A 62750-nucleotide genomic window follows, 5' to 3' on the forward strand; every position below is an offset into this window, starting at 1 on the left:
TATACTCCCCATCAAGTTGTCTGCGCTGATGAGTCCCTGATTAATTTTTATGGCCGCTTGTCATTCAAACAGTACCTTCCCAGCAAGCGTGCCAGATATGGGGTTCAAAATGTATAAGCTCTGTGACAGGACCACAGGCTATACATATAGTTTTATGGTTTACGAGGGAAGAGATAGTTACATAGAGTTGAAAAACTGCCCTGACTACATAGGGAGCGCTGGCAAGATTGTGTGGGACTTGGTGTCACCCTTATTCGGAAGGGGGTACCACTTGTACGTGGATAATTATTACACGAGCGTGCCACTGTTTAGTCACTTGTTTGATCAGCAGATTGGAGCATGTAGCACCGTGCGACCTAATCGCCGGGGCTTTCCCCAGCAGCTTGTAGTTTCCCATCTTAGGCTGGGGAGAGAGCCTGCTTCAAGTGTAATAATTTGCTCGCTGTGAAGTGGCGGGATGATAAGAATGTTTTAGTTCTTACCTCCCTTCATGCAGACACGATGGTCCAAATTCCTACGGCGACTGGTGTTGTGGAGAAACTCCACTGTGTCCACGAATATAACCTTAATATGGGAGGGGTGGACCTCAACGACCAGTTGTTGGCGCCGTACCTAGTTGCCCATAAGGCCAGAGGCTGGTACAAAAAAGTGTCTGTTTATTTATTTCAATTGCCTCTGCTGAACGCTTATGTGCTACACAGAGCTTCAGGATGAACTGGATCCTTCCTTAAATTCCAGGAAGAGATCATCAGAGCCCTTCTGTTTCCAGACGGTGCTGTGGCCCAACTTCCCAATCCAAATGCAGTAAGCCGGCTGCATGGGAGGCATTTTCTGTATGTCCTCCCTGGTACCCTTACTTAACGAGCCCCCCAAAGAAGATGCCGTGTCTATAGAAAGCGTGGATATAAGTATGACCCGCTATTACTGTCCCTCCTGTCCTGACAATCCTGGACTTTGCATTGGTGAATGTTTTGAACACTACTATACACTAATTGAGTTTTAGCGTAGGGTGCAGCACTGCACAGACTAGGCACACTTTCACAGGGTCTCCCAAGATGCCATCGCATTTTGAGAGACCCGAACCTGGAATTGAACCATTACAGTTACAGTTACAAATAAAAGTGTGAAAAAAAAAAGGAAAACAAAAAAAAAATAGTTTATTGTTCTCTATCTCTCTATTCTCTCTCTATTGTTCTGCTCTTTTTTACTGTATTCTATTCTGCAGTGTTTTATCGTGTTTAATTGTTAACCATTTTTTTGTCCGTCGGACAATCCGATCGTGTGTGGGCTATAAAAAAAAAAAATCTGACGGACCTAGAAATAGAAAATGTTTTAAATCTATCTGACGGACTCAAGTCCGATGGACTAAAAATCAGGAAAGCCGTTTGTCTGTGTGCTGGTCCGACGGACCAAATACAACACAAGGGCAGCTATTGTAGTAAGAAGAGCCGACAACGCTGTAATTCTTGAAGTGTCGTTTTATGGTACATCAGAGTGACAGTAAAACAATAAACCTGACGCGTTTCGGCAATAGCCTTAGCCTTACTGTCACTCTGATGTACCAATAAACGACACTTCAAGGATTACAGCATTGCCGGCTCTTCTAACTACCATTGCATTGGAGTGTGTTGGGACACATTGAGCCTTGGCACCTGTGAGCGGACCTGGTGTATGGATTGAGTTGTCCCTGCAGCGAGCGCTGTTACTTTTCTTCTTTTCCATACCAGGGCAGCTATTGGCTACTGGCTATTGAACTTCCTTATTTAGTCCCGCTTACGCCATCACGTTGAAGAGGAACGGACTTTTTAAACGGACTTAGTCTGGTCTTGTGTGGCTTGTTCAGAAAGTCAGTCGGACCTCCGCCGAAAGTCCGCCGGGAAGACCGTCGAACCTAGTCCAACAAAAAGTCCGGTCGTGTGTACGCGGCATTAGTCTACTCTAATCAGCCCTTATTAACTCCTTATTCTCTTTCTCTATTCAATTATAATTTTCCTGGTCATTTTAGATACGTATACTTTTTATGAGCAGTAACACTATTTATTTGATATATTTTCATAAATTCACTTTAAGGCTGTTTTATTCGGCATGTACCGAGCGTTTTTTTTATGCAGTAAATACCACATAAAGCAATAGTGAATAGACATTTTCAGGATCGCAATCCGGTATTTGGAAAACCCCTAATTATCGCATGCAATCTGCTTTTGTGACTGGAGCCCAGAGTATCTAATGAGGGATTACAAGGAAGATCATCCGTTCTAGAGGGTTTATAGTCTCTTATATTCAAGGATGAATGTTTCATACAATACATTGTCACTGGAACTTTGGTATTGCTGCAAGGCATTGTTCCCAGATATTAGTTAGCTGTCAGAAACCATGAATCAGACTGAGATAGAAAATGCAGTAAAAATCACACCTTTTAATGTAATGGTAAAAATCTTACAGATCAGCAAACGTAGTTAAAACAGACAGGGATCAGTAAGCAAAGTGGGTAGTCAGACAAGCCAGTAATCAGGAAACCAGAGATCAGTGTGGTCAGAGGTAGAAGAACAGGATCAGGAACCAGAAGGGACGTCAGCCGGGCTAAGTCCTTCACAGGAACACAGCAGAGAAACTCCAATTATGTTGACCAAGGCGAAGGCAGGAAAGGAATGAACAAGGCAGTTCAAATAGTCAGAAGGGGCTGACTGCAGACAGAACTGATGAGCAGACAATGATGACCAGGTGAGCTACTAAGGAATCAATGAGTGCTGACAATTATCCGACAGCTGAGCAGCCTGAGCACAGAGAAGAGAGCTGCTTAGAGCCCAGCCCTGACATTAGCAGATCCTCCTTGAGCTGGAGAACAAAAGACCATTCTTGAAGAGCTGATATACACCACCGCTCAAAGGCAGGTCCTGGAAACTCAGAGATAATTTCTCCAGGTGAAGGGATCCGGGCAGGGCTGGACTGGGACAGAAATTTGGCCCTGGACTTCATCCAGACCGGGCCCACTTACATTTTGAGCATCCCATCAGCACCCCCTTACATCAGAGTGTCCCATCACCAGCCCCCTTACATCAGAGTGTCCCATCAGCACCCCTTACATCAGAGTGTCCCATTACCAGCCCCTTTAAATCAGAGTGTCCCATCAGCACCCCCTTACATCAGAGTGTCCCATCAGCAGCCTCCTTACATCAGAGTGTCCCATCAGCACCCCCTTACATCAGAGTGTCCCATCAGCACCCCCTTACATCAGAGTGTCCCATCAGCACCCCCTTACATCAGAGTGTCCCATCAGCACCCCCTTACATCAGAGTGTCCCATCAGCACCCCCTTACATCAGAGTGTCCAATCAGCACCCCTTACATCAGAGTGTCCCATCAGAACCTGCCCACACACGACCGGACTTTTGCGGCGGACAAACCGCCGGACTATGGCGGGAGTCCGCTGGACTTTTGAAATGAACGGGCTTGCCCACACACATGGAGAAAAGTCTGTTAATTTTGAACGCGGCTCCAGGTAGACGGGACTAGCAAAGGAGGTCAATGTCGCGATTGACACCTCGCTGGCCCCGTCACCTGGTATGGACTTAAAGGGGAAGCCCTACGCCGAAAAGACGGCGCGGGGGTCCCCCTCAAAGTCCACATCAGACCCTTATCTGAGCACGCAGCCTGGCTGGTCAGGAAAGGGGGGGATGAGCGAGTGCCCCCTCCTGAGCTGTACCAGGCTGCGTGCCCTCAACGTGGGGGGCCTCTTCTCAACAACCCTGTCGGGGTCTGCGGGTGGGGGGCTTGTCAGAATCCGGGGGTCTTCTTCTGACTTTGGGGGTCTTGTCCCTCTCTTCGGGGGTCTTGTCCCCCTCTTCGGTTCTTCTTGCCGGGCCTCCGCTATCTTCATATAGCTCTTTTACTAACGGTGGCCTGGTCTTCTGTTGCCGCCGCCGCCTCTTCTTCCGACTTCGGGGGTCTTGCCCAGAGTGTCCCATCAGCGCCGCTTACATCAGAGTGTCCCATCAGCACCCCCTTACATCAGAGTGTCCCATCAGCACCCCTTACATCAGAGTGTCCCATCAGCACCCCCTTACATCAGAGTGTCCCATCAGCACCCCATTACATCAGAGTGTCCCATCTGCAGCCCCTTACATCAGAGTGTCCCATCAGCACCCCCTTACATCATAGTGTCCCATTACCAGCCCCCTTACATCAGAGTGTCCCATCAGCAGCCCCTTACATCAGAGTGTCCCATCTGCAGCCCCTTACATCAGAGTGTCCCATCAGCACCCCATTACATCAGAGTGTCCCAGGCCATCACCACCGGGTGCTCCTCCTCACCCTCCGGGCACAGATGGACCGCTTTGTGGAAAAAAAGGTGCCCGTTCATACGCGGCCGCAGTAGCTCCGTCGGACAGGCCGCAAATTGAGCCCCCGGCTTCGGCCTATACGCACGCTGCAACGAACGCACAGATGTCAGACATGGAGGTTAGTGGCTGTGCTGCCCGGCTCTCCCCTCCTCGCACACCGCTCCACCCCAGGGACCAGCTCCTTCACTATCCCAGCAGCAGACCCCGCCAGCGGTCAGTCTCTCCCACAGCCCCTCTGGGGATGATGGACACACGTACCGCATTGCACAGGCAGTGGCGGCTCTCCTTACCCCCATGATAGCAGCCTCTGTGGAGAAGGCGGTTAATGCTGGCATGCAGAAGCTAAAAGCACAACTTACTGAACACACCACCAGACTAAACGAACTGGAACACCGTGTATCAGAGGTAGAAGATGAACTCTACCAAGCCCAAGCCGCGGAACAATCCCATGATAAAACTAACCAATACATCCTCCAAAAATTGGAAGACCTGGAAAATAGGTCCAGACGGAGCAACCTGCATTTTGTAGGCATCCCTGAGTCGCTCCCTGCAGCTGCCTTAACAGAATTTTGCTCAAAACGCATTCCAGAAGCCATGGGCCTGGTAGGCCCTTTTATGGTAGAACGTGCTCACCGTATGGGATCCTTCAATGCTGAACGTAAATCCCCGCGACCCATCATTGCCAAATATCTCAACTATGCCGACAAGTCAATCCTCCTCCAGAAATTTCGTCAGTCCCCTGACCTTTACATTGATTGGGTAAAAATCCTTCTTTTTGCCGATTATTCTATTGATGTCTCCAAGAAGAGGAAAGCCTTCCAACCGATTTGCTCCGAACTGTTCAAGCTGCAAATTAAGTTTACTCTGGCCTTCCCGGCAACCTTACGGATAAAGTCGCCTAAAGGAGACCAGCTTTCTTTCCAAGACCCATCGGAAGCAGAATCCTATCTTCACTCGCTTAGGCCGGACTTGCACCCCCACACGCCTTCGAAATCTGCAACCAGCCTCCGCTCTCTGGAACAGCGTAGCCCACGCAAGGACTCTCCCAAACGTTTCAGGCCTTCTGCTCCTGACCATCGTAATCGCAACACCCTGCGCTGAAATCTTCCAGTTCACCCATGGACTTCCACTTCTCTACCTCAGGTCGTATGACTTGGTCTTTTCTTGTGTTTTCTTTTTTTTTTTTTTTTATATATATTTTTATTGAATAAAGAATAGAACATAACAAGACATTACATATACCATGGAATAAGTTGTATATGGTACACATGACTGGTTATAATAGCAATTACAACATTTTGAACAACCTTGGGAGGAGTAACAATCAAACCCTTGTTACTAATCATCCTGTTGGCTACTATAAAGCTAGTGGGGGATAAGTGGGTTTTGTTGTGTAGTGACTGAATACCTGATAGAGCAGCGGGTCAGTTGGACAACCCAAGAGTAACTGATGAAAAACTATGAGTTGTTACCGTTGTTGAAGCAGTTACCTAAGGAAACTGGTATAGTATAGTAATTTGTCCGTCTAAGCTTAGGAAACCGTAATTAATATGTTTTACATAGGTTGTTATCCGAGGCTATAACTGGTGCGTGTGTCCAGCACACCACCAACATTTTTAAAGAGGGGGGGGGGGAGAGGTGAGGGGTATAAAGAAAGGGGAAAAATTAGAGTGGGGATGGGTAAATGCCAGGTTCCATAGTAGGTGTATATTATAAAAAGAGTGAAAGGAATAGCCCAACTGAGGATATGTCTCAACATCGTAACCTATAGAAGGTATAGAGGTCAAAGGGATTATGCCGATCGGTCATTCATCTGAGTCGGGCAGGTGGCCGCATTACAAATACTGGATTGTATCTTGGGGGGGTCTAGTAAATGGCCGATATTAATCTCAAGTGTGAAATCTTCGTTTGTATTCTTCAGTTAATTTAAAGTGTATCCAGCAAGCCCATAGTGTAGTGAATTTTTGAGGTGAGTTGTGTGAGAGTGCTATGAGTTCTTCCATTTCTGCAATCTTGTTAACTCTCATAAACCAATCCCTTATGGAAGGAACTCTTGGGGAACCCCAGAGAGGGGGTATACACAATTTTGCAGCATTAACAAGCATCATGGCCAATGATTTAAAGTAGGGTATGTTACTGGAGGTATGGAGATGGAGTAGGAATTGGGCAGGAGAGAATTCGAGTTCATATGTGGTAATTTTTGAAATCAGTTTGTGGACTTGTGGAATCCAGAATGATTGTATGTATGGGCATGACCACCAGATATGGAGGAGTGTCCCCCGTTCCCCTTGGCATCTCCAACATTTGTCTGACTGGGATGTGTTGAATCTGCTTAAAAGTTAAGGGGTGCGGTACCATCGTGAAATTATTTTAAAGTTTGTCTCTTGAGTGGAGACGTTTATAGATCCTCTATGAGTGTTTCGGTATATTATGTCCCATGAGTCTTTTGTTAACTCCAAATTCAGATCTCTTGCCCAGTTTTCATAGGCCCTGCCTTCGTCGGAGTGGACGTTCCACCAGAACATATTCTGTATTTTGGATATAATATGACGTTGTGATTCACTACTTAGACACATATTTTCGAACTCAGTCAACTCGTCAGAGAGATCAGATTCAGTGTTGACACTATCAGTAAAGTGTTTGAGTTGCCAATAGGATAGAGGATTAAGTTTGTGTGCTTGCCACGTCTCAACTAGCTGTTCCCGGGGTAGTAGCTGACCTCTCCTAACTATGTGATGCAATCTTAGACCTATAGTTGGTTGAGAATGTGTAAACGGGTGGCGATCCATTCCAGGTGGGAAGTGTGGATTAGAGAGGACTGGCGAGAGGGGGCCTGGGTTTTTTGAGAGATGAAATAAACGATTGGTTTGTTTAAAGCATTTCAGTGTGGCGCTTATTGTTGGGTGATTCTTAATGTTTTCTGGTAGAAGTTCGTACTTGGTCCAGGGAACCCGGCTATGGGGTGGTCGGAGAATGCATTTTCTAAAGCTATCCAGTCCTTTGATTTTTGATTCGTGTGCCAGTCTATAACACGTTGTAACTGACAAGCCCAGTAGTAGTGTTGTATGTCTGGTAATCCAATTCCTCCTTTGGTTTTTGGTTTAATCAGCTGTGTATATCTGATTCTGGGCCGTTTGAGATTCCAAATGAATTCTCTACATATTTTGGAGATGTTATTTAGAAAGGGCTTAGGGAGTTGGATGGGGATTGTTTGTAAGAGGTAAAGGATGCGCGGTAGGATGTTCATTTTTACTATTGCCGTTCTTCCGAACCATGAGAAGTGGGCCTTGTTCCATTTTGTAAGATCTTCTTTGAAGGTTTTTAGTAATGGGAGATAATTTTTTTGGAAGATATCAGATAAATTAGCGGGTAATTGGATCCCCAGGTAAGTCAGAGCGTCTGATTTCCAGATGAATGGGAAGTTTTGCTTACTGAGGGTTACTTGTGGGTCTGGTAGTGAAATATTAAGGGCATGCGATTTAGCGAAGTTAATTTTAAGGTGGGCTATGTATTGGAATATAGCAAAGTCTTTTAAGAGGTTGGGGATCATTATCAGTGGGTTGGACAAAAAAAGGAGGATATCGTCCGCAAAAGCAGCCACTTTGTAACTTTTCTGTGCTATGGATATTCCGTGTATATCGGGATTGTCTCTCAGTCTACGTAAGAGGGGTTCAAGTGTAAGAATAAATAGGATGGGGGATAGGGGACAGCCTTGACGCGTACCGTGGTTAATGTTGAAGGCCTCTGACAGGGTGCCATTTACTCGGACTCTTGCCTTGGGGTTTATGTATAGGGATAAAATAAGGCTTATAATGCGCTCCCCAAAGCCAAAAGTTCTTAAAACCGCTTCAAGATAGTCCCAGGCTAGCCTGTCAAAGGCCTTCTCCGCGTCCAAAGATAGTAAGAATCCCGGGGTTTTAGTGGAAGAGAGCCAGTGATGGATATTGATAGCCTTAAGGGTGTTATCTCTGGCTTCTCTTCCAGGGATAAATCCCACCTGGTCTGTTGATATGAGCATAGGGATTAAGGGGAGTATCCTATTGGCAATAATTTTTGCGAAAAGTTTCAAATCGGTATTTAGTAGGGAAATTGGGCGATAGCTAGAGGCCAATTCTTTGTCTTTACCCGGCTTTGGGACAACACAAATGTGTGCGTCTAATAGGGAGTTAGAGATTGTGTTTTGCTAGTAGGTTAAAAGCTTTCAGGAATGGCGATGTTAGAAGGTTTGAGAAGGATTTGTAATATGTCAGACAGAATCCGTCTGGGCCGGGGCTTTTGCCTGTTTTCATATTTTTAAGGGCCATGAGATATTCACTTTCTGTTATTGGGCCGTCTATTAATTTAGCTTGCTCAGGGGAAATAGGAGTAGGGCAATTGTGTTGGAGGAAATCAGTAATTATATCTCCACGGTTTCTGCTGTCTTTGTGTGGTTTGAGTTGAGGGGGGAGGTTATAAAGGTCCTCGTAATATCGAGCAAAGTGGCTTGCTATTTCCTCACTACTAGTAATAGATGTTGTCGCAGACGATCTGAGTTAATGGACTGTGTTGTTTGCTTTTTTTGTTTGTATAGCTTTAGCCAGTAGTTTGCCACTTTTATTGCTGTGCTCATAAAATAATTTTTGGGAAAGGATAACATTTTTCCTGGTTTTTCTCCCTAATTCTTCTTTGAGAAGATTTCGGGCTTGTTCCAGTTCTTGTAGGGAATCTTGGGCTAAGGTGAGTTTGTGTATGCGTTCTAATTTGCGAATGCGGTCTAGCAATGCATTCGTGATATCCTGTTGTACACGTTTGCGATGAGATGCAAGTTTTATTAGCTCTCCCCTGACCACACATTTGTGGGCCTCCCACTGCATCAGATGTGACGTATCCGGAGTATCGTTTGTTACAAAGAAATCCTGTATGGTCTTCATGACCGTGTTCAGGTATAGCTTGTTTGTTAAGAGAGATGCGTCTAGTCTCCAGAGTAACGGTGATTGGATTGTGATCAGATAGGAAAGCCGGTTCAATTGTAGCATCTGATAGCAGTGGCAGGTCCCTTTGTGTTAAAAAGAGATAATCAATTCTGGAATGACGGTTGTGGGGTATAGAATAGAAGGTGAAATCTCTGTCTCTGGGGTGAAGTGTACGCCAGGAATCATGGAGGAGGAGATCCTGAAGTTGGGTTTTAATTTGTTTAAGGGCTCTGAACGGGATTGAGGACGATCCAGATGAGGCATCCTCCAGCGGGTTTAGAGCTACGTTAAAGTCGCCGCCAAGCAGGAGGATGCCTGACTTGAAAGAAGCTAGGGACATAGCAATCTCGCGAAAAAAGCTAACCTGCTTTGAATTCGGACTATATATATTAGCTATCGTAATAGGATTATTCCAAATGGTACCTTTGATAAAGGCGTAGCGGCCATTTTCGTCAATTAGTGAATCAGTGATGTCTAAGGGTATGCGTTCTGAAATTAGAATAGAGACCCCTTTGGTTTTCGCGACTGGATTTGTTGCATAGTAGGATGTCCGGAACGCTTTATTTGAAAATTTGGGTACTTGTTCAGATTTGAAATGTGTCTCCTGGAGAAGGATGACATCAGCTTTAAGTTTTTTCATATATGTCAGGAGTTGTGTTCTTTTTTCTGGGATGTTTAACCCTTTTGCATTAAGAGATATTATTTTCAGCTTGTTCTTTATGGAGGTTGTTTTTGTCATAGGCATTCTGTCGCGTGTTACAAAATGCTTATAGTGTGGCAAGTAATCTATGAGTGTTTCGTCTGGCTGGTTTAAAGAGAGAAAAACGAGAGGGGATGGGGGAGGGCGGGTGTGGGTAGGTATAAAAAGGGCTAGTAATTTGCGGTATAGATATTAAAGAGGGATTCCGCCCAAAATTTTTTTATTAAAGGCCAGCAGCTATAAATACTACAGCTGCTGACTTTTAATAAATGGACACTCACCTGTCCCGGGTTCCAGCGACTCGCGCATGCGCAGTAGGGAACCGGGAAGTGAAGCCGATTCGCTTTACTTCCTGATTCCCTCACCTCGAATGGCGGCGGCAGCAGCCGAGGCCCGAGCGGTCGATCGGCCTTGGCTGCTGCCGCTGCCATTCAAGGTGAGGGAATCAGGAAGTAAAGCGAATCGGCTTCACTTCCCAGTTCCCTACTGCGCATGCGCGAGCCGCGCCGCGCAATGGGGATGGTCCGCGCTGTCACTGGGACCCGTGTGTGTCCCAGCAGACAGCGCGGCAGGGCAGGAAATGGCGTAGACTCCCGTGGGAGTCTATGCCCGGAAGTGGGTGAAAATACCTGTCTTTGACAGGTATCTCCACCCCCCTCCCCCCTGAAAGGTGTCAATTGTGACACCGGAGGGGGGGGGGTTCCGATCAGCGGAGGTTCCACTTTAGGGTGGAATCCCGCTTTAAGGGGGAATGTGGATAAGTCCGACTGCAAGGATAGTCCCGCTATCCAGCCTTGAAGGAGTTTTCTTCTGTCGGGGGGAGTCAGTACAGCTTTGAGGACTGTACTGTTGTTGGGAGCGGTAGGACTAGTGAAGATGGGTTTAGGATATATGTGTTAGATGTAGAATTAGCAATCCGTAGCTACTCAGAGGGTCATTACATGCAGTAAAAAATTTGGGAGGACTAACATAATCATTAAAGGGGGATACATACATGGGGGATATTAAGGCACTTTATAGGTCGTAGGTTTTCAATATGTCTAAATTGCGCTTGATTTAGTATATGGTGTAAGGCTAGCATTCAGGAAAGAAAATAGCGCCTAGGTCCAAATTTTTATGGACTCTAAAAGGATACCCCTATACCGATGCAAGATTAAGATCAGGAACAAAGAGATATTATCAACTGAATGGAACTATATGAAATACAGTATCGTCTTGAAAAAGAGGAGTATACGTATAACTTTTATAATGAACAATCACTACTTATTAAGGAGAAGGAACACAACCAGAAAAACCAAGAAATTCAAAGAAATTCAAAGTCCACATTCAGAAGTATTAAACAGAATAGTAAAACATCTTGAATGGTAGACCCTGTCACCCCATCCTCCAACAACGTGTAGTGACTACTCAAACGGGAGGACAACTGAAAATATTACCGCCTCGTGAACGGGAAATGGATAGGTATAGATTTTGTCCTACTAGGTGTCTGGGTGACAGGACATACCTCTAGAGACATATGTTCTTTAGGAAGCCTCAGAAATGGAACATGTAATTGGTAGAGGTAACCGGCTGACTAAATTTGAAGGCCATACTCGGTGTTCCGGAACTCTTTTGTACCGCTACGAAGGGATGCGTTATTTCCCTGTGTGTGTAGGGTGCGAAAAAAAAAAAGGGGGGGTTCAGCAGTTTGTCTTTGTACTCCAACTAAATAGTCTTTACCCCCTTTCAATAGGCTGCACCTTCTTGACCTGTAGTAACGAGTGTAAGAGTTCCATTTCTGCGGGGAAAGCCGTTTCAATCTGGTCCAAGTCTCATTATTAGGGTACTCTAATGAAGTAGACAAGACAAGGAGAGATTTGGCACTCCCCTGGCCTGTTTAGTGGTAGAGGCTTTGGAAGAAGTGTATTTCGTGTCCAACAATAAAGAAGCCATCTCTGAATGTGTAGACGTAGAGAGTGTAGGATTTCTCCAGTTTAAGGGGATACTGTTATAGCACGTGTGTCAAAATAGAGCTTGACATACCTTAAGTTTGGGGTAAACTCAGCTGAATGCAAGAGGTAACGAGTTTCAGTCTTTCCTAGCCTTTCTGTGTACCGGGGAGGCCGGGACACTACCTTCTCTCGGAGAGCGTCGGTTCGCTGGTGCAGGCGATGCGCGATTGGAGAGTATTCGACGTCTGGACGCTGAAGGGTTGTCACGGTGTTGTATCTCCATTATTTCTTCATGTTGCGGAGCATCAGAGCGTGTTTCGTAGTGCCAATCTGGGATGACGATTGGCGGAATACCCAGACTTTCGCAGAATGTGGTAGCGTCTCCGGGGTGTCTTATGGACGCAAATCGTCCTCCAGAACCCGCCTGTATGCAAAAGGGGAACTTCCACCTATAGGGGACATTTCTCTCCCTCAGGGCGTCTAAGATCGGGCGTAAGGCTCTTCTCTTCTGCAAGGTAATTTGAGATAGGTCTTGATATAAGTTGATTTCTGCCCCTTGAAACAGAATATGTCTTCTGAGCCTAGCTTGTCGCATGATGTCTTCCTTCAATCTGAAGTTAGTGAGACAGCCGATGACATCTCTTGGAGGGTCCGTGTCCCTGCCTCTGGGACGCAGAGCCCTATGAAGCCGTTCCATATCTATAGGAAAATCAAGGGGGCGACCCAGGAGGTCATTGAAAATGCTTAAAACGGCTTGGGGCAGGTGTTCAGAATCGATCGCTTCAGGAAGACCTCTGATTCTGATGTTGTGTCGACGGCCCCTGTTGTCCAAATCTTCGATGTGCCTTTGCATATTTTGCATTTGGACATATTGTGTGTTCAGAGAGCTCTGTGCAGCAGTAATGGCCGCTTCATGACGGTCAGTAATATCCTCTACTTCCTCAAGGCGACCAGCCACAGCATGCAAGTCCAATCTAAGCTCAGAGATTGCTGCAGACAAGGTGTTTTTAATATCAGCAGCCACTGCTCTGAGATCTTCTAAGCTCAGGCTGCTTCTAGGTGAGGGCGGTGTTTCACTTGTTTGAGCACCTGTGTGCCTCGTGGGGCTGCAGCTTACCTCTCTGGAGGCCTGAGATGTCGGAGCGGGCTCTCGCGATCGGGACCTAAAAATCTCCGGAATGCTGCCGGTCAGCTGTGCTTCGTGACGCCGCGGAGAGCGCGAACGAGTGGCGGAGTGATCCTTATCTGTTTTCCCCATGATGGGTGAGTGTGTGTCCCGCTAATGAAGTGTATAGACCTCGGAGTAGCAGAGGAGAGAGTTCAAGCAGCCATCTTCCTCCGGGTCCAGACCACGCCCCCCTTTTTTTTTTCTTTTTTTTTCTTTTTTTTTCAGAGCAGCTGTAATGCCCTACTCTGAAACAGGGGCCCTCCTGCTGCAGCCCAGAGCCAACATTTGGTCTCTGCTCCCTGCTTGGACTAATGGGGCCTGAGCTACCCTTGTCTGGGCCTCCCCGGGTATGGACACTAACCTCACACGGTCTCCAACTCAGTTAGTATTTCTAGACGCAACCAAAAGGCCTTTTGGCCACTGCCTCTACCATGTTGTAATGCCGCGTACACACGAGCGGACTTTTCAACATCCAAAGTCCGAAGGACTGAGTCCGTCAGACTATCCGATCGTGTGTGGGCTGCAACGGACTTTTGACTCGCCAAAGTCCGAAGGACTTTAGAATATGGAACATGCTTCAAATTTTTCCGAAGGAACTCCGCCGGACCCGGTCCCCTTCGAAAAATCCGCTCGTGTGTATGCTACTCCGACGGACTAAAACCGACGCTAGGGCAGCTATTGGCTACTGGCTATGAACTTCCTTATTCGAGCCGAGTCGTACGTCATCACGTTCGAATCCGTCGGAGTTTAGTGTGATCGTGTGTGGCCAAGTCCGCTCAGCCGAAAAGTCTGTCAGAACTCCGTCGGAATTCCAGCAGAACTCCGACGGAACTCCTTCGGAAGTCTGTCGGACATAAGTCCTCTCGTGTGTACGGGGCTTTAGAGTTTCTTATCTCAAGGTTCTCTCTATTTATGTTATGTCTTACAGTTTTTGTCTATTTTTGTACTTTAGACTTGTGCCTTGTTTTCTTCAGGAGTCCACTGTGCACCGCTTCTGGCTATATCCTCCTTTAGAAGACCCGCCCCGGTCTGCCCTTATGTCCTCCCAGTGGCTCTCGGACACTCCGGCACCGTAGCTATCCCTTTCCATACAGGGTCCTGTGTGGAGAGCCGCTATGCACAGTGTTCTTATGCGGAAAAAAGTGAAGCTTGCACTAATCGTTGATGTAGTTGTTTTAGTGCTCCTTCCTGCCCTGACCTCTCCGCTCTTCCTCCCCCTATCCCCTCCCCCCCACCCCTTCCCTTGTGTCCTCCACCGGTGGGCTAGACGCCTCTATTTTACTTTAGTCCCGATCCTAAGTCTACTCTACACTATCCCATTGATGGAATACTGTACCCATGGCCTTCCTGCTTATTCCCTCCATCTCTTAGGGTAGTTTCATGGAATGTGAAGGGTCTCCGTTCTCCTCATAAGAGAATGAAGATCCTTCGCCACCTTAAACGGTTAAAGACTGACATAGCCTTATTGCAAGAAACCCACCTCCCAGCTTCTGATTTCCATCGTATGCAGAAACTGTGGGTGGGCTCGGTTTTGGGCTCAGAATCGGTTGGGGCGCAAAGCTGGTGTTCTCCTCCTGATTCATAGGAACCTCCCTTGCTCCGTTATCTCCACTCACACAGACGACCAGGGGCGGTTTATATCGACACGAGTAAAAGTAGGGTCTAAAGAATTTATGATCTCCAATATCTATGCCCCCAACAGTCCCTCCAAATCCTTTTACTGTCAGTTATCCACTTGGCTCCTCAACACCTCACATATTCCTCATCTAATCGGAGGAGATTTTAACAATATTCTGGACCCAGCGGTCGATAGATCCTCCCCGAAAACCCTTTCGATTAATCCCTTTCCAAGCCGCCCCTTCCCTTTTTGCCTCCACTATGGAATCCCTTCGCCTTACAGACATTTGGCGGTTATCCCATCCGATAGATAGGGAATTAACTTTTTACTCTAACCCCCACAAGGTCCTGACCAGGATAGATTACTTTTTTGGATCCGAAAATCTTCTCCCCCTGATCTCTGAATCTGGGATGGGGGACATAGCTATATCTGATCACGCTCCCATAACTCTCACGTTGGATCGTTTAGATCTCCCGCCTCACCCTAACATTTGGCGCTTCCCCTCTTTCCTCCACGACAATACTGACTTCAGGGTATATATGGAGCGCTCCTGGGAGGAGTTCTCCTCGGCCAACTCCCCCCATCTAAGTGACCCGAACCTCCTTTGGGATGCTGGCAAAGCGTTCCTGAGGGGTCGGATCATATCCTATGCCTCTACTTTCAAAAGAAATGCCATGGTCAAGTTAAAATTAGCTAGTACCCGACTGCACAGAGCTCAAATCTCTATTGCCACCTCCACCTCCTCGGCGGATAGGGATGAATGGTCTGCCGCTAAATCCTCCTTTGACTCCTGGGCCTCTACTCTTGAACGCACTAAAAAAGCACACTTTGACACCACCCTACATAAGTTTGGTAACAAGTCTGGCAAGCTTCTTTCCAGGCTTTGTAAAGGCCCCTCCCAGCCAACTCACATCACCTCCCTGACAGGGACCATTCACTCCACCCCCCTGACATAAATAAGACTATGCTGGATTTTTTTTCTCAGCCCTTTATGGCCCAGACTCGATTGATGAAACTGCTGCCCGCTCTTTCCTAGACAAAGTGCTTATACCTCGCATTTCTCCCACCCAGCTGGATTCCCTGAACTCTCCTATCATAGTCGACGAAATAGAATGCACCATTAGAAGCCTTCACCCTTCCAAAGCTCCTGGCCCTGATGGGTTAATGGCGAGTTCTATAAAACTCTCCTTAATATCACGGTATCCATACTGCATTCAGTTTTCTCTGGCATCTGGGCAGGTGGCCCATATCTGCCCATGGGTAACCAAGCTATCATAAAGCTCCTCGCCAAGAAGGGAAAAGACCCCCTGGAACCAGGTTCCTACAGGCCTATTTCTTTGCTTAACCTGAATGTTAAAATCCTATCAAAAATCGCAGCCTCCAGGCTTGCGGACATCCTCCCTGATCTCATACACCCTGCCCAATCCGGCTTTGTAAAAGGACGCACACCCACCTTGAACATACGTAAGGTGCTCTTAGCCCTCGAACAAGCTAAACGGGACCCTAAGGGAGATTATGCCATCATTACCCTAGATGCAGAGAAAGTTTTCGATAATGTCAGCTTCGACTGGCTCTCATTGTCACTCGCCAAAATGGGTTTTTCGGGCCCTTTCTGTCATCTCATCAATTACATGTACACGGCCCCCTCAGCTAGGGTGGTGGCAACGGGTCTCCTCTCTGAGGAATTCCGCCTCCACAAGGGTACCAGACAAGGTGGCCCCCTGTCCCCCTTACTATTTAATATTGCCCTGGAACCTCTCTCTAGATATCTTTCCCAGACCGCTCCCTTACGAGGCATCACTATAGGATCTTTGGAACTTCGTACGTGCCTCTTCGCAGACGACGTCCTCATTTTCACATAAAGTCCCGCTACTGACATTTTACACATAAAAAATATATTTGATGACTTCAGGGTATGTTCGGGACTCTGCATCAATTATTCTAAAAGCAAAATCCTCCCTATTGGCACCCTCTCCTCACCCCCTTGGTCGCATCACTCTCTCTTCCAGGTGGCTCCGGCACACATCACCTACCTAGGTATAAAGATAGGGAAACTGCCCTCCTCACTTTACCACCTTAACTTCCCCCCTCTTTTCATTAAACTTAATCAGGAGTTGTCAAACTGGATGGATCTGTCACTCATGGGAAGGTGTCACCTTGTTAAAATGATTAGCTTTGCCAGACTGCTGTATCCTCTGCAAACTATTCCTTTGTTGCTAAAACATAAAGATGTCTCGGCCCTTAACTCGCAAATCTCCAAATTCCTCTGGCAAGGCAAAAAGGCCCGCATAGCATTCAAGAAACTGCACCTTCCCAGGAGTGAAGGGGGTATTAGTTTACCTCATATTAGAATGTATAACCTTGCTTGTCTGCTACGCACCAGTCTAGATTGGATAACTCAACAATCACGTCATTCGAACTTTGCTATAGAATCTGCCATGGCCCACCCTTTTTCCTTAGTAGCCCTCCTCCACTGCAAATGGAAAGCTGTCCCTCCCCCGCATCAACACAATCTTCTGCTGCAGGACACGGCATTGGCCTGGAGAGAGGTCAGAAAAATCCTCAAGCTCCCGCCTTTCATCTCGTCTCACCTGCCCATCCAAGGAAACCCTGCATTCCTTCCTGGTCTTCACTACAAATCCTATGAAATATGGGAGCAACGTGGCCGCTCAAAATTTTCCACACTATGTAATTCCTCATCTGGGAAACCGCTACCCTTCTCGACCGTATCATCCTTGTTCTCCCTACCTACCTCTCACGCTTCCTACTATAAACAATGCATCAGCTTTCTCTCCAGCACATGTAAAGCGGAATCTCTGAGATTCAAACCAAGCTTCCTGGACTGCCTGCTCCACATGGGCCAATACTCAATATCGGATATATACAAACCTCTCCTAAGGGACTTCTCTTCACCGCTCTTGTTATCGTCTGTGGCCAACTGGCATAAAGATTTCCCAGACTCCGACCTAGTCGAAAAACTCCTCCATGGCCTCCGGGAGGTTCTCCGCCTAACCCCAAATGAAACCTGGAGAGAAACTCAGCAAAAAATAGCTCATCGGGCATATATCCCTTTCCTCTCCCCCAAGTCCAACAAAGATGGAGCCCTCTGCCCTCTATACTCGGCCCCAGACCCTCTTTATCACACCGTTTTTGGGTATGCTCCTTCATCTCCTCATTCTGGGACCAGGTTATATCCTTCATTTTGGAGATCACCTTACTGAAATTGCCCAAGGACCCCCTCCTTCTGCTTTTTGGCTATTGGGACCCCATACTGTTACCCTGGTCTCTATCTTCCAAGGCCTCTACCCCTACAAGACCGGCCTTCCATCCTCCCTCCAGAGACTGGATCTTTATTTGCCTACTCATCGCTAGACGCCTTATCCTCAGGAACTGGATTTCTCCTCAATGCCCATCCATCTCCCACCTCAAGCAAGAAAATCTTACCCTCCTTTTCAGAGAACGTCTCCTCACGGACTTCAAGGTTCCCAAATCTAGATCTCGCTTTTTTCCCAGATGGCAAGCTTTCATTTCCTCAGCCCTCTCTTCGGATGACCAACGGGCTATACATACTCTCTCCTTCTCCTTTGATGAGCCGATCCCTGAGGAATAGCAACCCTACATCTCACCCTCTACCCATCATCATCTCTGGTTGTTTCACTACCCATTACACATCCTCGGGACTACCTCATCAGGTTTCATTCACCTGGCAGCCCGCAACCCCCCCCTTCCTTCCCTGTCTCCCCAGTTATAACCTCTTCCATCATATCAACCATTTCCCTCTTTTCAGTGGTTAGTACGCAGTTCCATCCAGTTTCCTTGTCTAATTAATTTGTCTAGCTACTGTACTCTAGTATCTGGTTTTTCACAAGAAAACTACCATAGTCTCACTAAATGAGACTTCTTGTGCTACACAGGCTGTTAATTTTCCCACAATGTCAGTTGTTTTGGCTTATATACAGGGGCGGACTGACCATTGGGGCACTCGGGCACTGCCCGAGGGCCCCATGCCACTAGGGGGCCCCATCAGGGTTGCCAGCCTCAATAAAACCAGGGACGGTATGTAAAAATCTGTGTTTTTTTTTAAATCCCAAGATTATGGTTGCCCCGCCTCTCCATTACCTTTTCAGTGTGTGTATGTGTATTCTGTGTGTCTGTGTGTGTATACTGTATGTGTGTGTGTATACTGTGTGGCCCCATAATCTCCTATTGCCCGGGGTCCCCATAATCTTCTATTGCCCGGAGGCCCCATAATCTCCTATTGCCCGGGGGCCCCATGAGTTGTAAGTCCGCCCCCTGCTTGTATACTTGTCATGCTAGTTGTTATCATGTGCTTTGTTTAGATGATATCTGTTATTCCTTCCTATGTCTCATTTATTCCAATGCAGTACTGCCTGGAAAATGACTGATGATAACCTGTTCAAATGTCTTTTGGTTATTCTTCAATAAAAACATTTTGAAAAAAATAAATAAAAATAAAATAAAATAAAAAAAGTTCATGTGTGTGTAAAGGTAGGCGTCCCCATACTTTTGACAATATAGTGTAAATCTGAGTTTAATCCATGTCCAGGCGGAAAGCTTCGCCTTATTTAATAACATTTCCGAAGTGAACAGTCCTGTTTTAGTGAATTGTAACCGTACGTGTTGGTGCGTGTTGGGCATGTTATAAAGCCAGCGTGCCAAGTCTGAGCTTGGTACACAATAAAGAAAACAGGAGGAGGAGGGGAGGGATCAGGTGGCAGAGCTGGAAAAAGAAACGAAACAATAAAGACACATTATAACCGACATTTATACAGCGGGACGTCACCGAGCACAGAGGACGCGGCATCAGGTATGAAGGATGATAATGTATTGTGTACTTACTTTTTCCATGTTCTCACCTAAAAAAAAAAATAATAATAATCCTCCAATCACATCACATTAATCACTTCTGTACCGGCCCGTATACACCCCTTTATTACTAGGCCTTTTCACCATTTTCAGAGCTGTGATTTTACTGACAATTGACATCCCCACATCAATGCAGCCTCACAAATGCCATCAATGCAGCAGCCTCACCATTGCCATCAATGCAGCAGCCTCAATATTGCCATCATTGCAGCAGCCTCACCATTGCCATCATTGCAGTAGCCTCACCATTGCCATCATTGCAGCAGCCTCACCATTGCCTTCAATGCAGCAGCCTCACCATTGCCTTCAACGCAGCAGCCTCACCATTGCCTTCAATGCAGCAGCCTCACCATTGCCTTCATTGCAGCAGCCTCACCATTGCCTTCACTGCAGCAGCCTCACCATTGCCTTCATTGCAGAAGCCTCACCATTGCCAGCATTGCAGTAGCCTCACCATTGCCATCATTGCCGCAGCCTCACCATTGCCTTCAATGCAGCAGCCTCATCATTGCCTTCAATGCAGCAGCCTCCCCATTGCCTTCAATGCAGCAACCTCATCATTGCCTTCAATGCAGCAGCCTCACCATTGCCTTCAATGCAGCAGCCTCACCATTAACTTCAATGCATCAGCCTCACCATTGCCATCATTGCAGCAGCCTCACCATTGCCTTCAATGCAGCAGCCTCACCATTGCCTTCAATGCAGCAGCCTCACCATTGCCTTCAATGCAGCAGCCTAACCATTGTCATCAGTGCAGCAGCCTCACCATTGCCATCAGTGCAGCAGCCTCACCATTGCCTTCAGTGCAGCCTGATCGATACTCATCTGCAGCCTAGAGGGGACAGGGATGGGGGCGGGACGAGCAGCGACAGATTACATACAGTGAGAATCTCTTATGCTAGACAGAACAGTGGTCCAATGGCAGCCCAGGAGACGTGACTTCCTATTACAGAGGCCCCCAAGTATACAGGAGATTATAACTGTATGTAATATGATGGCGCTCGCCCCGCCCCCCCCTCCCTGTCCCCTCCGAGGCAGATAAAATTGAAGTATTGGCGTATAATACGCACACGCTATTTGCACCCGATTTTCATGGTGAAAAAGTGAGTGTTATACACCAATAAATACAGTATGTACCTGTACGTTGGCGGGGGGGACTTTGGGGTTTGCTTGGTTGGACACAGAACAATTTTGTCAGCAGGTCCAACGGGCCAATGATTAATGGCTGTGACCTGCTGATTGGCTGCGTCCAATCACAGCACAGAGCCCTGTGTTTATAGAGCCCTGTCGTTTTTCACAAAGCCCTGTTTTTGTTCATCCGTTTAGTTGTGTCTGACTCTTCGTGACCTCATGGACCATACCACGCCAGGCTTTTCTGTCCTCCACTGCCTCCTGGAGCTTGCTTACCTTCATGTTCATTGTCGCGATGACGGTATCCATCCATCTTGTTTTCTGTCGTCCTCTTCCCAGTATTGGGGTCTTTTCCAATGAGTCCTCTCTTCACATTAGGTGGCCAAAGTATTCGTGTTTCAGCTTCAGGATCTGTCCTTCCATTGAATATTCAGGGTTCATTTCCTTCACAACTGACTGGTTTGATCTTCTTGTCGTCCAAGGGACTTTCAATATAATGTCTATAGCTGAGTAAATTCCAGTATGTATACCATAGTTTATAGGAGCTTTCACTTTCACATAAACCAATTAATATACACTTATTGGGATTTATTTATTTATTTTTTTTTATTTTTTTTACCAAAGACAAAGAAATACATTTTGGCCTAAATTTATGAAGAATTTTTTTTTTATTATTTTTTTTTTATAGTCCAATAGTTTCGGCGTCGATAGAAATGAATACCATTGGGGGTTTATTTTCCCTATCTTTACCTATAAGAAGCAGAGTCCTCAGACTGTTGTCTCGTCCCTCCCTGCCCGGGATGAATCCTACCTGGTCCCTGTCGATTAATTCCGGCATCAGATTTTTTATTCTTGTTGCTAATACCTTCACATATAGCTTTGTGTCGGTATTCAACAAAGCTATAGGCCGGTAATTGGAGCAGATGGATTTATCCTTACCTGGTTTTGGTATTAGTGTTATATTTGCCAATAGAGACTCTTTCCTCATGATCTCGTCTTCACCCAGACTGTTCCAATATTTACATAGTTCAGGGACCAATTGGTGTTTAAATTTCTTATAGTACCTAATTGTAAAGCCATCCGGGCCTGGACTTTTTCCATTTGGTGTTTCATTTATTGCTTTATATATTTCTTCTACCATAATTGGTTCCTGTAAACTTTTAGCCATTTCTTCTGTTATTTTAGGTAAATCTGTTTCCCTTAGGTATTCCTGAATTTTAGTTTTCCTAATCTCCTTTTGTGCCCCTGTCTCAGTGCTTCTTATTGAGTATAAAGCTTTATAGTATGTTTTAAAGGCCTTTGCTATCTCCGATGTTCTGAATTTCAATTCCCCATACTCGTCTTTGATATTTTCGATATAATTTAAAGCTTTTTTTTTCCCGTGCTATTCTTGCCAGATGTTTCCCCGTCTTATTCGCCCACAGATATCTTTCTTTAGCTACGTTTTTATACACATTTCTTTGATTTTGTTCTGTCAAGTCATTTAATTGTGTACGTATTTGAATGATCTCCTTATATATAATTTTATCTAAATGTCTCTTATGCTTTTGTTCTAACTCGTAAAGTGCTTTTTTTAAGTTATCATATCTTACTTCGCTTTCTTTTTTTTTGCCAGAGCCTATACCAATAAATTTCCCTCGAATTAGGGCTTTATGCGCCTCCTATATAGTAGCTTTAGAGACTTCTGTGGTGTCATTTATTTTAAAATATTGCTCTATCTCTATTTGTATATTACTCTCAACTTCCTCATCCTCAATCAGCGCCTCATTGAGTCTCCAGGTCCCCTTTCTAGGCTCTTTTCACACTGCCTGATTTTAGCTATCACCGGGGCATGGTCCGATACAGTTATGTTACCTATCTGAACTTTTACTAGATTTTCCAGTGTTTCGTGATCTAAAATGATGTAGTCCAGTCTTGCATATGTATCGTGTACCAAAGAGTAATATGTATAGTCCTTTTCTCCCGGGTTACCTGCTCTCCATGCATCCACAAGCTGTTGTGTATGCAGTTTTCTTTTTAATATTCTGTGTTGTTTGATTTCTTGAGGGGGAACCACTGACGTACTATCCATTTCGGGGTTCATAGTAACATTCAAATCCCCTGCTACAATCACATGGCCTTGTTTATGTTTCTCTATAGTGTTCAATATCCCATTTAGGTATTTTTTGGGCCCTTATTGGGGCAGTAGATGTTTACTGTATTTTTGCCTTAATATGTTACCATTTAAGAGTAAGAACCTCCCCTCCGGGTCCACCTTCATCTCTTCTAGATTCCACCCAACATCATTTGCAATCCCAATGGCTACCCCCCTAGATCCCTTAATTGGGGAATCGGCATAATACCAGGTTGGATATTTTCCTGTATCTATCCGGATATTGGTGTCCAGGGCTAGGTGAGTCTCCTGTAAAAAAACAATATCCGCAAAATAGCCCTCCAGCTCTTTGAAAATATTAAACCTTTTGCTTGGAGAATTCATTCCTCTCACATTATATGTTACTATCTTAAGCTCTGCCATCCGACACATCTATATTCTTTCCTATTTCCCTTACTGGATTCAGGCCAACACAATTTCCCTCCCTCCCTACTTTCTCTCCCCCCTCCCTGCCCCATCATTTGATGTAATTTTGACCCCTTCCAGAACCTCCTTGTTCCTTCTGTCCCTATATCCTAGGGTAGAGTTCTGTTCGGCCGTGTCACCATCCATCTCGCCTATTACTTGCGAGACAATTACCCGACATGCCCGGGGGATCTCGACACCCCCCCCCCACTACCCCCCCCTCCCCGCCCCCCCCCCCCTTTACGGGGAGGAGGGAGAGAGAGAGGGAGGATGAGAGGGGAGAGAACCCAGGGGGATTTAAAAAAAAAGAAGAAAAATACACAATCTAGCCTACCAGCCGCTATCGCTTATCCCCCTCCCCCTCCCATGACAGGAGAGGGGGGGCACCCCCACCCCTCTCTCATTGCAGGAGAGAGGGGGCACCTCTTCCCCCGGCTGTCTCCCCCCCTCCCGCCCCCACCCTACACCCAAACCCTTGGGACTGGAATATCAAGTTTTTTACAAAATTCTGTTATATCTTCAATATATCTCAGTCTCCCAATCCATCCGTTCTTTCTGCCTAAAAGGCAAGCAGGGAACCCCCAGTTATATTGTGCCCCGTTCTCAGTCAAAGCTGCTAGTAGCGGTTTTAATACTCTTCTTCTCCTCAAGGTATCTGGGGATAGGTCCTGAAATATCTGTATATCTTTTCCTTCGTATACGATTGGTGCTTTTACTCTTATATTTCTCCAAACTTGATATTTGTCTTCTACGTGTTGGAAACGCACTATTATATCCCGTGGGATGTCCCGCGGCAATTCCTTGGGTTTCCTTAAACGATGAACCCTTTCGATATTTATTGGATTTGTTATGTCTTCGTTCATCAGTGGGTTACATATCTTTTTTATTATTTCTATTAAATCTTCTTGCTGCGAAGTTTCCATGACACCTCGTAGTCTTAAATTTTTTCTTCTATCCCTATTTTCTTGGTCCTCTATTTTATGTGCTTGCTCTTGTTGGACTTTTTTTAGGGAGACTACTTCAGCTTCTAGTTTCTTTATTGTGTTTGCCTCTTTTTCCACTTTTTTTTTCCATTTCTTCAACCCGTTCCAGTATATGGGCAAGATTCTTGTGTACTCTATCCATTTCCTTTTTCATAGAGTTTTCCAAAGCTGCAAACATAGAGGTTATTTCTTTTTTTGTAGGCAAAGATAAGGGGTTTTCAAGCTGAGTCAAGTGAGTCTGTGTAGCTTCTATTTCATAGTCTGGTTCTACTGATTGGTCTGTCTCACCCTCCGGCGTGGGCTCTTGATTCTGTAAAGAATTATTTTGGACTTGTTGCCTTCTTTTTTCTTTATCCTTCTTTTCCTTTTCCTTTTTGTCTTTGTTTTCTGCTTGGGAACTTATTGTTTGCAGTTGCCTCTCTAATTGTTGTTTCTCTGTTCCCCCGTTTGGGTAACAAATTTATTCATAGAGCCGGGACTAGCGACCAGGCTCCGCCGGGGTGATTTAGGGATTGCTCCTGTCTTAGATGTCTTTCCCTTCATTGTCCAAGTGTCTTTACTCAGTCCAAGAAATAAAATGTCACTATTATATCACTGTAAAATCTCTATTATTTTTATTTTCCTTTTCTATTATAGGTTCTGTTTATGTTTTTTGCATCTAATTTCAGCCCCAAACTCTTTTCCCGTTTGTCAGGGGACACTTTTACGCAACAATAGAAAAAGGCGTGTACCAACTTCTTGTTGATTGACTCTACTGTGGCTTGTTTGTGTATATTTCTATACTTCACTTTATTCTAAAAGTCAATACACAGGGTCCTTCTAGAAAGACTAGGCAAACAAGTACCAGACCTTGAATAGCGGTATTCGTTAGACTTTTCCAACCTTACAAGCCATCTTATTCTTTACGTTAGTCTCATTTGCAAGCGTTCCCGTATTTAACGCATTGTTACAGGTACAAGCAGAGAAAGTCCAGTGAGAACAGAGGAAGAGAAAAAAAAAAAATGTCTATTGGGTAACACCAATTTAAAGTCACTTTAAATGCTCAGAGTCTCTCTTATTTCTTATATTGGTATAGAACAAATGGCGTTTTTATTATTTTCCGTTCGGTCGCTGCGAGATATTAACAGTAGATTATCAGCAGCTTTAGCCTCTGCATTTTTTTTCTCCTTACAAAAACTTAGAAGGACTTCTAGCGACCGTTTATCAATATATCAATAGGATATTCCAGCATTTTCCATAACTTATAATATGGTCAACATACCGTTTCTTCGCGCTCTCTCTCTCTCTCTCTGGAGTATCCCTCTCTGGAGGTCTTCCTCTATTTTCTGTTACAGCTTAATACCTCCTCATGAGGCTTTCACATCTCTGTCTGAGCGCTCTGTGTCTCCTGGGCTAAAGTCCGGATTATGCAGTTCCCGTCTTTCACCACCGGAGGGCGCCTGGAGCCACTATTCTTCTCCTGGGATCCGAGGAACGGCGAACTCACTCAGGATATTACTCGAGCCGCCGACCCCCCTCGTCGCGACCGCACACAGAACACAGGGCTCGGCTCCACTCGTCCCCGTTCCGTTAGGTTGTTTCCCCGGCAGCACGGAGCCCCCACGTGACATCCAGGAGGCAACGGCAGCGGAGGTGAGGAGCTCTGTGAGAGGGCTCTGCGGGGATGGACAGCGTAGGGATGGACAGCATAGGAAGAGTGAGGGGAGGCTGCAGCGAGGACGCTGCAGCCACTATCAGGCCAGGCGTTGCGGCTGCATCACAGCCAGACGGGGGAGCCGATCCACACCGTGCGTCTAGGTGTGGACACGCTCCCGATCGAGTCTCCTCCCCCTCATCAGGTCTCAGCTCTACTGCTGAGAAAGGCCTGGATTATTTCCTAAGTGTACATAATATAACTGGGTACTGACATTTATAGGTAAAGTTGATCCGGGGAAAATCCGATTGCCTCTTGGGGCATCAGGAAGGATTTTTTTTCCCCTGATTTAGCAAATTGGATCATACTCTGCTGGGGTTTTTGCCTTCCTCTGGATCAACTGTGGGTAAAGAATTGGGTATATGGGATTGTATGATATTATTATTATTATTATTATTTTTTTTTTTTTTGTGGTTGAACTGGATGGACTTGTGTCTTTTTTCAACCTGACTAACTATGTAACACACATACACAATCTTGTCAATATATATATATATATATTTATATGCACTCTGCATCCAGTGTAGCCTATATCTACAGTGCATTCTGTAGTGTACTGTTTCTACTACACTTCTGGTGGTGTACACAGTATCTAATACAGTGTAGAGTGGTGTTTCAAAACAAAATATACATCAGGCCAACAAGGAGAGGCAGATGCTCACAGGCCACTAAAAGAGGGAAAGCAGCCTCTGTGTCTACAGTCAATAGTGGTGGTTGTGGATATGGTGCATCCTCTGCAGGTGGCCGTGGAGCACGCTTGCCCTTTTTTCCTGCTGCTGGCCGTGTTATTGAGCCAGAACATGCGGAAAAGTTGGTGGAAGAAAGCCGTCCTCATGCTCTATCACCCAGGCTCAGAGTAGTTTGCCTTCCAACGCATTTGCCTATTCCACAAGCTCCTTGTCCACAGTCACTCCTTCTGTAACCCCACCATCATGCACGGAGGAGTCCCCAGAATTATTCGACCCCAGATTTGAAGGCTCCAATGTTGGTTCCCAGGTTGAGGAAGGGAGTAACGTGAGCCTAGAGAGAGGGAGGACCAAGAAGGACAAGAAACTGGCAGTCGTGTCCCCTCAGCTGCAGCATACTACCAAGTTTGCTCCAGTGATGAGGGGATGATGAGGTCACTGACTCTACTTGGGTGCCTGAGAGGAGAGAGGAAGAGGAGGCAAAATTTCAACAAAGCATAATGTCTTCTAGGGGGCAGCTTAAGGGCAGCTACCCTATTGCCTCACACAGCAGAGCTCTGCAGGTGCATGGTGCTGCTTACTCCCTGCTGATTTTGAAAAGTTCCTTGGTTTGGGCCTTTTTTTGACATGTGTGCAGTAGATCGCACCATTGCCATTTGCAAACTGTCTAAAACGGATCAAGCGTGGCCAGAACAGCTTAGGCACCACATGCTTGACCAGACATATGACAACCTGCCATGCAGTCCATTGGCAACAGCACTTGAAAGACCCACATCAGAGAAAAAGGTGGACTTCTCCATCCTTCTCTTCTGGGATCTCCAACCCTACTATACCTCCATTCCTCTCAAAAACCTGCACTGAAAGGAATGAAGGTATAGCAATAGGTGTTACAAGTACTTGCAGCCAATCTGCTAGCAGTACATCACCATCTGATTTTAGCAAGCAAATTTCCCCACTCCAGCTGCTGAACCATAAAAAGAAATTCGGTCCCAGCCATCCACATGCTTAGGGTCTAAATGCTAGCTTGACCAAATTGCTAGCACTGCAACTGCTGCCTTTTCAGCTGGTAGATTCTGCCCCCTTTCGTGAATTTGTGGAGTGTTCTGTACCTCAGTGACAGGTTCCAAAATGCCATTTCTTTTCACGGAAGGCCATTCCGGCTCTCTACTGGCATATGGAAGGCAATGCTCTGGCTTTGTTGGACAGGGAAGTCAGCAGTAAGGTGCATATTATCACTGACTCACGGTCCAGCAGGCATGGGCAAGGACGTTACCTTTCCTTCATGGCTTACTGGGTAACTCTGCTGGCAGCTGGGAAGGATGCGGACAGGGGGTCAGTATTGTTGGAGCTTGTTCCGCCACCATGCCTCCAAAATGCTAGTGGTGATTCTGCCACACCTCTCTCCTTCACCCCATCCTCTTCTTTTTGCTCTATGGTCTCTTCTGCAGATTTGTCCTCTGAACCAATGGTGCTCCATAGGTGTTCAAGGGGCTATGCAAATACCCAGGCAAAAAGATGCCAATGCGGTGCTTGAGTTGGTCTGCTTAGGGGACAGGAGCCACACTGGGGCAGAGATTATGTCAGCTCTGCAGGGGCAGGATCAGAAGTGGCTGATGCCACGCCAGCTTCAGCCAGGAATGGTTGTATGTGACAATGGCACCAACCTTCTCTCTGCCCTCCGGCAGGGACACTTGACCTATGTTCCATGTTTGGCACACGTCCTGATTTTGGTGGTGTAGCGGTTCTTGAGCGGGTACCCAGGCTTACAGGATCTCCTGAGGCAGGCCACAAAACTCTGTGGTCATTCCGCCGGTCATACAATGCCAGTGCTTGGCTGGCTGACATTCAAAGGGAATGTAACCTGCCCACCAACCCCCTCATTTGTGACATGCCCACCAGGTGGAACTCAACATTGGCAATGGCGTAGTGGCTGCACACCCAGCAGAGGGCCATCAATGAATACCTGTGTGAGTATGGCACCAGGACAGGGTCAGGGGAGCTTGGCTTCTTTCATGCCAGTGCCTACTGATCAAGGATGCATGCATTATCCTGGCACCATTTGAGGAGGTCACAAGGATGGTGAGCAGCGACAATACATGTATCAGTGACACTGTACCTCTAGTCTTCCTGTTGGAGTATATGCTTCATGGAATAATGGACAGGGCACTTGAAGCAGAACAGTGGGAGGAAGAGGAGGACTTCCTTACCGCTCAAGGCCCCTTTTATCCAGATAGCATTCCTGTGGGCCTGCCAAACACACAGGAAGAAGAGGAGGAGGATTGTGTCAGCATGGATGTAGAGGATAACACTCAGCAGCAGTCTTCAAGGGATGGTTTTCAGTCCCCAGAAACCCAAGGAGTTGTACGTGGCTGGGAGGAGGTAGTTATGGATCATGTGATCCTTAGTGACCTAGAGGACTCAGAATCGAATGCCTCTTATGCTGCATGGCCTCCTTTATTCTGCAAAGCCTGTGAAAAGACCCTAGGATTTTTGGTATCAAGGAGAGGGATCATTACTGGCTGGCAACCCTTCTTGATCCATGTCACAAGGGTAAGGTTGCAGAACACATCCTGCCTTCGCAGAGGGAGCAGAGGATGAAACATCTTCAGGAGGCCTTGAAGAAAGGTTTGTACAATGCATTTCCAGACCCTGGGAGGTTACAATTTCCTGGTGCTGGACAATGTGTTGCTGAGGCTTCGTTCAGTCATAGGAAGAGCGGTGGAGAAGGTGGCTGACTGACCAATGCCTTTAAACAATTTTTCAGTCCTCAGCGTCACCGTCTGATCAGTTCAAGCAACCATCGCCAGTGTCTGCATTACATTGTGCTGGAATATCTAGGGGCAAGAGCAGATTTGGAGACCTTTCCAACAGAGCATCCACTGGGTTACTGGGTCTTGAGGATGGACCACTGGCCAGAACTTTCTCAATATGCAATTGAGCTACTGGACTGTCCTGCATCCAGCATTCTTTCTGAACGCTGGAGGGTTTGTAACGGATCATAGAGTGCGCCTGTCCACAGACTCTGTCGATAGGCTCACATTCATAAAAATGAATCAGCCTTGGATCAGTCGCTATGAAGGACCTGATGCTGATGTAACTGATTGAATTTTCTATGGATGTGGGATCCCTTGAAGACTGCCTATGCTGGCTATCCTATTCCTCCTTAATCTTGATGATGCTAGCTTCCAACAATATTTTTGGTTTAGGGCAACTTCACCGCCACCCAAGGACCAATTTTTCTGCCCCTGTTTAACAGGTGCATGTAATTACAATTTTTGATACAATATTTAAATGCAGGGCCTGTTCCTGCACCAAACAGGAGTAACTGTGAGGCGTCACAGTGTTGTGGCACCACGACCACCACCCAAGGACCAATTTTTCTGCCCCTGTTTAATTACAATTTTTGCTCTAATATTTCACAGCAGGGCCCTTTCCTGCACCCGACAAGAGTATCTGTGAGGGGTTACAGTGTTGTGGCACCACCACCCAAGGCCCAATTTGTCTGCCCCTGTTTAACAGGGGCATGTAATTACAATTTTTGATATAGTATTTCACAGCAGGGCCTGCGCTCAGCTAGGGTAACTGTGAGGGCTTACAGTGTTCTGGTACCACCAACACCTAAGGCCCAATTTTCTTCAGAGTATAGAGGGCAGGCCATATATTATATATGCTAGTTCAGAGTATATACAGAGGCCCTATTTTAAATTTGGGTGCAGGGTTCCCCTTAATATCCATACCAGACCCGAAGGGTCAGGTAATGGACTGGGGAGGGGGACCCATGCCGTTTTTTCAATGATTTTCAGTTACCTGTATACTGCCGGGACCCAACAATACATGTGAGTAGTTTTAAATTACTTTTTTTTCCTTTAGAAATTTAAACACGGGAAAACTGTGCCACATTATAGGCATACTATAGACACACCCAGGCACAATATTTAAAGGAATATTTCATTTTTATTGTCTCACTTTAAGCATTTTTAAAATCACTGCACCCAAAAAAATGTGAGTTATTAAAACTTTTTTTTGCATTGATACATTTGCCCTGGGGAAGGACCCGGGTCCCCAAACACTTTTTATGGCAACATCTTGCATATAAGCCTTTAAAATGAGCACTTTTGATTTTTCACATCCGTGCCCCATAGACTTTAGTGGTCTCCGCGTGTTTGAACAAATTTTTTGCCTGTTCGAATGTTCTGCTGCAAACCGAACATGGGGGATGTTCGGCTCATCCCTACTTACAAGTAACATAACCATTGCTGACCCGCTGGAAATCACCCCTGTCATTGTACAATAATGGTTAAGAGAGACAGATCCTGCCTACATGACCAAACATCTCCCTCATATTCTACCCACTTATGTTGTGTAATTATATAATTGCTGCAAAAACAAATTTATTTCTATAAAAGTGCACATAATGAGACATAGCTAAGCCCAGGAGAGTGCGGGCAGATGGGTGTTGTAATGATCGTTCCACAAAAATATCATAGAGCTTCCAGAGCTTGTGCAGCTTTTCTTCTTTTTCTTTTCTATGTGTAGATGTTAGGATTGCCGTCTCCTGTATTTTCCCACAATCTGCTAGACACCCTCTTGCACTGCAGCAAGACCCTCCTGATTCAGGTCATCTCATTAGTCACCTTTATAGTAAGGTCAGAATCTCACCCTCACTTGATGTACAGGGGACCCATGGCGTTTTTTCAATGATTTTCAGTTACCTGTATACTGCCGGGACCCAACAATACATGTGAGTAGTTTTAAATTACTTTTTTTTCCTTTAGAAATTTAATTTTTCTGTTATACTGTTGTAAACACGGGAAAACTGTGCCACTTTATAGGCATACTATAGACACACCCAGGCACAATATTTAAAGGAATATTTCATTTTTATTGTCTCACTTTAAGCATTTTTAAAATCACTGCACCCGAAAAAAACGTTAGTTATTAAAACTTTTTTTTGCAAGACCTGCAACTCTTTCTCTAGGAGTGGGAATTCCTCCTCTGCCAGCGCACGCAAAAGCAGAATGCAGAATTTCTCGAAGCAAGGCCTGGAAGTGCTCCATTCTGACAGCCCTCTGTGACGGTGGTAACATTTCCGCCATTTTGTGTTTGTACCGGGGGTCTAATTACGTTGCCACCCAGTACTGGTCCTTGACCTTTATGCTTTTTATACGGGGCTCCCTGTTAAAACACTGAAGCATGAAGGCCCCCATTTGCACTAAACTGGAAGTGGTGTGGTGGCCTGGCTCCTGCTCATCATCCAGGATAATGTCATCCTCCTCGTTCTCCTCTCCCCATCCACGCACAACAACAGGGATCCCAGAAAGGTTTAAAGCATGCTCTTCTTGCTCCTCCTCATCCGCCCGGGGCACCATCCTCCTCTGACTCCTCTTCAGACTCCTGTTGTTGACTTGTCTCAGATAGAGGAGCCCCCCCAGGGAATTCATCCAGCATTGCGACTTTCTCATCTTCCCGTTCCTGCTCCTCCATGGCTTGATCAATGACACGACGCAATGCATGCTCCATAAAGAAGGCATAAGGTACGATGTCACTGATGGTTCCATGGCTGCGATTGACCAGTTTGGTGATCTCATCAAATGGCCGCAGAAGTCTGCATGCGTCGCACATGAGCAGCCACTGGTGCGATGATAAAAAACCAAGCTCCCAGGAACCTGTTCTGCCGCACAGTTTGTACAGGTAGTCGTTAACTGCGCTTTCTGCTGGTGCAGCCTATCAAGCATATAGAAGATTGAGTTCCATCGCGTCGGCCAATCGCAAATAAGATGTCTGACCGGCAGATTGTGTCGCCGCTGAATGTCAGCAAGGCGAGCCATGGCCGTGTAAGATCTTCTGAAATGGGCCGAGATTTTCCTTGCCTGCCGCAAGATGTCTTGAACCCCAGGGTATATGACAACGAATTGCTGCACGACCAAGTTTAAGATGTGTGCCATGCATGGCACGTGTGTAATTTTGCCCTGTTTCAATGCGCTAAGCAGATTGGCACCATTGTCACACACCACTTTACCAACTGTCAAATTGAGCGGTGTTAGCCACTGATCTGCCTGTGAACGCAAAGCTGAAAGGAGTGCCGGGCCAGTGTGGCTCTTGGCTTCCAGGCACAACAGACGCAGCACAGCATAGCAACGTCTCACCTGGCATGTCGAATAGGTTCTGGGGAGCTTGGGCAGCGCAGCGGAAGAGACGCTAGCAGCAGAAAAGGAGGAGTCAGCCGAGGAGAAGAGGGAGGAGGATGGAGTAGGAGGAGGAGAAGAAGAGGCAGGCCTGCATGCAATCCGTGGCGGTAAAACCAAATCTACACGGGTGCCACGGGTTACATGCTTGACGGCCATCAGAAGGTTCACCCAGTGGGCAGTAAAAGTTATATACCTTCCCTGCCCGTGTTTTCTAGACCACGTGTCTGTGGTCAGATGTATCTTGGCACCGACACTGTGTGCCAAAGATACATTCACTTGCTGCTGAACATGGCCATATAGCTCTGGGATGCCCTTCTGTGAGAAACACTTCTTTCCTGGGACCTTCCATTGTGGTGTTCCAATGGCCACAAATTTTCGAAAGGCCTCCGAGTCCACCAGTTTATATGGCAGTAGTTGGCGGGCTATCAGTTCTGACAAGCCAGCCGTCAACCGTTGGGCAAAAGGGTTATTCGGCGTCATCATTTTTTTGTTTTGTTTTTATTCAGCTGTCAGAAGGGAAGCTCAGCTGTCGACTCATCGGTTGTTAAGGACACTGCAGCCGGCTTCCTGGCCCTACTTCTCGACAACCAGATTTTACTGCGCTCTGATTGGGCAAACTTTGCCCAATTAGGGCACATAATGCACTGTGCAGCGCATTGCAGGGTGTTTGGTGGGGCAAACACCTGCTGTACACCCTACAAATTTGGGTGTTCCCCAAACAGGGCGCACAGCCATTGTTCGGCCGAACTCTTGCCTAATAGTGGTCCAGGTTTATAACTGTAACAATCCCCCTTAATTGTAATCTATCTCTATGTTGTTCTTCGTCAGAGACTACCGAGCCTCCGACTACATTGACTAAAAGCTTACACAGTGTTTCCTTTCTTTTCTCCTGGAAATCATACAGAATGATGTAAGAGTAAAACATAATGCCCGGTACACACGATCCGATTATTGGACGAATGATCATCCGTTTTTTTTTTTTTTTTTTTTTTGCATGCTAATCTCACGTCCAATCTGATGAGTTTACTAAAGTCATGGAAATTCCCACACGACAGAAAAAAAATTCGGAAGTGATGTCATGTGTTGTAATGCGTTTGTATTGCATTTTCGAACGATAGCTGTACTGATTAAACGAAACTCGTACGATCTGTCATCGTATGAAAAAAATTTCCGTGCATGTCCGATAGAATAATATCGGATGAACTGTCCTGATCAGCTCTCGAAAGTTCTGTCCTAACGATCCGATTATCATAAGATCGATTCGAATGCGGCATTTTCCGTACGATTTTTGGATCGTGTGTACGGGGTTTAAGGTGAGCATGTGGTACTGGGGAGGGTGGAAGTAGGGTTTTTCTGCTGATTTTGTCCTGAATGCCCAAGGGAAATGTTCACTTTAAACTGATCAAGCAGCTGCCTAGAACACTAAATGAGTCAGTGCAACATGAGGGGCAACAGTGTGATTATTATTATTATTATTATTATTATTTATGTACTAGAAGTACATCCAACAATTAAGACTTTTCTTTTTTTATTGTCCAAAGGTCCATAAAACAACTTAGAGATTAACTCAGAGAATATTAGGAACCTTTACTCTTTTCTACTGTCTGAAATGTCTTTTCATCTGAGATTTGGGCTTGAATGTTCTATCTGTCTGAAGAGTTATAGAAATCCTGTAGAGCTGCCATGTGGAGACAAGTTCTGCCGGGTCTGTATTGATGGTGTGCTGGATACACAGGAGGGGTCTGGAGGATATTCCTGTCCTGAATGCAGAAAAAGGTTCAGGAGTCGTCCTGTGCTGCAGAGATGCATTCCGGAGAGTGAAACGGCACAGCCATTAGATGAATTTCTGTTCGAGCCTATGGAGTCCAGGGTCTTCTGTACTCAATGTGTGGACTCTTCTGTACCTGCTGTTAGATCCTGTCTGCACTGTGAAGCCTATCTGTGTGATAACCACCTCAGAGCCCACAACAAGGGCCCAGATCATGACTTATCTGACCCCACCACTTCTCTACAGTTAAGGAAATGCTCCACCCATAATGAACCATTCAAATATTACTGCATTAAGGATGGCAGCTGCATCTGTGTAACCTGCAGTTTGGCTGGGGAACATCGGGGACACCAGGTGGAAATACTGGATGAGGCTTCTGAGAAGAAGAAGAGAAAATTCAGAAACGTTAAGCATAATCATCTGACAAAGAGAGAGGAGATGGAGGAAAGAGTCCAGACTCTGCAAGAACACAGTAGGAAAGTAGCAGAAAAAGAAGAGAGAGTCACTGCCCTGTTTAGAGATCTCAGGAGACGTCTGGAAGACCTGGAGAAGAGAGTCCTGAGGGACATCTCCGGGAGGGCAGAGCGGATCTCCATCTCCATCCGGGATCTGGAAATAAAGAAGGAGGAGCTGTCCAGGAAGTTGCGTCACATTGAGGAGCTGTGTAACGTGACGGATCCACTGACTGTCTTACAGGAATCAGACACAGGTGACTTGTGGGATACTGAGGATGGAGATAATGAGGACAGAGAGAGACATGAGGAGCTCCTCCATGATGGAGGGGGTCTGGATGTGGCGGGGGTCTTACACACAGGTTTATCTGATATAATAACAGAGGTAAATGTATACTTCTATATACAGGGAGCTGCAGACATATTACTGGATGTAAACACAGCAAGTAATAAGCTGTACATAGCCAATGACAGGAAAAGCATATCCAGGTCAGGTATAACATATAATCGGCCAGAAACACCAGAGAGATTTGATGATTTTCCTCAGGTGTTAAGCAGCCAAAGTTTCTCTTCAGGGCGACTTTACTGGGATGTGGATGTCGGGGGATCAGATTTCTGGAGAGTCGGGATGTGTTACCCCAGTATAGAGAGGAAAGATTTACAGTCAGGAGTAGGAAGGAATAACAGGTCCTTGGGTTTGCTCAGGTCTCATAATCAGTATTTTGTGAGACGTGACAATAACGAGATTCCCTTACCCACCAATCCCTCCAGTAACAGAGTCAGGATATATCTGGATTATGAGGCCGGGCGGATCTCCTTTTATGATCTGTGTGACCCGATTCGACACCTCCACACCTTCACCACCACCTTCACTGAGCCCCTCCATGCTGTGTTATGTGCAGCAAAAGGTTGCATAAAAATGTGAGAGGTCCACCAAGAAACTGTTGACATCATATGGAGGGAGGATAGGGTTAGTTCACTGAAAACATATAGTTTGGAGCTAGTGGTTGCTTTAAATATCATAAATGTAATTTATTAGTTGATAAGATGATAACTACAGAGCTTGCCTGAGATTTGTCCCTGGAAATGTCGCTGGTGTTAAAAAGAAAGTTACTTCATACACTTTTTTACTCTATTAGAGAAAGATAGCGAATATATAATGAGAGCATGCTTGTCTACATACACCTGTAGCCTTGGCTGGTGGTCCCTTTAAAGCAGAGCTCCACAGCTCAGGGCATCATCACTGCCATGCCATGATGGGGTCCCTTTTCTCCCTCACCATTTGAGGGACATGCCAAGAGTGAGACCCGAAAACTGTGATGGCTGGGAACTTAAGCCTCATCATTTTGGATCTGATAAATTCCAGACTGAGTGAGGAGAAGGTGGCAGTCATATTGCACACAGTGTCAACATATAGCATATAAATAGCATTTTGCACAAAGCCTGGTATATAGCATTTCTCACAAAGCCTGGTATATAGCATTTCTCACAAAGCCTGGCATATAGCATTTCTCACAAAGCCTGGTATATAACATTTCTCACAAAGCCTGGTATATAACATTTCTTACAAAGCCTGGCATATAGCATTTCCCACAAAGCCTGGTATATAGCATTTCTCACAAAGCCTGGTATATAGCATTTCTCACAAGCCTGGTATATAACATTTCTTACAAAGCTTGGCATATAGCATTTCTCACAAAGCCTGGTATATAAAATGTCTCACAAAGCCTGGTATATAGAATTTCTCACAAAGCCTGGCATATAGCATTTCTCACAAAGCCTGGTATATAGCATTTCTCACAAAGCCTGGCATATAGCATTTCTCACAAAGCCGGGTATATAAAATGTCTCACAAAGCCTGGTATATAACATTTCTTACAAAGCCTGGCATATAGCATTTCTCACAAAGCCTGGCATATAGCATTTCCCACAAAGCCTGGCATATAGCATTTCTCACAAAGCCTGGTATATAACATTTCTCACAAAGCCTGGCATATAGCATTTCCCACAAAGCCTGGCATATAGCATTTCTCACAAAGCCTGGCATATAGCATTTCCCACAAAGCCTGGCATATAGCATTTCTCACAAAGCCTGGTATATAACATTTCTCACAAAGCCTGGCATATAGCATTTCCCACAAAGCCTGACATATAGCATTTCTCACAAAGCCTGGTATATAACATTTCTTACAAAGCCTGGAATATAGCATTTCCCACAAAGCCTGGCATATAGCATTTCCCACAAAGCCTGGCCTATAGCATTTCTCACAAAGCCTGGTATATAGCATTTCTCACAAAGCCTGGCATATAGCATTTCTAACAAAGCCTGGCATATAGCATTTCTCATAAAGCCTGGTATATAAAATGTCTCACAAAGCCTGGTATATAGCATTTCTCACAAAGCCTGGCATATAGCATTTCTCACAAAGCCTGGTATATCACAACGCCTGGAATATAAAATTTCTCACAAAGCCTGGCATATAGCATTTCTCACAAAGCCTGGCATATAGCATTTCTCACAAAGCCTGGCATATAGCATTTCTCACAAAGCCTGGTATATAACATTTCTTACAAAGCCTGGCATATAGCATTTCTCACAAAGCCTGGCATATAGCATTTCCCACAAAGCCTGGCATATAGCATTTCTCTCAAAGCCTGGTATATAGCATTTCTCAAAAAGCCTGGCATATAGCATTTCTCACAAAGCCTGGTATATAAAATGTCTCACAAAGCCTGGTATATAGCATTTCTCACAAAGCCTGGTATATAGCATTTCTCACAAAGCCTGGCATATAGCATTTCTCACAAAGCCTGGTATATAACATTTCTCACAAAGCCTGGCATATAGCATTTCTCATAAAGCCTGGCATATAGCATTTCTCACAAAGCCTGGTATATAGCATTTCTCACAAACCCTGACATATAGCATTTCTCACAAAGCCTGGCATATAGCATTTTTCACAAAGCCTGGCATATAGCATTTATCGCTGTGTCAGTGCTGGGGGGGGGGGTGGTGGCATCAGTGTCAGTGCTCGGGGATGGCATCAGTGTCAGTGCTGGGGGGGATGGGATGAGTGTCAGTACTGGGGGATGAGTGTCAGTGCTGGGGGGTGGCATCAGCATCAGCGTCAGTGCTGGGGGTGGCATCAGCGTCAGTGCTGGGGGGGTGGCATCAGCGTCAGTGCTGGGGGGGGCATCAAGGTCAGTGCTGGGGGGTTGGCATCAGTGTCAGTGCTGGGGAGTGGCATCAGCGTCCGTGCTGGGGGGTGGCATCAGCGTCCGTGGTGGGGGAGTGACATCAAGGTCAGTGCTGGGGGGTGGCATCAAGGTCAGTGCTGGGGGGTTGGCATCAAGGTCAGTGCTGGGGGGGTTGGCATCAGTGTCAGTGCTGGGGGGTGGCATCAGCATCAGTGCTGGGGGGTGGCATTAGCGTCAGTGCTGGGGGATGAATGTCAGTGCTGGGGGGTGGCATCAGCGTCAGTGCTGGGGGTGGCATCAGCGTCAGTGCTGGAGGTGGCATCAGCGTCAGTGCTGGGGGGGTGGCATCAGTGTCAGTGCTGGGAAGTGGCATCAGCGTCCGTGCTGGGGGAGTGGCATCAGCGTCCGTGCTGGGGGGTGACATCAGCGTCCGTGGTGGGGGGGTGGCATCAAGGTCAGTGCTGGGGGGTGGCATCAGCATCAGTGCTGGGGGGTGGCATTAGCGTCAGTGCTGGGGGATGAGTGTCAGTGCTGGGGGGTGGCATCAGCGTCAGTGCTGGGGGTGGCATCAGCGTCAGTGCTGGAGGTGGCATCAGCGTCAGTGCTGGGGGGGTGGCATCAGTGTCAGTGCTGGGAAGTGGCATCAGCGTCCGTGCTGGGGGAGTGGCATCAGCGTCAGTGCTGGGGGGTGGCATTAGCGTCAGTGCTGGGGGATGAATGTCAGTGCTGGGGGGTGGCATCAGCGTCAGTGCTGGGGGTGGCATCAGCGTCAGTGCTGGAGGTGGCATCAGCGTCAGTGCTGGGGGGGTGGCATCAGTGTCAGTGCTGGGAAGTGGCATCAGCGTCCGTGCTGGGGGAGTGGCATCAGCGTCCGTGCTGGGGGGTGACATCAGCGTCCGTGGTGGGGGGGTGGCATCAAGGTCAGTGCTGGGGGGTGGCATCAGCATCAGTGCTGGGGGGTGGCATTAGCGTCAGTGCTGGGGGATGAGTGTCAGTGCTGGGGGGTGGCATCAGCGTCAGTGCTGGGGGTGGCATCAGCGTCAGTGCTGGAGGTGGCATCAGCGTCAGTGCTGGGGGGGTGGCATCAGTGTCAGTGCTGGGAAGTGGCATCAGCGTCCGTGCTGGGGGAGTGGCATCAGCGTCCGTGCTGGGGGGTGACATCAGCGTCCGTGGTGGGGGGGTGGCATCAAGGTCAGTGCTGGGGGGGTGGCATCAAGGTCAGTGCTGGGGGGTTGGCATCAAGGTCAGTGCTGGGGGGGTTGGCGTCAGTGCTGGGGGGTGGCATCAGCGTCCGTGCTGGGGGGGTGGCATCAGCATCAGTGCTGGGGGGTGGCATTAGCGTCAGTGCTGGGGGGTGGCATTAGTGTCAGTGCTGGGGGGGTGGGATGAAATCAGTGGTGGTGGTGGTGGGGACTGGGTTCATTGGCAGTGCTGGGGTTTCCCCTGCATTGCTTTGCATCTCTCAGTCTCTGGTCTGGACTCCCTCCGCTTCACACGTGCCTTGCATCTGTTAGGAGATGGGGTCTCCTCACACAGCGGCCGGAAACTCCTGCATCAGCCTGCTTGTGAAATGGGCAGACCCGGCGGAGAGACAGAGTGGGCGCTGTGCAGTGAGAGTCAGGCAGCATGTGTGGCTGTGCGGAACAGAGGGGCAGGAGTGTGTCAGTCTGTGCCTCTGGGCCCTGGGGTCAGCAGCGCTAGCACTTACCTTCAATGGCGCCGCTCCACTCCTCTCTCTGAATCCACCGCACACACGCACTTGCACTCCAGTCGCCTCCTCCCCTTGTGACCGTGAAACCAGAAGTGATTCCACCCCCATAGTACCGCCCACCGTCCTCTCCTCCGGTCCTCGCCTCGTACTGATGAATCCCAGGAGAGTGAGAGTGTTGCAGGCGCACAGCTTGCGCCCTGCACACACCCTAAACACGGGCAAATCAGCTTCCCAGCCTGCAATCAGCTGATTGCAGGCTGGGGAGCTTCCCATAGACCGCTGCATGTCCGGCGCCCGGTCACTCTTAAAGTGACTTTTTTTTTAACAGCTTGGGGGGGGGAGTCTATCAGATCATGGTTTTGTTCTGTGCAATATTACGATGGCTGTCAGTCTGTGGGGAGAGCTTCTAAGGACCCCCAGAAGGACCAGGGTGGACAGAGAGATGCAGGGGGCAGATGTGGCCAGTGGAATTGAGCTGGTTGTGGATCTTACGGCTGAATGCTGCGGATGGGGGTCAAGGTGATAGAAGGGCAGGGCCGCCAGAACACCAAGATGGATCCCACCGGGGTTAGAGCGTAAGATTCCCTGGGGCGCGGAGTCTAAAGCCTTGTACACACGGTCGGAGAATCCCTCGGAATGTGTCCTATCGGACCGTGTTGTCGGATAATCCGACTGTGTGTGGTCTGCATCGGACTGATTCCGTCGGAATATCCGTCGGACCCAATTTTCCAACTTGTTGGAAATATTTCCCGACCAACTGGTTCAATCGGACATACTCCGATCATGTGTAGAGAATTTTGATCGGACAAAGTGCCACGCATGCTCAGATCAAATTCCTACATCAAAGCTATTGGCTACTAGCCTGAACGTAGTCCCATCGTAACGAAATAACGTCATCACGTTCTGAAAGATCGGATTTTCCGACAACTTAGTCTGACCGTGTGTATGGAACAGTTTTGGACAAGATCCGACGGACAAAATCCGACGGATTTGGTTGTCGAAATTTCCGACCGTGTGTACAGGGGCTAAGAGCCAGCAGGTGTTCACCAGAGCCTCGAGTGGTGAGGATGGACTTGGCTGCTACTGGCTCCAGGTCGCGACCCCCAGGGTCCCCCAGCTCACACCCACAGTAAGCAACAGGAGGATAGGGAGGGTGAGGGACAAAGCCAAGGTCGGGGCCACAAGCAGACAAGAATAGTCAGGGACACGCCAAAAGGTCAGGATCACAGGAAAACAGGGATAGTCAAGGACACGCCAAAGTCGGTAACGGAAAACAATAGAAAAGCACACGGTGGGTAACATGAAGCTAACACACAAAGGTTGATCAGCAGGGTTGGCTAGCAGTGCACAGGTTAATATAGAGTTCTCTGACAGGAGCTAGGGTGGAGCCATGCCAGAGGATGGATTATAAAAGCAGTCAGGTGAGGGTCAGCTGGTCTCTAGACATGAACACATGGAGACAGGTAAGCAGACGAACTCTATTGCATAACCATGACATGAAGATAGAGAGATTGAGCTAGATTAGGCAGGCAGGTTAGTTAGTTAGTGGCAGTGTATTTGATATACAGTCAGACTATTTTATATATATATATATATATATATATATATATATATATATAGTCATGATGGATAAACCTCAAAATATCATATTTTTAGTTTAGACTTTTAAATTCTGATGCTGCGTACACACGACCGGACTTTCCAGCAAACTAGCTCCAACGGTCTTCCTGACGGACTTTCGGTGGAGTTCCCATGGACTTTCCAAACAAACGGACTTGGCCACATACGACCGGGCTAAGTCCGTTCGTTCGAATGTGGTGACGTAAACGGGACAAAAAAATAGCCAATAGCTGCCCTTGCGTCATATTTGGTCCATTGAACCAGCACACAGACGAACGATTTTCCCGATTTTAGTCCGTCAGAATTAGATCCGTCAGATAGATTTGAAACATGTTCTATTTCTAGGTCCGTCTGAATTTTTTGCACATAAAATGAACGGATTAGCCCACACACGATCGGATTGTCCGACGGACTAATCCCGTAGGACCTAGTTTGCCGGAAATTCCGGTCGTGTGTACGCGGCATGAGTTAGCACTCCCAAAAGAGCACTTCCCCTCCCAAAAGAAATAGGTGACTAAGTTAAAGGACCCATTGTAAAGCTAAAAATCAAGAAACAGAATCCTGTATTGAAGCTGTATAAACATAGACACTACACGAAACCAGCTGACAAGGAACACAATTTTGTGTTTCCAAATCCAAGTTACAAAGCTTTCAATTAAAGAGGAAAAGTGGACAAATAAACCCTTTGTTTAATAAGGGGAATTTATATCCTTAAGTCAACCCCAATGTGCACTCAAGCTGTCCTACATACAATGGCTAAGATGCAAAGTTAATGGTTACCCCAAAAGAAAAATGAGACATCAATATCAGAATAGTAAATAATGCAAATGTGTCTGAAATGTTCAAAGTCCGTTTTAGACGCTTTGAGAAAATACTGAAAACCTGTATACATGTGACATTGTCAATATATCTGATCCTAAAATTAAAAATATATAATTTAATATAGTACAGATCAAAAATTGTGTTTAGATACCCATTAAGGTGGTAAAGAAACCGTGACCGCATCTATATGAAAATACCCATATTCATGTGTTGTCTCAAGACAAATAGGTTTGCATAGGAGAGACAGGAGTCATGCAGTTGTTCATAGAAATATCCATTGCGTGTATATCTAAATCAAATTATTACTAAATGATTATATTTTACACCAATTGCTGGGGGTTCATAAACAAAATATACATATATTCATAGCAATATACAGATAAATACCCTATATAAAAGAAAACATATTTTTCTTGTAACGACTATGTTTAGAACACATTTTCTGTCCTCAGACACACCCGATGGCTGAAGATGATATTACCTAATCGTACCCGATAAATCATTCGAATTCCCCAACCAATGGAGAGTGAGCCAAACCTTCTGGGCTGAGCTTATTTCCCAAAATGGTTTAAAGGTTGTGAGGGCCATAAGGAAGGGATCACAGACCCATACACCAGATGCACCCATACACCAGATGCACCCCTAGATGATCAAGAAGTCTGCTGATATTTGACAACTCCTTAGTGCTTAGATATTGGCGGACATCTTCCCCTTTTAAGCTGATTGGTAAGATACAGATCATACAGATTCTATTTCATCTTCTCTCTCAAAAATTGTAGGGATTATAATTTATAGTTTATGTATTGACATTTATTGACTGTCTAGGCTGTGCATTATTGTAACCGTGTTTAGGGGAATTCAGACAAACATATTTACATCAATTTATAATTCTGTGGTCCCAGGGAGAGTTTTATTGCTACGTTTAATTTTTAGTAGCTCTTTTGGTTTAATACCTATTTAAAATTGGCAATATTGTTCTGTTGACTTTGTGAGACATACTTTGGATTCCTTCTGGCTGGAGAACTTCAGAGGACTGTTTCCCCAAGCGATAAGGGATATTGCGTTCTTGAATATAAAGCGTGACATACCGCACATATTTTTTACAACAGACCAATTTGGACTCCCCTGAGTAATTATATATTCAGATATCGTTTCATTGCTGTGTGGAGGTTTTGATAATGTATGTGTGAAATATCAATCACCAGAAAATCTAGTTCTATATGACATTGTATAATTATACTCGTTAATTAATAAAAGTCAAATTATTTACTTATTCATTTTGATGGGAGATATTTATACTTTGGTAAGAAAACCCCATAGATTAACAAACGCAGGAAAGGATTGTGGTATGCACTGATATTCTCAACTAAGTTTACAAAATTACCATAAGGTGGAAATAAAACACAGATCTTAACATGTATATTATATACACACACCATATTTATTGGCGTATAACACGCACTTTTTTCCCCTTAAAATCAGGGGAAAATCGCAGATTCCCCACCGATTGTGAGCCTGTGGGTGTCTTTCAACCACCTTCGGCCCTTCTCTGCGGCTTTCAGCCACCTTCGGCCCTTCTCGGCGGCTTTCAGCCACCTTCGGCCCTTCTCGGCGGCTTTCGGCCACCTTCGGCCCTTCTCGGTGGCTTTCGGCCCTCCTTGGCGGCTTTTGCCCTCCTTCAGCCATTCTCGATGGCTTTCGGCTGGGGCGAAAGCTGCCGAGAATGGGCGAGAGCGGCCGAAAGCCACGAGAGCTACCGAGCACCGCCGAGATACATAGGGCATCCCGCTCGTTTTCTCGGCGGTGCCATTTTTAAAAGGCAAAGCTGAAAATTAAACTGACAAGGCTGCAAATGATGGACAAGGCTGCAAATGACACTGACAAGGCTGAAGATGGACATTGATAAGGCTGCATTGATGGGCATTTAAATGTAAGTTGTTTTTTTTTTCCTTAAACTTCCCTCCTAAAAGTTTTTTCCTTAAATTTCCCTTTCCCGTGTTATACACCGATAAATAAGGTATATATATATATATATATACATATATATATATATATATATATATATAGATAGATAGATAGATAGATAGATAGATATATACTCTGCATTCAGGGTAGCCTATATGTAAACTCTCTCTCTCTCTCTCTCTCTCTCTCTCTCTCTCTCTCTCTCTCTATATATATATACACATACATATACATATACTCTGCATGTATATAATACACACCGCACAGTGTATAATGCAGTGTGTACAATTTCAAATACACTTCAGATGGTGTACACAATACACAATACAGTGTAGTTCAGTGTTAAAAAAAAAAAATACCCATCATGTCTGGAAGGCCTCCAAGGAGAGGCAGGCGTTCCAAGGCCACTAAAAGAGGGCAAGCAGCCTCGGAAATAATATTTACTGTCATGGACCGTTCCTGCACCCAACAAGAGTAACTGGTTACCATTAGGGATGAGCCGAACACCCCCCGGTTCGGTACGCATCAGAACTTTCGAACGGACCGCAAATTCGTACGAACGTTAGAATCTCATTTAAGTCTATGGCACTCGAACGTTTGAAATGGAAAGTGCTAATTTTAATGGCAAATATGCAAGATACTGTCCTAAAAGGGGTTTGGGGACCTGGCTCCTGCCCCAGGGGACATGGGTCAATGCCTAAAATGTTTTTAAAAATGTCCGTTTTGGTGGGAGCACTGATTTTAATGACGATTAAAGTGAAATATTCCTTTAACCACTTAAGCCCCGGACCAATTGTCAGCCTAAGGACCAGAGGTCTTTTTACAATTTCGCACTGCACTGCTTTAACTAGTAATTGCGCGGTCATGCAATGTTGTACCCAAACGAAATTTGCGTCCTTTTCTTCCCACAAATAGAGCTTTCTTTTGATGGTATTTGATTGCCTCTGCGGTTTTTATTTTTTACGATATAAAAGGAAAAAGAATGAAAATTTTGAAAAAAAAAAAGATATTTTCTACTTTTTGTTATGAGAAAAATCGAAAAAACTAAATTTTAGTCATACATTTAGGCCAAAATGTATTCAGCCACATGTCTTTAGTAAAAAAAAAATGTCAATAAGCGTATATTTATTGGTTTGCGCAAAAGTTATAGCGTCTACAAACTAGAGTACATTTTCTGGAATTTACACAGCTTTTAATTAATGACTGCCTATCTCATTTCTTGAGGTGCTAAAATGGCAGGGCAGTACAACCCCCCCCCCCCCAAATGACCCCATTTTGGAAAGTAGACACCCCAAGGAAATTGCTGAGGGGCATGTTGAGCCCATTGAATATTTTTATTTTTTGTCCCAAGTGATTGAATAATGACACAAAAAAAAAAAAAGAAGTTTACTAAAAGTTGTCACTAAATGATATATTGCTCACACATGCCATAGTTATATGTGGAATTACACCCCAAAATAAATTCTGCTGCTTCTCCTGAGTACGGGGATACCACATGTGTGGGACTTTTTGGGAGCCTAGCCGCGTACACCCCCCCGAAATCCAATCACTGCCTTCAGGATTTCTAAGGGTGCACATTTTTGATTTCACTCCTCACTACCTATCACAGTTTTCAAAGGCCATAAAATGCCAAAATAACACAAAACCTCCCCCAAATGACCCCATTTTGGAAAGTAGACACCCCAAGCTATTTACTGAGAGGCATGTTGAGTCCATGGAATATTTTATATTTTGCCACAAGTTGTGGGAATATTACATGCTATGGGCATAAGTGAAATTACACCCCAAAATAAATTCTGCTGCTTCTCCTGAGTATGGGGATACCACATGTGGGGGACTTTTTGGGAGCCTAGCCACGTACGGGACCCCGAAATCCAAGCACCGCCTTCAGGATTTAAATATAAAACGCTACCAAAAAAACCTGTTAGCGATCACAGGGATCAGGCCTGACTCTGCGAACGCTGCAGTTATGTGTTTAGTGTTTTGTAAGTGACAGTGATCGATCGATACTGCACTTGGGTGGGCTGGGCGGAGGGGCAAAATGCAGGTGCTAGCAGGTATCTGGGCTGATCCCAATAACAATGTGTTTTTTTGGAACCCTAAACTGCTGGGGACGCTAGTATAGATCTGATCAGATCAGATATTGATCTGTTCAGATACTATACCACTACGGGAGGTGTATGCTTTGCGCGTGGGTGTTAGCGGTACTGGCACTAACCTAGCACTGCCTGGGGCGAAGCAGACCCTATCTGACCCTAAAACCTAATTGATATCACCCGTCGAGTGATCAGGGGGTTAAACCTTTATTGGGTAATAAATGGTGGGTGCCCTGATGCTATAAAAAGCAAACTAACCAGAGTCACCCGTAACACTTATACGGTGATCACTGGTGAAAGGGTTAACTAGGGGCAATCAGGGGGTTAAAACCTTTATTAGTTAGTATATGGGGGTCCCTGACGCTATATAAAAACCTGACGGGGAACCTAAATAACTAACTGGCTAACCAGCATCACCAGTGACACTTATACAGTGATCGCTGGTGAAAGGATTAACTCTAGGGGCAATCAGGGGGTTAAAATCTTTATTAGGTAGTATATGGGGGTACCTAATGCTATAAAAACCTGGTGGTGAACCTAAAAAAATAACTAGCTACCTAGGGGAACCAGTGACACTAATGCAGCGATCAGAAAAATTATTGCTTAGTGACACTGGCAAAAGGGGGTGAAAGGGTTAACTCTAGGGGAAATCAGGGGGTTAAACCTTTATTGGGGGGTAGGGGGCTACCCTGGACCTAACACTAACTGCCCTGTCACTTTTTACTGTCACAACTGACACTAAATGCAGTGATCAGTAAATAAATGATCACTGCAATCAGTGACACTGTGACTGGGAGGGGGGGGGGTGATCCGGGGGTGATTTGTGTGCCTGTGTGTACCTACATGTCAGTGTAGTGTTTGGTGCACTTACTATGTCCTCTCCTCGCTGTCCGGTCAAAAAGACCGCCCCGAGGAGAATGACATCACTTCCTCCCTGCCTGTGTTTACACTACACAGGCGGGGGAAGCTTCTCATTTGCCAGGAGCGATCCAAAGGGGATGGCCAGAAACCAACGGCCATCCCCTCATGCCGGATTGCTCCTGAAGTGAAACGGACTGCCGTAGCCAGTGGGAGGGGCTCCGATCGGACCCGCCACCCGCTGGAAGGCAGGCACGTACGGGTACGTGCTTGTGCCCGTACGGGTACGTGCTTGTGCCCGCACATGCCATTCTGCCAACGTATAATTACATGCAGCGGTCCTTAAGTGGTTAAATATCGTGCCTGGGGGGTGTCTATAGTATGCCTGTGAAGTGCCACGTGCTTCCCGTGTTTAGAACAGTCCCTGCACAAAATGACATTTAATGGAAAAAAAAGTCATTTAAAACTGCTTGCGTTTTTAATGTAATATCTGGTCACGGCAATATGGATGAAAATAATTGATAAAAATGGCATGGGTAGCCCCCCCGCCCATTACCAGCCCCTTTGGGTCTTGTACGGATATTAAGGGGAACCCTGTACCCATATTAAAAAAAGGAAAGATGTGGGGCCCCCAGGCCCTATATACTCAGAACAGCAGTATACAGGCGGTGCAAACAAGGCAGGTACTGTGTAGGTTTGTTGTGTTAAGTAGAATCTGTTTGTAATTTTGAACTGGTACATTTTTAAAGTGTAGCTCCAGTCAAAGAAATCAATTTTTAAGCTTTTTGGAAAACATAGGGAAGGGTTATCACCCCTGTATAATTTGTTTTGCCATCCGTCTTTTTTCATCTCACTTCCTGTTGTCTCCTTCCGTTTGCAAGTAGGAGACGTTAGTAAGTTGGATGTTTGAAAGTAGGGGCCTGCCCTATATGCTCTGCAGAAATGGTGGAACAAGGTGTTGGTGTTGCCACAACATTGTACGCCCTCAAATTGACTCTTGGTGGGCGCTGGAGCGCCCTGCTGTGAACGATTATATCAAGAATTGTAATTACATGCCATTGTTAAACAGTGGTAGAAAAATTGGGCCTTTGGTGGTTGTGGTGCTGGTGCTGGTGCCACAACACTATAAGTCCTCGCAGTTACTCTTGTTGGGCACAGGAAAGGGCCCTGCTGTGAAATATTATATCAAGAATTGTAATTACATGCCCCTGTTAAACAGGGGCTGAAAAATTGGGCCTTAGGCACTGGTGCTGGTGCCATGACACTGCAACCTCTCCCATATACTCTAGTTGTAGTGCAGGAATGAGCCCTGCTGCAAAGCATTGCATCGAAAATTGTAATTAAACGCCCCTGTTAAACAGGGGCTGAAAAATTGGGCTGGTGGCATCACCCAGAACCAAAAATGTTCTTCCAACATATCAACGGAGGAGGATAGACAATCAACATAACATAACAGGACAGTCACTCAGCATCAGTATAGGCAGTCTTGAAGGGATGTGATATTTCAAAAAACTAATTATTTGGTTACATCAGCTTCAGGTGCTTGGTAGCTGTGGGTGATCCAAGACTGATTCATCTGATTCACGCAGCAGAGGGCCATCAATGAGTACCTGTGTGACTACGGCACCAGGACAGGGTCTTGGGGAGCTCGGTTTTTTCTCCACACGCCAGTGGGGCATGATCAGGGATGCATGCACTGTCCTGTCACCGTTTGAGGAGGCCACAAGGCTGGTGAGCAGTGACAGTGCATGCATCAGTGACACTGTACCTCTTGTCCACCTCTTGGAGCATACGCTGCGTGGAATAATGGACAGGGCACTTGAGGCAGAACAGAGGCAGGAAGAGGAGGACTTCCTTGCCTCTCATGGCCCCCTTTATCCAGACAGTGTTCCTGCTGTGCCACCCATCACACAGGAAGAGGATGAGGAGGAGGAAGAGGAGGAGGAGGATGATTGTGTCAGCATGGAGGTGGAGGCTGGCACTCAGCATCAGCAGTCTTGTAGGGATGATTTACAGTCCCAAGAAACACGTGGACTTGTACGTGGCTGGGAGGAGGTAGCTGCGGATCATGTTGCCCTTAGTGACCCAGAGGACTCCGGACCGAATGCCTCAGCTAACCTACGCTGCATGGCCTCCCTGATCCTGCAAAGCCTGCAGAAGGATCCTCTTATTCTTCGGATCAAGGAGAGGGACCATTACTGGCTGGCCACTCTCCTTGATCCACGGTACAAGGGTAAGGTTGCCGACCTTATCTTGCCATCGCAGAGGGAGCAGAGGATGAGACATCTCTGGGAGGCCTTGCAGAAAGGTCTGTGCAACGTGCTCCCAGAGACTGGGAGGTTACAAACTCCTGGTCCTGGACAACGTGTTGCTGAGGCATCGGCCAGAAGGAGCGGTGGAGAAGGTGGCCGTCTGACCGACGCGTTCAGACAATTTTTTAGTCCGCAGCCCCAAGGTATGATCGGTTCCAGCAACCATCGCCAGCGTCTGATTTACATGGTGCAGGAATACCTAGGGGCAAGGTCAGACTTGGACACCTTTCCCACCGAAAATCCTCTGGCTTACTGGGTCTTGAGGATAGTTCACTGGCCAGAGCTTGCACAGTATGCAATTGAGCTACTGGCCTGTCCTGCATCCAGCGTTCTTTCGGAACGCACCTTCAGTGCTGCTGGTGGCTTTGTTACCGATCACAGGGTGCGCCTGTCCACCGAATCAGTTGATCGACTGACCTTCATCAAGATGAATCAGTCTTGGATCACCCACAGCTACCAAGCACCTGAAGCTGATGTAACCGAATAATTTTTTTTGAAATATCACATCCCTTCAAGACTGCCTATGCTGATGCTGAGTGACTGTCCTGTTATGTTGATTGTCTATCCTCTTCCTCCTCCGCTGATATGTTGGAAGAACATTTCTGGTTCTGGGTGATGCCATCAGCCCAATTTTTCTGCCCCTGTTTAACAGGGGCGTTTAATTACAATTTTTGATGCAATGCTTTGCAGCAGGGCTAATTCCTGCAATAAAAATATAGTATATGGGAGAGTTTGCAGTGTGGTGGCATCAGCACCATTGCCTAAGGCCAAATTTTTCTGCCCCTGTTTAACAGGGACATGTAATTACAATTCTTGATATAATATTTCACAGGAGGACCCGTTCCTGTGCCCACCCAGAGTAACCGTGAGGACTTATAGTGTTGTGGCACCAGCACCACAACCACCAAAGGTCAATTTTTCTACCACTGTTCAACAATGGCATGTAATTACAATTCTTGATATAATCGTTCACAGCAGGGCGCTCCAGCGCCCACCAAGAGTCACTTTGAGGGCTTACAATGTTGTGGCAAAACCAACACCTTGTTCCGCCATTTCTGCAGAGCATATAGGGCAGGCCCCTACTTTCAAACATCCAACTTACAAACATCTCCTACTGCAAACGGAAGGAGACAACAGCAAGTGAGATGAAAAAAGATGGACGACAAAACAAATTATACAGGGGTGATAACCCTTCCCTATGTTTTCCAAAAAGCTTAAAAATAGTTTTTTTGACTGGAGCTACACTTTAAAAATGTACCAGTTGAAAATTACAAACAGATTCAACTTAACACAACATACCTACACAGTCCCTGTCTTGTTTGCACCGCCTGTATACTGCTGTTCTGAGTATATAGGGCCTGGGGGCCGCACGCATTTCCTTTTTTTAATATGGGTACGGGGTTCCCCTTAATATGCGTACAAGACCCAAAGGGGCTGTTAATGGGCAGGGAGGACTACCCATGTCATTTTTCTCAATGATTTTCAACCATATTGCAGGAACCAGATATAACATTAAAACCGCAAGCAGTTTTAAATGATGTTATTTCCGTTTAATGTCATTTTGTGCAGGGACTGTTCTAAACACGGGAAACACGTGGCACTTCACAGGCATACTACAGACACCCCCCAGGCACCATATTTAAAGGAATATTTCACGTTTTTTTTCCACTTTAATCATCTTTAAAATCAGTGCTCCCGCCAAAACGGCCATTTTTAAAAACATTTTAGGCATTGACCCATGTCCCCTGGGGCAGGAGCCAGGTCCCCAAACCCTTTTTAGGACAGTATCTTGCATATTAGCTGTTAAAATTAGCACTTTTAATTTCGAACGTTCGGGTCCCATAGACTTCAATGGGGTTCTAAAGTTCGTACGAATTTGGGGTCCGTTCGAAAGTTCTGGTGCGAACCGAACCGGGGGGTGTTTGGCTCATCCCTAGTCACCAGACAACAGACTGCATCCAAGGAGGACATCAGCCAGAAATGTGATTATTAAGCTGCCTTGGGCCATCCTTTTCTGTGCTGAACTTGGCTTACACACATTACAGTGCTTTCTTAACCACTTGCTTACTGGGCACTTAAACCCCCCTCCTGCCCAGACCAATTTTCAGCTTTCAGCGCTGATGCACTTTGAATGACAATTGCGCGGGCATACAACACTGTACCCAAATGAAATTTTTATAATTTTTTTCCCACAAATAGAGCTTTCTTTTGGTGGTATTTAATTACAGCTGGGAGTTTTATTTTTTGCTAAACAAACAAAAAAAATGCAAAAAAAAAAAAAATCATGTTTAACCACTTCAGCCCCGGACCAATAAACACCTTAAGGACCAGAGGTCTTTTTCCAATTTCGCACTGCGCTGCTTTAACTGGTAATTGCGCGGTCATGCAATATTGCACCCAAACGAAATTTGCATCCTTTTCTTCCCACAAATAGAGCTTTCTTTTGATGGTATTTGATTGCCTCTGCGATTTTTATTTTTTGCGATATAAATGGAAAAAGAGCGAAAATTTTGAAAAAAAAAGATATTTTCTTCTTTTTGTTATAATAAAAATCGAATAAACTCAATTTTAGTCATACATTGAGGGCAAAATTTATTCAGCCACATGTCTTTAGTAAAAAAAATGTCAATAAGCGTATATTTTTTGGTTTGCGCAAAAGTTATAGCGTCTACAAACTAGAGTACATTTTCTGGAATTTACACAGCTTTTAATTTATGACTGCCTATCTCATTTCTTGAGGTGCTAAAATGGCAGGGCAGTACAAACCCCCCCCCCAAATGACCCCATTTTGGAAAGTAGACACCCCAAGGAAACTGCTGATGGGTATGTTGAGCCCATTGAATATTTTTTTTTTTTCCTAAGGGATTGAATAATGACAAAAAAAAAAAAAAAAGTTGTCACTAAATGATATATTGCTCACACATGCCATGGTTATATGTGGAATTGCACCCCAAAATATATTCCGCTACTTCTCCCGAGTATGGGGATACCACATGTGTGGGACTTTTTGGGAGTCTAGTCGCGCACGGCACCCCGAAAACCAATCACCACCTTCAGGATTTCTAAGGGTGTAAATTTTTGATTTTACTCCTCACTACCTATCACAGTTTCGAAGGCCATAAAATGCCAAAATAGCACAAAACCCCCCAAAATGACCCCATTTTGAAAAGTAGACACCCCAAGCTATTTACTGAGAGGCATGTTGAGTCCATGGATTATTTTATATTTTGCCACAAGTTGCAGGAATATTACAAACTTTTTTTTTTTTGCACAAAGTTGTCACTAAATGATATATTGCTCACACATGCTATGGGCATAAGTCAAATTACACCCCAAAATAAATTCTGCTGCTTCTCCCGAGTACGGGGATACCACATGTGGGGGACTTTTTGGGAGCCTAGCCACCTACGGGACCCCGAAACCAAGCACTGCCTTCTGGATTTAAATATAAAATGCTACCAAAAAACCTGTTAGCGATGGCAGGGATCAGGCCTGACTCTGCGATCGCTGCAGTTATGTGTTTAGTGTTTTGTAAGTGACAGTGATCGATCGATACTGCACTTGGGTGGGCTGGGCAGAGGGGCAAAACGCAGGTGCTAGCAGTTATCTGGGCTGATCCCGCTAACAATGCGTTTTTTTGGAACCCTAAACTGCTGGGGACGCTAGTATAGATCTGATCAGATCAGATATTGATCTGTTCAGATTCTATACCACTACGGGAGGTTTATGCTTTGCGTGTGGGTGTTAGCGGTACTGGCACTAACCTAGCGCTGCCTGGGGCGACACAGACCCTGACCCTAAAACCTAATTGATATCACCCGCCGGGTGATCAGGGGGTTAAACCTTTATTGGGTAATAAATGGTGGGTGCCCTGATGCTATAAAAAACAAACTAACCAGAGTCACCCGTAACACTTATACGGTGATCAGTGGTGAAAGGGTTAACTAGGGGCAATCAGGGGGTTCAAATTTTTATTAGGTAGTATATGGGGGTCCCTGGCGCTATATAAAAACCTGACGGGGAACCTAAATAACTAACTGGCTAACCAGCGTCACCAGTGACACTTATACTGTGATCGCTGGTGAAAGGGTTAACTAGGGGCGATCAGGGGGTTAAAACCATTATTGGGTAGTATATCGGAGTACCTAGCGCTATAAAAACCTGGCGGTGAACCTAAAAAAATACCTAGCTACCTAGCGACAGTAGCGACACTGATGCAGCGATCAGAAAAATGATCGCTTAGTGACACTGGCAAAAGGGGGTGAAAGGGTTAACTAGGGGTGATCAGGGGGTTAAAACCATTATTGGGTAGTATATCGGAGTACCTAGCGCTATGAAAACCTGGCGGTGAACCTAAAAAAATAACTAGCTACCTAGCGACAGTAGCGACACTGATGCAGCGATCAGAAAAATGATCGCTTAGTGACACTGGCAAAAGGGGGTGAAAGGGTTAACTAGGGGCGATCAGGGGGTTAAAACCATTATTGGGTAGTATATCGGGGTACCTAGCGCTATAAAAACCTGGCGGTGAACCTAAAAAAATAACTAGCTACCTAGCGACAGTAGCGACACTGATGCAGCGATCAGAAAAATGATCGCTTAGTGACACTGGCAAAAGGGGGTGAAAGGGTTAACTAGGGGCGGTCAGGGGGTTAAAACCATTATTGGGTAGTATATCGGAGTACCTAGCGCTATGAAAACCTGGCGGTGAACCTAAAAAAATAACTAGCTACCTAGCGACAGTAGCGACACTGATGCAGCTATCAGAAAAATGATCGCTTAGTGACACTGGCAAAAGGGGGTGAAAGGGTTAACTAGGGGCGATCAGGGGGTTAAAACCATTATTGGGTAGTATATTGGGGTACCTAGCGCTATAAAAACCTGGCGGTGAACCTAAAAAAATAACTAGCTACCTAGCGACAGTAGCGACACTGATGCAGCGATCAGAAAAATGATCGCTTAGTGACACTGGCAAAAGGGGGTGAAAGGGTTAACTAGGGGCGATCAGGGGGTTAAAACCATTATTGGGTAGTATATCGGGGTACCTAGCGCTATAAAAACCTGGCGGTGAACCTAAAAAAATAACTAGCTACCTAGCGACTAGGGATGAGCTTCGTGTTCGAGTCGAACACATGTTCGACTCGAACATCGGTCGTTCGTGCGTTCGCCGAATTCCGAACGTTTGGGCCGTTCGCGGCAAAATTCGTGTGGCCCACAATGCACTGCGATGGCGCAATGCATTGCTGTCTCACGATTGGCCAAGCATGCACTGTGACCCCGCATGCTTGGCCAATCGCAGCGCCAGTAGCGGGAAGAGCAATGGTTGGTCACAGGCATCCTGCCTGTGGCCAATCATAGCTCAGACAGTGTAGTGCACGCCCCACACTATATAAAGCTGCCTTTCAGGCGGCCTCGTGTAGTGTTTGTTAGCATCTGAAGCAGTGGGTGTTCTGTGTACCTTCAACACAGTTACACACCAATCGTTTTTGGCTGATTTACTATTTTGCTCTTGTGTAGTGGTTACTGTCTGTGCCCTGACCGCAGTATACACCACTATATTCACCTCACCTATATAGCTAGTGATCTAGCTTTAATAATAGAGCTTGCAGTCAGTAGTGTTAGTGCGTGCTGTCTGCGTGCTCTGTACCCAGTACATACCACTATATACACCTACATAGCTGTTCTCTATTTGAGCCCGATTGTCATTTGCTGGAGTTATTGGAAGTTGTGTGTGCCTCCAGCACAGCACAGTATACAGCTGTATATGCCCCTTTAACTCTGCTGTTTTCTTGTTATTGTCTGCGTGCCCTGACCGCAGTATACACCGTGATATTCACCTCACCTATATAGCTAGTGGTCCATCTTTAACAATAGAGCTTGCAGTCAGCAGTGTCACTCAGGAGATAGTGCGTGCTGTGTGCCTGCTCTGTACCCAGTACATACCGCTATTATCCACCTACATAGCTGTTCTGTATTTGGGCCCGATTGACATCTGCTGGAGTTATTGGAAGTTGTGTGTGCTTCCAGCACAGCACAGTATACATCTGTATATACCCCTTTAACTCTGCTGTTCTATAAAAAAGGCATCTGCAGGAGTTAGTGGGTGTTGTGTGCCTCCAGCACAATATAAACTACCCAACTACTGTTTTACCCAACTCCCTTCAGGCCATTACCATGTCTGGAAGGCCAGCAAGGAGAGGCAGACAGGCGCGAGCCGATAAAAGAGGGCAAGCAGGCTCTGTGTCTAGAGACAACAGTGCTGGTCGGGGACGCGGTGCATTGTCATCAGCACGTGGCCATGGGACATGCTTGTCCTTCTTTTCTGCAGCTGGACATGTTGAACCGCAACATGCCAACGACTTGGTAGAGTGGATGACCAAGCCCTCTTCATCCTCCTCATCCTCTCTCACCCAGTCTCAGGGTAGTAGAAAAGCAGCTGCCAACACATCGTCGTCCCTCCTCTCAATGTCATCATCAGTGACTCCTTCCCTAGACCCACCACGTCCTCCTGAGGAGTCTCCTGAACTCTTTGAGCACAGTGTTGGGTACATGCTCCAGGAGGATGCCCAGTGTTTGGTGGGCTCTGATGATGACACTCAGCTAGAGGAAGGCAGTAGTGTGAGCACAGAGAGAGGGGATGCTCAAGAAGGACAGCAATCTGGCAGTAATGTTCCACAAGCTGCAGCATACTGCCAGGTTTGCTACAGCGATGAAGAGGGAGGGGATGATGAGGGCACTGACTCCACGTGGGTGCCTGGAAGGAGGGAGGAGGAGGAGGAGGAGGAGGAGGAGGCACATGTCCAACGAGGCAGGATGCCCTCCGGGGGCCAGCTTAGGGGCAGCACACCGACTGAATCACACCGCAGAGCTCCGCCTGCGCAGAGCGCTTCCTCTGCGCAGAGCGCTTCCTCTGCGCGTTATTCTAAAAGTTCTTTGGTGTGGGCCTTTTTTGAGACGAGTGCATCAGATCGCACCGCTGCTATTTGCAACATATGTCTCAAGCGTATCTCACGTGGCCAAAACATCAGCCGCTTGGGCACCACATGCTTGACCAGACATATGTTGACCTGCCATGCAGCTCGTTGGCAAGCATACCTCAAAGACCCACACCAAAGAACAAAGCGGACCTCTCCTTGCTCCTCATCAGCTGGCATCTCCAACCCCACTAGACCTTCAGTCCTCTCTGAAACCTGCTCTGAGAGGAATGAAGGTGTAGAATTAGGTGTGTCACAGCCAAGTGCTTCTGGGAACTCTGCTAGTGGTACATCCACGTCCGATTATAGCAGACAAATGTCCCTGCCCCAGCTGCTGGACCGGCGGAAGAAATTTACTCCCAGCCATCCACATGCCCAGCGGTTGAATGCTAGCTTGGCTAAATTGCTAGCACTTCAACTGCTGCCTTTTCAGTTGGTAGATTCGGCCCCTTTCCGTGAGTTTGTACAATGTGCGGTTCCTCAGTGGCAGGTCCCCAAACGCCACTTTTTCTCACGGAAGGCAATTCCGGCTCTCTACCGGCATGTGGAAGGCAATGTCCTTGCCTCGCTGGACAGGGCGGTCAGCGGTAAGGTGCATATTACCGCTGACTCATGGTCCAGCAGGCATGGACAGGGACGTTACCTGTCTTTCACGGCCCATTGGGTCACTCTTCTGGCTGCTGGGAAGGATGCAGGACAAGGTGCAGTAGTATTGGAGGTTGTTCCGCCACCACGCCTCCAAAATGCTACTATTGGTTGTGACACACCTCTCTCCTCCACCCCCTCCTCTTCTTCTTCCTCCACGGCCTCTTCCAGTGCTCTGTCCTCAGAACCAGCGGTGCTCCGTAGGCGTTGCAGGGGCTACGCAAGTACGCAGGCAAAACGATGCCATGCCGTGCTTGCGCTGGTTTGTTTGGGGGACAGGAGCCACACTGGGGCGGATGTTTTGTCAGCTCTGCAGGGGCAGGCCGAGAGGTGGTTGACGCCACGCCAGCTTAAGCCAGGAATGGTGGTTTGCGACAATGGCACCAACCTCCTCTCCGCCCTCCGACAGGGACAACTGACCCATGTGCCCTGTGTAGCTCACGTCCTTAACCTGGTGGTGCAGCGGTTCTTGGGCAGGTACCCCGGCTTACAGGATGTCCTGAAACAGGCCAGGAGAGTCTGTGTGCATTTCCGCCGATCATTTAATGCCTGTGCTCGGCTGGCTGAGCTCCAAAAGGAGTTGAACCTGCCCAAGAACCGCCTTATATGTGACATGCCCACCAGATGGAACTCAACATTGGCCATGCTGCAGCGGCTGCACACGCAGCAGAGGGCCATCAATGAGTACCTGTGCGACTACGGCACCAGGACAGGGTCAGGAGAGCTTGGTTTTTTCTCACCACGCCAGTGGGGCATGATCAGGGATGCATGCACTGTCCTGTCACCATTTGAGGAGGCCACAAGGATGGTGAGCAGTGACAGTGCATGCATCAGTGACACTATACCTCTTGTCCACCTCTTGGAGCATACGCTGCGTGGAATAATGGACAGGGCACTTGAGGCAGAACAGAGGCAGGAAGAGGAGGACTTCCTTGCCTCTCAAGGCCCCCTTTATCCAGACAGTGTTCCTGCTGTGCCACCCATCACACAGGAAGAGGGTGAGGAGGAGGAAGAGGAGGAGGAGGATGATTGTGTCAGCATGGAGGTGGAGGCTGGCACTCAGCATCAGCAGCAGCAGTCTTATAGGGATGATTTACAGTCCCAAGAAACACGTGGACTTGTACGTGGCTGGGAGGAGGTAGCTGCGGATCATGTTGTCCTTAGTGACCCAGAGGACTCCGGACCGAATGCCTCAGCTAACCTACGCTGCATGGCCTCCCTGATCCTGCAAAGCCTGCGGAAGGATCCTCGTATTCTTCGGATCAAGGAGAGGGACCATTACTGGCTGGCCACTCTCCTTGATCCACGGTACAAGGGTAAGGTTGCCGACCTTATCTTGCCATCGCAGAGGGAGCAGAGGATGAGACATCTCCGGGAGGCCTTGCAGAAAGCTCTGTGCAACGCGTTCCCAGAGACTGGGAGGTCACAAACTCCTGGTCCTGGACAACGTGTTGCTGAGGCATCAGTCAGAAGGAGCGGTGGAGAAGGTGGCCGTCTGACTGATGCGTTCAGACAATTTTTTAGTCCGCAGCCCCAAGGTATGATTGGTTCCAGCACCCATCGCCAGCGTCTAATTTACATGGTGCAGGAATACCTAGGGGCAAGGTCAGACTTGGACACCTTTCCCACTGAAAATCCTCTGGCTTACTGGGTCTTGAGGATGGATCACTGGCCAGAGCTTGCACAGTATGCAATTGAGCTCCTGGCCTGTCCTGCATCCAGCGTTCTTTCGGAACGCACCTTCAGTGCTGCTGGTGGCTTCGTTACCGATCACAGGGTGCGCCTGTCCACCGAATCAGTTGATCGACTGACCTTCATCAAGATGAATCAGTCTTGGATCACCCACAGCTACCAAGCACCTGAAGCTGATGTAACCGAATAATTTTTTTTGAAATACCACATCCCTTCAAGACTGCCTATGCTGATGCTGAGTGACTGTCCTGTTATGTTGATTGTCTATCCTCTTCCTCCTCCGCTGATATGTTGGAAGAACATTTTTGGTTCTGGGTGATGCCAGCAGCCCAATTTTTCTGCCCCTGTTTAACAGGGGTGTTTAAGTACAATTTTTGATGCAATGTTTTGCAGCAGGGCTAATTCCTGCAAAAAAACTAGAGTGTATGGCAGAGGTTGCAGTGTGATGGCACCAGTGCCTAAGGCCCAATTTTTCTGCCCCTGTTTAACAGGGGCGTTTAAGTACAATTTTTGATGCAATGCTTTGCAGCAGGGCTAATTCCTGCAATAAAACTAGAGTGTATGGCAGAGGTTGCAGTGTGATGGCACCAGTGCCTAAGGCCCAATTTTTCTGCCCCTGTTTAACAGGGGCGTTTAAGTACAATTTTTGATGCAATGCTTTGCAGCAGGGCTAATTCCTGCAAAAAAACTAGAGTGTATGGCAGAGGTTGCAGTGTGATGGCACCAGTGCCTAAGGCCCAATTTTTCTGCCCCTGTTTAACAGGGGCGTTTAAGTACAATTTTTGATGCAATGCTTTGCAGCAGGGCTAATTCCTGCAATAAAACTAGAGTGTATGGCAGAGGTTGCAGTGTGATGGCACCAGTGCCTAAGGCCCAATTTTTCTGCCCCTGTTTAACAGGGGCGTTTAAGTACAATTTTTGATGCAATGCTTTGCAGCAGGGCTAATTCCTGCAATAAAACTAGAGTGTATAGCAGAGGTTGCAGTGTGATGGCACCAGTGCCTAAGGCCCAATTTTTCTGCCCCTGTTTAACAGGGGCGTTTAAGTACAATTTTTGATGCAATGCTTTGCAGCAGGGCTAATTCCTGCAATAAAACTAGAGTGTATGGCAGAGGTTGCAGTGTGATGGCACCAGTGCCTAAGGCCCAATTTTTCTGCCCCTGTTTAACAGGGACATGTAATTACAATTCTTGATATAATATTTCACAGGAGGGCCCCTTCCTGTGCCCACCCAGAGTAACTGTGAGGACTTATAGTGTTGTGGCACCAGCACCACAACCACCAAAGGTCAATTTTTCTACCACTGTTCAACAATGGCATGTAATTACAATTCTTGATATAATCGTTCACAGCAGGGCGCTCCAGCGGCCACCAAGAGTCACTTTGAGGGCTTACAATGTTGTTGCAAAACCAACACCTTGTTCCGCCATTTCTGCAGAGCATATAGGGCAGGCCCCTACTTTCAAACATCCAATTTACAAACATCTCCTACTTGCAAACGGAAGGAGACAACAGCAAGTGAGATGAAAAAAGATGGACGACAAAACAAATTATACAGGGGTGATAACCCTTCCCTATGTTTTCCAAAAAGCTTAAAGATATTTTTTTTGACTGGAGCTACACTTTAAAAATGTACCGCTTGAAAATGACAAACAGATTCAACTTAACACAACAAACCTACACAGTCCCTGTCTTGTTTGCACCGCCTGTATACTGCTGTTCTGAGTATATAGGGCCTGGGGGCCACACGCATTTCCTTTTTTTAATATGGGTACGGGGTTCCCCTTAATATGCGTACAAGACCCAAATAGGCTGGTAATGGGCAGGGAGGGCTACCCATGCCATTTTTCTGAATGATTTTCAACCATATTACAGGAACCAGATATAACATTAAAACCGCAAGCAGTTTTAAATGGTGTTATTTCCGTTTAATGTCATTTTGTGCAGGGACTGTTCTAAACACGGGAAACACGTGGCACTTCACAGGCATACTATAGACACCCCCCAGGCACCATATTTAAAGGAATATTTCACTTTTTTTTTTCACTTTAATCGTCATTAAAATCAGTGCTCCCGCCAAAACGGTAGTTTTTAAAACTTTTTTTTGCAGTGACCCATGTCCCCTGAGGCAGGAGGCAGATCGCCAAACCCTTTTTAGCACACTATCTTGCATATTAGCCGTTAAAATTAGCACTTTCCAATTCGAACGTTCGAGTCCCATAGACTTCAATGGGGTTCTAACGTTCGTGCCGAACGCGGGGGTCGTTCGCAAGTTCTGGTGCGAACCGAACCGGGGGGTGTTCGGCTCATCCCTACTAGCGACACTAGCGACACTGATGCAGCGATCAGAAAAATGATCGCTTAGTGACACTGGCAAAAGGGGGTGAAAGGGTTAACTCTAGGGGCAATCAGGGGGTTAAATCTTTATTGGGGGGTGATAGGGGGCTACCCTGGACCTAACACTAACTGCCCTGACAGTTTTTACTGTCACAACTGACACTGAATGCCGTGATCAGTAAAGAAATGATCACTGCAATCAGTGACACTGTGACGGGGGGGGGGATCGGGGGGCGATCGGGGGGGGGGTCGGGGGGGGGGGGGTTTGTGAGCCTGTGTGTACCTACATGTCAGTGTAGTGTTGGTGCACACTTACTTTGTGTCTTCTCCTCGTAGTCCGGTCAAAAAGACCGCCCCGAGGAGAATGACATCACTTCCTCCTTCCTGTGTAAACAATACACAGTGGGAGGAAGATTCTCATTGGCCAGGAGCCATCCAGAGGGGGTGGCCGAAAACCAACGGCCATCCCCTCATCACGGAACGCTCCCGGAGGGAAACGGATCACCGTATCCAGCGGGAGGGGGTCCGATCGGACCCCCCACCCGCTGGAAGGCAGGCACGTAGATCTAGGTGATTGTGCCTGCCTGTGCCATTCTGATGACGTAGAATGGCAATACGGCGGTCCTTAAGTGGTTAATAGTTTGTTATAAAATTTTGCAAACAGGTCATTTTTCTCCTTCATTGAAGTGCGCTGATGAGGCGGCACTGATAGGCTGCATTGGTGGGCACTGATAGGCATAGTTAAGGCGACACTAATAGGCGCAGATAAGGCGGCACCGATGGGCACAGATAAGGCGGCACTGATGGGCAAAAATGGGCACAAATAAGATGGCACGGATGGGTGGCACTAAGGGGCACTGATAGGTACCACTGATAGATGGGACTGATGGGCACTGATAGGTGGCTCTGATAGGTGGCACTGCTGGGCACTGATGGGCACTGGTAGATGACACTGATGGGCACAGATATGTGGCACTGGGGTGCAGCACCTTTGTTGAGGCAGATTGTGGGCACTGTGGGCACTGCTGGGTGGCACTGTGGGCACTGCTGGGTGGCACCGACAGGGGGGGGACACATTTTTTATTGATGTGGCACTGGCAGGGGGCAGGTGGGCACTGGCAGGGCTGGCCGTGATCGGGACTGATGTCCCGATCACGGCCGCCAGTGATCGGCTCTTTTTTTTTCTCCTCGCGCTGTCAGCGCGAGGAGGAATAATAGCCGATTACCGGCTCCGTTGTATCACATGATCAGCTGTCATTGGCTGACCGCTGATCACGTGGTAAGGGGTCGGGATCGACCTCTTGCTCGGATCAGTGATCAGGTGAGTCTCATAGACTCGCCGATCACAGAGCGCGCCGAGCGCGCCCCCCAGGGGGCGTGCAGGCCGCTCGTGCACGGGACGACGTCAATAGACGTTGTCCCGGCAAAGGAGATCCGTGCTGTAGCCGTCATTCGGCTATAGCGCGG

At 46.7% G+C, this 62750-nt stretch overlaps 1 protein-coding gene across 2 annotated transcripts; it reads left to right on the top strand.

Moving 5' to 3' along the window:
- Positions 1-19402: 19402 nt before the first annotated feature.
- On the top strand, positions 19403-38058 carry LOC143962095 (E3 ubiquitin-protein ligase TRIM21-like). Of its 2 annotated transcripts, none has more exons than XM_077471422.1 (2): positions 19403-19536; positions 34375-38058. In XM_077471422.1, exon 2 carries the CDS (start codon positions 34443-34445, stop codon positions 35976-35978), a length of 1536 nt encoding a protein of 511 aa, XP_077327548.1. In that variant the 5' UTR covers positions 19403-19536; positions 34375-34442; the 3' UTR covers positions 35979-38058. The 2 variants fall into 2 exon arrangements, with proteins under 2 accessions (XP_077327548.1, XP_077327547.1); XM_077471421.1 differs by lacking the exon at positions 19403-19536 and adding an exon at positions 31087-31386.
- Positions 38059-62750: the final 24692 nt, after the last annotated feature.

This window comes from Lithobates pipiens, unplaced genomic scaffold, assembly GCF_037356315.1.
Source record: "Lithobates pipiens isolate NorthernLeopardFrog02 unplaced genomic scaffold, aLitPip1_a1.2 Scaffold_8, whole genome shotgun sequence".
NCBI classification, from domain to species: Eukaryota; Metazoa; Chordata; class Amphibia; order Anura; family Ranidae; genus Lithobates; species Lithobates pipiens.

What these genes read in the sequence shown, in the direction of transcription:
- LOC143962095 (XM_077471422.1), top strand. Translation starts at nt 34,443, where the DNA reads ATGTCTTTTCATCTGAGATTTGGGCTTGAATGTTCTATCTGTCTGAAG.